The sequence below is a fragment of the Aristolochia californica genome, unplaced genomic scaffold (assembly GCF_029961685.1).
Source record: "Aristolochia californica isolate CCGP_79_NKW_82.1479 unplaced genomic scaffold, dmAriCali1.0.hap1 SCAF_13, whole genome shotgun sequence".
Classification (NCBI taxonomy): domain Eukaryota; kingdom Viridiplantae; phylum Streptophyta; class Magnoliopsida; order Piperales; family Aristolochiaceae; genus Aristolochia; species Aristolochia californica.
The window spans coordinates 6,430,476-6,502,334 of record NW_027181804.1 but is presented as its reverse complement, the minus strand read 5'-3'; the positions used below and the strand labels follow the sequence as shown (position 1 = coordinate 6,502,334).

General features: G+C 37.2%; 5 protein-coding genes across 5 annotated transcripts; 3 read left to right on the top strand and 2 right to left on the bottom strand.

Annotated features, from left to right (window-relative positions):
- The first annotated feature begins 3,681 nt into the window (after window positions 1–3,681).
- LOC137948634 (MYB-like transcription factor 4) lies at window positions 3,682–5,354 on the top strand. The gene is made up of 3 exons (XM_068794746.1): window positions 3,682–3,935; window positions 4,083–4,212; window positions 4,416–5,354. The coding sequence occupies exons 1-3, from the start codon at window positions 3,803–3,805 to the stop codon at window positions 5,095–5,097; spliced, it is 945 nt and encodes a 314-aa protein (XP_068650847.1). The 5' UTR covers window positions 3,682–3,802; the 3' UTR covers window positions 5,098–5,354.
- Window positions 5,355–13,909: 8,555 nt separating this feature from the next.
- Window positions 13,910–15,321, top strand: LOC137949062 (protein ROH1A-like). The gene has a single exon (XM_068795326.1). It carries the CDS (start codon window positions 13,941–13,943, stop codon window positions 15,120–15,122), a length of 1,182 nt encoding a protein of 393 aa, XP_068651427.1. The 5' UTR covers window positions 13,910–13,940; the 3' UTR covers window positions 15,123–15,321.
- A 10,370-nt stretch (window positions 15,322–25,691) lies between these two features.
- LOC137948081 (CAAX prenyl protease 1 homolog) lies at window positions 25,692–50,373 on the bottom strand. Its single transcript, XM_068794019.1, has 14 exons — window positions 50,116–50,373; window positions 48,942–49,089; window positions 48,754–48,838; window positions 48,317–48,412; window positions 47,433–47,498; window positions 47,133–47,231; window positions 46,916–47,029; window positions 46,693–46,803; window positions 46,398–46,460; window positions 41,968–42,060; window positions 40,867–40,980; window positions 37,772–37,843; window positions 37,587–37,652; window positions 25,692–26,089 (listed from the first exon to the last, which is right to left on the bottom strand). Exons 1-14 carry the CDS (start codon window positions 50,147–50,149, stop codon window positions 25,973–25,975), a joined length of 1,278 nt encoding a protein of 425 aa, XP_068650120.1. The 5' UTR covers window positions 50,150–50,373; the 3' UTR covers window positions 25,692–25,972.
- Window positions 50,374–59,860: 9,487 nt separating this feature from the next.
- Window positions 59,861–65,585, top strand: LOC137948731 (DET1- and DDB1-associated protein 1-like). Its single transcript, XM_068794886.1, has 4 exons — window positions 59,861–60,110; window positions 64,440–64,500; window positions 65,103–65,164; window positions 65,303–65,585. The coding sequence occupies exons 1-4, from the start codon at window positions 60,027–60,029 to the stop codon at window positions 65,390–65,392; spliced, it is 297 nt and encodes a 98-aa protein (XP_068650987.1). The 5' UTR covers window positions 59,861–60,026; the 3' UTR covers window positions 65,393–65,585.
- A 759-nt stretch (window positions 65,586–66,344) lies between these two features.
- On the bottom strand, window positions 66,345–68,506 carry LOC137948049 (small ribosomal subunit protein eS10z-like). The gene is made up of 5 exons (XM_068793971.1): window positions 68,448–68,506; window positions 68,307–68,355; window positions 67,937–68,216; window positions 67,692–67,833; window positions 66,345–66,613 (listed from the first exon to the last, which is right to left on the bottom strand). The coding sequence occupies exons 1-5, from the start codon at window positions 68,448–68,450 to the stop codon at window positions 66,536–66,538; spliced, it is 552 nt and encodes a 183-aa protein (XP_068650072.1). The 5' UTR covers window positions 68,451–68,506; the 3' UTR covers window positions 66,345–66,535.
- Between the last annotated feature and the right edge of the window lie 3,353 nt (window positions 68,507–71,859).

The following is a 71,859-nucleotide window of genomic DNA, read 5'->3' as shown; positions in this document are numbered from 1 at the left end:
AGACGCTTCTTATGGTATGAGATGGACTGATGGTCGTCGTTGGCAACGGAGCTCTGATCAGATGAATCCCATGCACAGTATTGCTGTATAATTTGGGTCTCCTCCCAAGCACCACAGAGAAAAGAATAACTTGTAAGTAAGAAACGGCCAAGGTTTCACAACTATCCATCTTATGTTCAACTTCTGTATAAGGAAAAGGTCTACACCTGTGACATATACAGACATGAAGTAGTCAGTCATCAACCTTTATCTGCTGAGCTCAGATACTGAATAAGGTCTGTCCATCTCTCGCTAGTCACAGGCTTGCCAGTGCTTGAAGATGCATGAGGTAGGAAGACAGATCCCTTTCATCCTCCCCATGAATTAGATTGCACTGGCCTCGAGCAGCTCTATAGGATTAGCAAATCCCCGGCTAGCAAAATCAACATTATATTCTCAAGATCTGATGGCTGGTCCATTGCTGTCTCTTAAGTGATGGAATGTACAGGAGTGTACTCATTTAATGTATTTCACCTAGATCCTTGAGTTCTTTTCTTCGAAGAGATGATAACTGATAACTCTTTCATTCTATTTCCGTAGAGTATCTTAACATAGTCAAAGGAGAGTAGCTCAGATATTCACCCATTGATTGCCATATCCTGGCTGTGATAACAAGTGACCTCCTTGGGCAATCTTTTCTGCAATTTTGGTGTGGGTTCGTATTCATAGTTGCACATCCATAATTTAGCCAAGGCATTTGGCTTTACCTGTAATATTCCGAGAGATAAGATCCTAACCATCAGTATCAAACAGCTTAAGAGGTCAGATATCAGAGAGATACATCACTGGATTGGGGTTATAAACTCATAAACCTTAATATCTTTACAGGTGTACAAATGAGTTAAATGAAGGCTTACAAAGTTTGCTTTGGACTAAAGCTAGATTGTCGAAATCAAAATCAAAATCAGGAGGCGGTCTAGCCTGTTTTCTGCTTAGCTGGATTATGATTCTGATTAACATCAATTCTCTTATCTTATGTGAATCGTTTGCGCACAATTTAAGCTAAGCACTGGCACAAGTGATCAGGGGCAGGGGTTCGTTTTCCTCAAGTTTGAGAGCTTGTGTAATTTGTCAACGAATCAACATCATTGTTCTTTTTTCAATTGATACAACATGGTTGAAAGCCATTTAATTAGGTATTAACAATCGCTTGTTGTTTCCTTCCGTTATTTTATTTTGTTTTCTGCAACTCTTCATTGAGAATAATCAAATATGACTGCAAGAGCCAAGGAGTCCCCCAAGTGGGAAGAATATCAACTAGACAAGACAGTCGTCTCCATATGTATATTAGCTCAAGTTTATCTTATTTTGTCGTATTATGGCTAGAAACTGTGTTTAATTAAAGAAAAAAATCCTCCATCTGCAGGTGGTCTGGTTTTCCCTCAAATCTGATTTACCCAATCAAGAAGGCATCTTTTAACTATGTAGGTTCAATTAATTGTGATACACTAAATCGATCGCCTTTTCATTGAAACAGTACTTGATCCAGTTTAGACCTGAAAGCTGGACAAGGAGGGAGGCAGTAATTCCTTAAATCAATAAATAGACCTCAATTATTTTATCCCAAAACATGCTCAACCGGACTATGTTAAGATTCTACTATTTCAAGATCGAATAGTTCTAAAACAATTGTAGTTTCTTCTAACGTAAATGAACCGGTGGTTGAAGTGATTTGACTGTACCCAGCACTTTTTTCTAGTTTTGATAATTGGTTGAGTTTTGAAAAACACTGTCTGCAACTGGATTCCATGGGCAATTCATGGCAAAGCAACGCAAAGACACCCAAAAACACTGTTCAGACTGTACTGTCTATACTGTCCTCATGTAGAGAGGGGAGAGAGAGAGAGAGATACGAGCATCTCATTATAAGGAATGATTCCTCGTGTCATGTGAGGCTGGAGGATTAGATAATCGTAGGGGAGAGAGAGGAGAAAAAAGAAAAAAGTGTTTTTGATTATGGATGACTTCAAAAGAGGAAGGGGAAGGCGGGTATAGGGTGGAGACATTCCATCAATGACTATAAAACTCAACCAACTACACTTAACAAGGAAACCTTTCAATATCTCGATATAATTAACCTTTGGTAGGCCATGGATTCTCAATTGCTCCTCCCTAAAGCTAAGCATAATCATTCCCTCTTCTGTATGAACTCTTTTTGTTTTCTCTTTTCTTCATCTGCTTTGCGATCCATCCAAGCAAAACTCTCCTCCTCTCCCTCTCACATCAATGCGGTGTCTCATTTCCATCAATCAACTGACATCCCTTCCCTTCTCATTCTCAGCTTGTACGTATTCAAGCAATCTCATATATGGCGGACAGTTAAGAAACTATCCACCCTAAGCAATACCCGTCTCTTCGTTTTCTTGTATGCAAACTTCCTTCATATTTCACTCAACATTGGAACGAGCTTTTCAATTAGTCGCCTTCTCTTATGACTTGATTAATTAACAGATTAAGAAAAACAACCTTAACTGGCACTACCAGTTTTCACTCTGATAGATGGATTGATTTGTCGTCATCAGGCACGAAAAAACCCTGCAAATTCGACGAAGCATTTGGCGCCTCTTCGAAGGTTTGATGGGGCCATGGAAGTGACGTTGGAAATCATGGCAGGGTGTGGAATCAAAAGCTCTGCAAGTCTCACAGCTAATCTGTTACCCAGAATCGTCTAGATGTTCAACGCCATGGGATAAATGGCTACCCAAGAAGGTGCAGGCAGATACCGCCAGTGCCGGCCGGAAACTTACTCGGAAAGACAGCTGAGAAAAACTCGAAGAGCCTGGGGAATGGATTGAACGGCTCATTTTGGTGAAAATACTCACATCATATTATTATTCCCTAATGATGACTTGTGTAGCTTAGAAACAAAAGGTGATGTCACGTATCCAGAGTCGTTCAGAGAGGGAGGATCCACCTACAGCACGTTGCGGGAAACAATTCCTGCTGCGGACATGGATACCCCTTTCACAGCCAACTATGTTCAGAAGCCTTATGAAGGAAGATGTCGACAACTTTGGTCCCCAGTATTTACATTAATTAAGCTTTCCATGGTCGACAAAACGATCAGTTACAGTAAAAAAAGGTTGTAGCTGATCTGGAACAGCTTGGGGGTTGCCTTCGTGATCTAATGGCTTGGATAAACATGCCAAAAACAAGGGGACATTGGCTGAAAATTTTCTTTAGAACATCTAAACGCGGTAAATGGTAGTTTACTCTTTTATTTCATTTGATGGTCGTGAGGAAGAAGACTGCTGGTATCCGGGTATCAGACACATGAAAATCATCATTTTTTCGTTTTAATTTATTCTATACTGTTTACTTTCACATCGGAAGCGCACGCTGGACTTCCACTTCAACTTCCGTCGGACGTAGAGCGAAGAGAGTGGAGAGATTTACGGTGACGTTGTCATGGGCGCGGAGTACGTGATTCTTCTGGTCGTGTTATCTCAGCAGTAGAGTACGTAACGTAGAGAGAGAGAGAGACAGAGAGAGAAGCTGAATCTGAGGTTGATGCTGTGTCGTTTTAGGGTTAGATAGAAAGTAGAAGGGGTCGGGGGGGGCCCATCCGGTGCTATTGTCTGGGGTGGTGCAGGGTTTAAAGAGCGAAAGACACGCTTGGCTTTTTGCTCCCTTATTCAACACTTTGGTCCTCCCAACTGAATCAAGCAAGGAAGATGAAGCATCAGCAGCAGCAACAAAAGTAGATGAAGAAAAACAACAAACAAACCACCCTACAAGAAACAACACATAGAAGAAGAGACGGATGGGGCACCATTCCTGCTGCAACCAACAAAAGGTCAGGAGGGGTCTCTGGTCGCCGGAGGAAGACGAGAAGCTCGTCCGCTACATAACCACCCATGGCTATGGTTGCTGGAGCGAGGTTCCGGAAAAAGCAGGTAAGCACTCTTCTTCGATACGGAAGACTACTACTGCTACTGGAAATAAATGCTCGTTGTCCGTTCGTCTTCTTCGATATATTTATCAGTTTCTCTTTCTTTGTTTGATTTTATTTCTGTCCGAGGCTTGTTGTTTTTTTTATAAAGGGCTGCAAAGGTGTGGGAAAAGCTGTCGTTTGAGGTGGATCAATTACTTGAGGCCAGATATTCGCAGAGGAAGGTTTACTCAAGAAGAAGAGAAAATGATAATTAGCCTTCATAGCATTGTCGGAAACAGGTCCGATGAATCTTTCTGTGTTTCCTGTTTCTTCTTTTCTTTCTTTTGCATTTTCTAGATTTAGTGCATTGACATGAGAGTGGGCATCTGCGTGCAATTTATAAGCAGAGTTGTAAGTCCAGGGCTAGAGTTCAATGCAGGTTGACTAAGAAATAAAAAACCAGTTCTGATTTTTATTTCTACTTTCATCTGTGATCCTGTAGATGGGCTCATATTGCAAGCCACTTGCCTGGAAGGACTGATAATGAGATAAAGAATTACTGGAATTCATGGATCAAGAAGAAGATACGAAAGCCTCCACCTCCAGCTCCAACCAGCTTACCAGTTTCACCCTCCATCGATCAGATCAATTCTTATGGTCCCAATCAACTTGACACACTGCACCACGAGTTAGCAACAAAGCCACTGCAGGAAACCCTCTTCTCGTCTCCATGCCCTCTCTTCATGATTGAGAATAATGACTTAGTCGATTGTTCGAATACCTCCTGTACACGAAGTGACTACGTAATTCATGAAGCAGGTGGCCTAAACACAGAAGCATGGCAAATGAATCACCATCATGAGCAAGCCTCAGCTCCAGCCGTCGCCTCGTCCTTTGGTTATTCAGGAACCATGGATTCGGACTACTTGCCGCCATTATTGGACAACTTGGAGAACATGGTGCCCATTCAGGTACAATCATGTAGCATAGAGGAGGAGGGAGAGGTGGCAGTGGCAGGCCAAAGCTTAGAAAGGAATGAGTTAAGCGAGTGGGTGGATTCACAGCGCTGCCCTAGTTTTCTACTCTGGGAACAAGTTGATCGCCAGTTGAATGGTCACGAAGGACTTCCACCAGTTTCTTCCACCATGGAAGCCATGCTTGCCTCTTATCCTTCATCACTATGAGACGTCAATGGTCTCACCGTAAATCTAACATTTCGAAATAAGGGTTTTCAACGGCGTGGAGATCTTTCAGAAATAATTGGGTTTTGATTTCCTTTTTTTTTTGTTTTGTTTTTCCTTTTTTTTTCCTGAGAGATGTGAATTTGGGCACACAAGGTCTGTTCAAATCGAAGCAGTTTTTCATGAACATGATCAGTTCTTGGGTCCCTCATCGTATTGTCCTTTAACGGATTTGTAGTAAAGATACGTACTCTGTTTTATACATTCGAACGCCAAGGATCTAACACTCCCAGAAGCATCTTGCTTCTTTTTTACTTCTACATGTGACTGAAATTGAAAAAGCAAGAGCTCTAATACCTAACTGATTGGGGAAGGTAGCTTCCATGTTAGGTTCCTTGTCTCAAGCCTTATCGTAAAATGAAGCATGCAATGCACATGGCTGTTGCAGAGTTTAAATTTTCATGGAAAGGAACGAGATGACAGGGGGATTTGGATTATATCATCCTGTCCCACATTTGAAAGATCAGAAACGAATCTAGTTCTATTGGCTTTCTGTTTAACAAATCACTGTTAGCATTTCTTTGTTTACAGAAACCAAGTTAAAACAGTTCTCTATGGCAAAATTACAATTTCAACACTCATACTATCAAAGATGATTAAAGTTAAACACTAAAAACTTATTAAAATGTTCCTGTTTTGATCCAATAACATAATATCAAGGAATCAGTCACTTGAGCATCCTAAAACAATTCTGAGCAAGGTCTAAATTGCTCTTAAAATAAAAAAACAACCTCCAATCATTTAAGGTATTGGAAAAAAAACCTGATGTAATTTACACAACTGACATAGTAGTGGGGCACTTCATTAAGTGAACAAAGTAGAATGGTTGATATCTAACACTAGAGTTTCAATGTGACAAGATGAAATCAAAAGACAATACCAAGAAGAAATTGCACAAATGCGATATAAAAAGAAGTGACAGGTTAGTTTCTTGGTTGGAAAGCAAAGAAACAACAAACTAGACCTGTTTCTATCAAATGTAAGCCTTCCATCTACATCTAGGAAAATCGCGTAAATTAAGCAACTCTGATCTCAAAGTTAGAACAAACTTAAAATGATCTCAAAGTTACAATAATCCCATTCAACATGTTCCTAATTATTCACCATCTTCCCTCGTATGTCAAAACATACTGAGTACCCAACCTGAAAATTGCATGATCTAAGTACAATTGATGGTTCTTTTGGTGTTTTTTAGAACAATTTTGTCTTGTGAGAGTCATTTTTTATTTAATGATTCCTGAAAGTATTTAACAGGTTTAAACTCATTAAAAAAATCATTATTTGTCTTTTCAAAGAAGATTACGAAGGAGACATGAGGAAGAGGTTGTGAAGAGAAAATGTTTCCAATTTATTGAAGCTTAATAGGTTGAATTGACATGTGACTGATTAATACACAACAATTTACTATAAAATTAAGAATCTTTATACAAGTGATTTGTGTTGACAATGTGTGATTAACACAAGATTTTAGTTGCCTATTTTGTATGGATTATGTAGGATTTGATTGACTTGAAATTAATTTCATAACATCTCTTTTCAAACCCCTGATTTGATATGGGTGTATACTTATGCACCTTGTGAGAGTTAATTGTATGATTTAGTAATATCCTCCCTCAAGGTGACTAGAGAGACTTCATATGCTTAGAATAGATCATGACATTTGACAATGTCCTTTGGAAAAGGACTTGGTGAGAATATTAAAAAAATTCAATTCAAGGGGAAAAATGGTCAAACAAAAGTGACTATTCTAACATTGTAGATCAAGATTTTGAGCATCATTTCAGCAACTTTAGGTCTTCAAAACTTGTAATTGACCAACCATTGAAGTTAGCAACTCAAAAACCAAAATATATATATATATATATTCTTAATTTTTAAGCTCTAATTTGCTTATTTTCAACAAAAGAACAAAGGGTCATTTTCAAGGTTCAATGACTATTTTTTAGCCTTAGAGCTTTGTATATTTAAGTGATTTGTATCCTAAATTTTTTTACCAAGGATTGCTACAGTTATTTTGATTCTCTCAAGCTCTCATACTGACTTTGAAGAAATTTGTACCCCTAGATTTTTTTTTTTAAAAAAAGAGAGAGAAAAACCCTAGGTTTTTTAAGGAAGCTAAGTACAATCATTCTCCTTGTTTGAAATCTATTGGTTTTAATTAGATCTACTCGTGTTGAACATAAGATCTTAAAGTTGAAATTAATCATACTCATTCAAATTGATCTAAGTATTGAGGAAAAAATTTGGGTATTTACTTTACAACCTTCTAAAACACTTTTAATTAAGTTAAATCTCTTGAGCCTTGATTATAAAATAATCAATTTAGGTTAAATATGAGTTTCTATCTCATTGTTAGGATCACCTAGGTTGGTATATTCCTTTCTCTCCCTTTCTTCCTATCCTTTGCCTTTGAAAATTCTTCTTCCAAGTTCCCCACTTGGCCCCTCTTGTCCCCAAGAAGCCCTTGTAGAGGAACAATGGAGAAGATAATATTTACGGTGGTTTGTCTATGCCTATGTCCACCGGAGCGATGGGGTTTAATTTTCACTAATTATCATCAGGGTTACATAATCCATATTTATATTAAACCCTAGAGGTATTTGTGTAGGAAAGACACAAATACATCTGTACAATAATAACCCCCCCCCCCCCCCCCCCCCCCCCCCCCCCCTCAGCTTTATGTATGAGCTAAATGCTCAACACACCTCCAAATTCCAGCCTAATCTAAAGTCATTCAACCCTAGTTTCCTTCTTGTAAGTTGAAAAGATAGGACCTTGAAGAGGTTTCTATCACATGCCTTGTAGAACAAATTGACCTTACATTGTAAGCGAATTTAATTTACTTTTGGGAGTTGAATTGTACTGCAAATCCCTTTGGCCTAGTTGTTGTTGTGAGATCCAAGTGTAGACAATTACTATAATTTTGATTGTTGAGATCATTTGATTATGGATGTGATTGGTTGATTTGTAGTGCATTGAACTCCAGTATTCATTCACCTTAGTTGTGGACGTAATTGTAAAATTTAGGGCCTTAATTTCATATTATTTAGTGTTTAGTTGAAAAAAATGAGAGAGAAGAAGGTAGAAGAAGAAGATGAAGAAGGTTGAGGAGTGTGTAGAAGTTAGGGAAGAAGAAGGAAGAGACTAACCAAGGGGAGAAAAACAAGAAGGAATAACTTGAAAATGTGCGTGCCCTAATCCTTCTCATATTAATAACTTAGAGAAAATATAACAATAGTCCATAATGCCCTTAAGAATAAAAGGGGCCTACATCAATGTGGAGAGAAGAAAGTAAAGGAATAACATGTATACATCTTATCATTTCAATACACCCCATCAAACTGGTGCAAAAACATAAAAAAAGACCTAGCTGTGAACAAGAATTTAAAGTGAACATGTTGCTACAACCTTGGTAAATATATCACCCAACTAATTCTTGGAAGGAGTGTAATGCATGCAGATAGTTTTGACATGAAACTTCTCAAGAACAAAGCAACAATCAATTTCAAGATGTTTAGTGCGCTCATGACAAATATAATTGGTTGCAATGTGTATAACATTTTGGTTATCACAATGAAGTTGCATAGGAGTTGTTGTTGAGAACTTGAGCCCAGTCAAGACAAAATTTAACTCTAATGTTTCACTTAGAAGATGAACTATTGTATGGTATTAAACTTCAGCATTTGACTTTAAATACCCAAATTAACCCCCAAAGAACCAAGAGAAGTAGAAAAAAATAGAAAGAATGGTAGGCAGCACCAAAAAATAGAAAGTGAAGGTGGTGCCATTCCCCATGAACAAGGGGCGCGGGGCATGAGGGAAAAAGAGTAAATGTGCTCGTCAAGAGGCTGGTCAAAGACAAGTCGTACTTACTTCCTCTTGAAAAATAGGATTTTATTAAATTAGAAATAATTATGGATATGTAATCTTTCAATTTCCTAGAACTCCTTTACTTATGTAATCCTTCAATTTCTTATAATTTTACCTTGAATTAAATAATTAAGGAATCCTAACTGATTGAGGAGTTCTCCAAATAATGCAATAAAAAAAAGTATAATAGGGGTGTTGGCCGAAGGAACAAATTAGTCAAGCCTTCTTCCAGTTTTCTTGCCTTGCCTTCCCTCTCCTCCTCTTCAAATTTGTCCCCCTTTCATCTCTCTCCCTCTTTATCTCTCTCACCCTTCCTCCTCTTGCCCCTTGAAGATCTCTTGCTTCCTTCCTTCAATTTTTTCCTGTCGTTGCCTTCTCTTTCCCCTATTATCCTTTCATACTTCCTCAATCCTTCCATTATTCCATCAAGCATCTTCCACCACAAACATCCTTCAACATATTTTAACTTTTACACCTCCAAATTCTTGCCCACTTGAAAACCATCAGGCCCTAATTTTTCTACTTGTTAGTTGAAAAAGATAGGACCTTGAAGAGGTTTCTATCAATTGGTATTAAAACAAGTCTTCTTTTCTGAAACCTCTTCCTCCATTATGGTCAGTACAAGAAGCATGGACAAACAATTGCAACAAGAGGTGGTGGCTGCCTAAGAATCCAGCCAAGGGAGTTTGGTGGAAAAAATTTCTAGCCTAGAAGAACATATGCAACAATGTACAAGTATGCTTCAGCCCTTTATGGAAGAAATGGTTGCAAGAACCCCTTTCCCTCCTCACCAAGCAAAGGATTGTGAGGATTCTAGAAAATCTATTTTTGGTATGTTATCATCTCCACCACCACCAATCCTACCCATGCTGCCTCTTCCAAACAATCCCCCAACACAACACTTTTTCTTCCATCCTTCATTCTCCCTATTACATGACCACTCTACCTGCAACTTTACCTTACTACCCTCAACCCTCACCTCCAAGATTATCTTAACTTCACAATCCACCTTATTTGTCTTCTCATTCCCCCATCCGTGTACCCATGGATACATGAGGAGTAACTGTTTAGATGGGCCAGGTAGATTTCCATAAATATAAGTTGAAAGATGACCCGACAAAATGGGCCTATATGGTGGAACAAATTCTCACTTTCCACCAAACTGATGAAAGTCAACGAGCGATTTTGGCCTCTATTCATCTAGAAGGTGATGCAAGACAATGGTTCCAATGGCACAACAAAAGCAGCTCTCTCCTCACTTGGAAAAAAAATGTCCAAGCTCTTTGCATTGTTAGTTCAGTCAACTGCCATGTCTAATTAGATATCAATGAGTCCATCTCATCCCACATGGAAGCTCCCACTTGATTGATTCATCAACTTGAACGGCTTCTTCATAACTCTCTGGTTCACCTTTATTAGTCAACAAAATATAATTAAGTGCAGGGGAGTACCTCTGTGGTGGTCTGTTAGTTCAGGCAGATCTCCTGAGTTCAATCACATAAATGTTTTGATTTACTTATGGGGGTATGTTCTCTTGGTCTTTCTATATCAATAGTTGGAAGATATCTCAACTGAATCACTTCAGACTTCTTGGCTTTATCACTTGTGCTCTTAGACTCTGTTCTCAACTTGTCTTTATACAAGGCACCTTCATTGAAGATCATGTCCTTGCTCCTGATAACCTTGCGACTTTGGTCATCCCAGAAGTGATAACCAAACTCAGTACCACCATAGCCAATAAAGAAACATAATTTAGATTTGGCATCAAGTTTACTTCTAGCAGTAAAATCAATATGAATATAAGAAACACAACCAAACACTTTCAAGAAAGAAAGGTTTACTTCTTTACCGCTCCAAACCTCTTCTGGTATTTTGCAATCCAATGGTGTTGAGGGACCTTTGTTGATCAAATAGGCAGTAGTGCTAATAACCTCAGACCAAAATTGAATGAGGCTCCAAGTTCATTATTTTATAAGAATTGAATGTTCAAAAGCTGCTAGCACATACCAGAAAGAATGGGGCTCCAGGAAATGACTTGAGACATCTAAAACGCCAGTTCCCAACTCCCTCATCTTGTATCACAGATATTACCTTAATACATATTAAGCAACTAATTTGGAAAAAAGGTGTTACAAAGGCAGATAAAAACACACAAGTATCAATACATATTAAGCAACCATTTAGGGTCAAGTTTCCTGGGAAGGAAGTCAATCAAATTTCTCTTTTGCTTATCTTCTATTATTTTAAATGTGTAAAACTTAAAATTTCAAAGTGGGTCTCATAATATAGGAATCACTATGTACATCAAGGGATAAAACCTCAAGGCTCCCACCCCCTTCCCTTGCCTGCACATTGTGGGCAAAATAGTGAACCCTAGATTTTGAAATCCACCTAACTTTTAATATTTATTAAATTTATTAAAATTAACTATTATAAATTTATAAATTTATCAAAATAGTGAGTCCCAACTTTTGAAATCCACCTAACCTTTTTGTATTAATAAAATTTATTAATTCTCTCTTATTTTTGTTTATTATTCGCTATTACTTGGGTGAAGAGTATACTTATAATATTGATACTTTTGGCATGATAATTTCTTTTTTTCCTCTCTTTCTCTGATTATCTCTTCTTTCTTCTTCTTTCTCTCCGTGTCTCGATCGTAACATACGAAATCTTGAAAGCCAACAGTCATTGAAGATGATTAAGATATTGGCCACTAGGACACGACAAACTAATTTTTTTAATAATTAGAATATTTTTAACTCGGAGACAACCCATTGGACTTCGATTGTAGCTAAGAGTGCCCCAGCATCTTATAAGCTTACCAGAAATAAGCCGCACCTTTCTTTCTTCCTTCCACTCACTCGTTTCCGCCATTCCCGTTGACTTCAAGAAAACCAAAGAGCATCATCACCTTCAACAAAAAAAACCAGTCACGGGCTCGGCAGGGCAGTCAGGCCTGGGTTTGACCTCCTCCCATCTTCGTTTTTGGGGTAGATGGGAAATAAAAAACCAGTCACGGGCTTCGCAAAAACACAACTATTACTGCACTGAGCTCTTTATTTTAGTTGAGAATTGAGTCTTTGGGGTCAATATTTGATCCCACTTCCCCTAGTCAAGGTCACCTCTCTTGAGCTTTATTCCATTTAGAAAAAAACAAAAAGTCTCCACATGAAGACATTGACATTTGACAAATTTTCTCTCCGAAGTTCTTCCTCCAAATTTTTTTCTCATTTTACCTAAATTGCTTTGATTTATAGAATAGTTTATCCACCCCACCTCTTTCTCACTCTTGACTAAGTACATATGCACAAGGAGAGAGACATAAGACAGATTTATTATTCTTTCTATGGGAGTATGATATGTATCACCTCCCTTGTTTAGGTGGAATTTTCCTACAGCACAATGTGTCATCCATGTGTAAAATATTTCACACTTATGTGACAATTAGGTAGTGTTAAAGTGGCCTTCTCCTTTGATTTGATATTAACCGTGACCCATGCAGTTGGCTTTATTCTAATAGTCGATTGGGTTCTGATATGAGTAATCGATCTCGATTGTTAATAACTTTGACTTTGACCATTGATCGTTGAATTCTAACAATCTTGAGTGTTGGTTAATGTTAAAAATTTGGGCCGTGGATATTCGGGTTCAAATTTTAATGATTAAATTATCGTACCTACAACCATGTAGTAATATATAAAGAATTAGAAATTATGAAATTAACCCAAATTAGCTAGGTTGAGATTTATTTCTGATTCGCCACCGGGCTTTCTACAAAAGCCACGCACAAAGCCAAAGACGGCGTCTCTTTTGACTCTTCAACGCCCAACGTGGGGGCGTGACGGCATTACTCATCAGTGTAGGTGGGTCCCACTTGCCAGCGATGTACCGAAGCCCACTTTAAACGGCGGGATGACCGGGGCTCGAGGCGGCAACTGCCCGCCGTTAAAGCGACCCGGTGATGTCACGTGACTTTAACCCTGGGCTCCACATCCTTCAACGTGTTGATTTGGATTTTCTTGGCCAGTAAGCAAAGGTTTCAACGGAACTGACTGGAATCACTTGAACGGATTCTCCTTGGATACTGCCATGACTCGGGTTGATCCGACGTGGCGTGTTCATGCTGTTTCGGCCCTTCACTTTCCAGATTATTACGGATAATGACATTAGGACTCACCATCTGTCGTATTCATGTTTAAGTTAATTGCTGACATTGTAAGCTGGTCATTCGATTAAATTAGAATCTTCGAATTAAAATATGATTAACTTAATAAAGTTAAGTTTTAATGTGTTCCAATTTAACAAGCAAAATGAGATAAAAAAAACTATATTGACTACCATTAAGAGCCAGTAATTCAAATGTCGTGTGTGGAATGTGACCGCAGAGACATTATAAAGGGGTTGATTGAGTCAATTAATCGATCAACAAACAAGGTGGGCCTGCGGCAAAATTATTCCATGTAGAAATCAGAAGTCAGAATTCCATGGGTGTCATGTAACGGGGTCCATCTTGAAGTGGTCCACGGTCCATCTTAATAACACATTTGCAGGTGAATCTGATGCCCTGAGGACGATTTGAACTTTTGACTAGACACATACTCACACCACATTCTTCGTGATTGACCACTTCTAAAATGTAACTAAAACAGTGATAACCTTAGTAGAAGAATCGATTAACCAGATAATAAATAACCAAATTTTTAATTTTGCCATTTGGACCAAAGGATGGGCAGTTTGGTAACAAGCAAAATCTTTCTGAATCTTCTCCGCTGAATAAGCGTCCGTGAGAAGAAACGGTTTCGTTCCCCGTAAGCCAACTTCCAGATTTATATAAATGGCCTCACCGTTTCCCTCATTTGAGTGTCAAACACCGTCTCTCTTTCTCTGGGCCGTCTTTCTTTCCCTCCCTAAAAATGCCGGCGACGGAGTACCCGTCGTCGTCTCATGTGCCTTTGGCTTTTTTCGGTTCCATTCTCAGCATCCGCCGGAACCACGTTGTCATCGCCGTCGATTCCACCCAGGAACAGGAGCTCCACGACCTCGGCAATTTTCAACGGAATGTCGCCGACATGTTTCTCCGCCTCTCTCTCGACGAAAAGAGCCAAGTTCTCTCTCTTCCGTGGCTGCACTCGCTTCTTAATGAGTTTCTCTTGTGTCTCGACGAGTTCAAGACATTGCTTATCCCGGGTAAGTTGAATTCTGCGGCCCCCGCCGGCGGACGGGGTTCCCTCCATGATCGCCTTGTCGGCGAGCTCCTCGAACGCGCCGTGAAGGCCCTCGATGTCTGCAACGCTGTATCTAATGGTGTCGATTCGATTGTCAATTGTCAGAGGCGGGCCCAAATAGCGGTTAATGCGTTGGAGCAGAAGCCACTGTGCGAAGCCCACCTCCGTCGAGCCAAAAGGGCTTTGGCTTCTCTTGTCGCGTCGTTGGGTGAGAAGGAGGGTGGCCAGACCACCGATCGGAATTGGTCTTTTGGCCGGAAACAGACTGTCGCGGTGTCGCCGGCGGCGTCGAAGGAGCGCCATTTCCGGTCTCTCTCGCGGAGCGTGTCGAGGACGTGGTCTGCCGCAAAGCAGCTGCAGGCAATGGCGACCAATCTCTACTCGCCACGAGCCGCCGAGGCGGGCACTTTGGCGTCGCCCATTTACACGATGAGCACCGTCCTTGTCTTCGTCATGTGGGCACTCGTTGCGGCCATCCCCTGCCAGGACCGCGGCACCATGGCCGTCAATTTCCCCGTCCCACCTCGACAGCTGCCGTGGGCCTGTCCTATGATGGCCTTACATGAGAAGATCGCCGAAGAGTGGAGAAAGAAAGAGAAGAGTAGCCGTGGCGGGATCGGACTACTGCGGGAATTGCAGAGATTAGAGAAATGCAGTCATAGCCTACTGGATTTGGCTCTGAATAGCTCCGAGGAGGAAATTAAAAGCCAAGCGCATGAACTTGCAGATACTTGTTCGAAACTGGAAGAGGAATTAATCCCGTTCCAACGGCGAATCCGAGAAGTTTTCCAGAGAATCATCCGGAACCGCACGGAGGTTCTCGACCGCTTAGGGGAAGCTGTCCGATCTTCTTCCATGTCAGGTGTGTAGGCGAAGTCGACACAGGTCTTTTCTTTTTGAGTACTGGCGGAATCATTTGAGCAGCGCAACCGCCCTTTTTAGCTGTAATGGGTCGTTTCTTGTCAGAAACGGGAAAAAATCCTCTCCAGGCATGGCAATGGATAGGCCAAAACAGTTTTTAATTGTAGACGACCATTGTTTAATATATGTAGATAAAAAAGAAGATCCGTTTTTCTTCAACGCAAGATTTTGTTTAATTGGTGTTTGGTTTTGATTGCTTGTAAAATCCCCATTCGCAAAGATACGATTGTTTGATCAATTCATTCTCTGTTACGTTTTTCCACTCAGTTTCCGGCAGTGGATCATTTTTTCACCGGTGACCAAGCCAAACGGAAAAAAATAACTTCAGACAAGCAAAGAGCATCTGCATATGCTCCATCAAGAATGAATCACTCGGACCATTAAAATAACTACTCATTTTCTTCAACACTAAAATAAATTAACGGCAGCAGAAGAGATGTCGGTTTGGTATGCCTAAACGAGTTCATGGGGAGAATGATCACTCGCAGATCATTTATGAGTAGGACGCGGAGCAGCTTACACTTGTCCCTTCATCTGTTCTCTTCAACAATTACGGAGCAAAACAGTTTCGGAAGGATCAGTGGCAGCAAAGAGGACCCACGAAAAAGGGCGAGAGCTGGATAACTCTTCCCCAGGTGGCCTTCTCATTTTGGTGTGACGGTCGCTGGATTCTGCTCTGCTCGAGTGTGATCATGAAGGTTGAGACTAAGAACATCCAGAGAAGGGCGAGAATCGCCATCATCCCTTGCTCCACAGCAGTTCTGATACGGATTCTTGGCATCACTGGCGGCAGTCGCTTTTCCGGGCAAGGGACAAGCACAATTGTGAATTGGACAGTTGAGAATTATGCGAGGGTCAGGGCCACTTTAGACAGAGACACCATTGACTCCAGGACTCCATGACCATTTCTTTTACAATCCCACCGCATAGCGGCTGTCAATGATGATTGAGATTTGAGACCACCCATCTGTTGTTTTTCCTTTTTCTCTTACTACAACGATTCCTCGTGTCTCTGAAGCAGGCACAGATGGCAGACCTTTTAAACATGAAATCTGGAGCTGACGGCTTCGAATTGGGCGTCCTTTTTACACTTTTTATCTTCCATCAGATGTTAATCCTACGAACAGGATTGCGATGATATGTTGCCAGAAGTAGGAACAGGAGTGAGTGTTACGATAGATACGAAAGGTTTGAGCTTGGTTGGCATCGGGCTGGGGGATATAATTTTGGTTTTATAGACAATGTGAGGAAGAAGAAGGTTATGGACTTCTATAAATAAACAAATATAAATATTTGATGATTTTACTCTTAGGTGTGAACATGCTTGCTTTGAGTTAAAAATGTAATAAAAGGAGTTATCCACATGATAAAAGTCGAGTATATATACAAAAGGAAGCATACTGCATTCACAAATTCAATTTCATACACATCAAGAGATTGGAGTCGAGCACATGCCACTTTAGCTGAACATAAGAGAAAAAAGGCATGAAAATGAATTTGAAAAGTCGTTACAAGTAACGACAAGAAAAAGGTGGGGTCAAACACATACACATAAAGAGTCGAGGACAAACAATAAGTTGAGCTAAGAAAAACTAATTTGAAATCAAGCCTTTTTTGGATCACGAGTCAACCCCACAAGGAAGGAGTCGACCCCAACAATCAGCTACAAGGAACAAGGAATCAAATTGAGTTACAGGAAGTTTTGAATTAATTAGGGAGTTGACCCCTATAGGAAAAAAATTAGAGTATAAGACTCGACTATGATATGGATTCGCTCCAGACTAAAGCCATTGAACAAGAATAACTTGACCCTTGCAAAAAGGAATCAACCCTTGTAGAAAACAAAAAGATATGCGATTTGAGATAGACAGATGATTCGAGTTAGACAAAGTATTCAACCCTCAAAAGAGTCATTGGAACACAGGATTTTACTCCAAAGTAAATGATTCAACCCCCAAGTTACAAAAATGGAAATTCAAGATAGTCTTGAGGCCATAACTTTGGTTATAGGTCTTCAATTTATGTGAGTGATCTATCAAAATGATAAGTAGCACTATTAGATTTTATTAAGCTTCTTCATTGGTTTTGGGTTATTTTTAATTATTTTTTTACGAGAGCTAGGAACAAGCCTATTTTTTATAGCTGCTAATTTTTTTAACTTGGATTAAGTCATTTCTAACATTTACATCAAATTCACCCACAAAATTTCTAAAGCCTCTCTGTCATATTCAAGTGGCCTCAAAGGGTTTGAGTTTGAAATATTTGATCAACATAAATTGATTTTGTTTCTTTATCCACTATAGTGTTGCTAATTAAATTGTTAGTTTCACCTAAAATTTCTAATGTAACTTTATTATTACTTAAAATTGTATATTTGATGAGCACACTGTAAAGCAAAAAATCTTTGCTTTTAAGTCAATCAAAGTAGATTGAATTGTTGTAACCCTTTTGGGTCTAGTTACCTATATCGAGAGTTGTTGTTGTAACCCTTTTGGGTCTAGTTACCTATATCGAGAGTTGTTGACCATATGTCCTAAAGTGCTTAGGTAGGTATTTTAAATGAATCTAAGAGGCTTAAAATTGTAAATGTTCTTTGGCTTTTCATAGTGAATATTTTAATTCATGGGAAAGAGTTTCCTACGAGTGGAGTAGCAGTTTGAAATAGTGATTGTGAACTTTTATAAAATTTTGGTGTTGTAGATGTGTTTGCATAAGGTGTGTTGAATTGTAAAATTCCTAGTAAACCTAATCACCCCCTCCCCCACCTCTAGGTTTAATTGCCACAGCAGACTCATAATAAAAAAGTCTATATCCCAAATTTATTGAGCATATGAAATTGTCCACTTGTTGAATTGATTTGCATTAACATGGCATTTAACTAATTCAATTTTTTAATAATATTATATTTTATATTTTGCTTAAAATTGTAGATGTTCTTTGGCTTTTCATAGTGAATATTTTAATTCATGGGAAAGAGTTCCCTACAAGTGGAGTAGCAATTTGAAATAGTGATTGTGAACTTTTATAAAATTTTGGTGTAGTAGATCTGTTTGCATAAGGTGTGTTGAATTGTAAAAATCCTAGTCAACCTAAACACCCCCTCCCACCTCTAGGTTTAATTGCCATAGCAGACTCATAATAAAAAAGTCTATACCCCAAATTTATTGAGCATATGAAATTGTCCACTTGTTGAATTGATTTGCATTAATGATAGATGCCAGATTCTAATATGAGAACTACGTTAATTATAATTGAATAACCCTTATAATTGTGTTATAGGTGATTATTTATCGGTTTTCACATGAAATGTGCATTTATTGAATTTGGCATTAATCACTACTTATATTGTATTTTTTTCTCTCCTGAATTATATTTCATTGCTTTTAGGGTTTATTTCTTCCTGAAATAATTTTTATGGATTTAATTATGGAATTTCAGAAGAATTTTGAGTGGAGAAGAAGATATTTACAGAAATGCCATTAGTGGTGGATGTGATTTTTAGGGCAAAATCGTATTGAAAAGGGAGGAAGACAGCTCAAGAGAGGGGGAGGAGCCACCGACCGAAAGGAGAGGAGAGCTCGAGAGAGTCTCCCTCCAGCCGTCGATCGTTTGGAGGGAAGACCCGAGAGGGCTCCCTCCGAACGTCGTTCGTCACCGTCGTCCACCACCATCCAGCAACCGAGAATAGACCGAGGAGAGCTCGAGAGAGTCTCCGTCGTGGCAAGTTTGACGATGCCATTTTCTGCTCGCCAGGCCGAGAGGTGACCCGAGAGGGCTCCTCTGGTGCCGATTCCGCATTTTCGACCATTTCCGGAGCTATTCCGACTCTGACCGAGACTCGAGAGAGCCGGTCAGAGGACTTCAGCTCCATTCCGTCGTCCGCCGCACCACCTCCATCCGTGGGTTTCTATCCTTCTTCACCGGCGTTGTCTCTACCTCCGGCTACTCGCACTTGCAACCCGAAGCCATCAATTTCTGGAAATTGCAGCACCCGTGAGAACGAGCCTTTGCTGCCTAAGCGAGAGGAAGGAGAAGGGGACTAATCCGTCATTTTTTAATTTAATTTTCCTATAGTTTGAACTTAGGTTTTGAATGTTTATTAAATTTGATTTGAGAATTAATATTTATAGAAAAAAAGCCAATTTTTTAATAATATTATATTTTATATTTTGCTACTATGGTGGGGTCTATGCCCAACATGTCTTCTAGCTTAATATTGAGTAGGATAAATTGCTTAAAGCTACCTCGCGGGTTTCGGAGGTCCTCAAACCATACATGTTAACCGATGTGGTTCCTTAACTGCTTTAGTAAGGTAGAGCATAACGCCGTTTCATTTTCTACCTCGAAGCGTAACTAAGTATTTTAAGGTACAACAAACGCATATATTATAGATATGACAACACCTATAGTAAATAAAACTTTTATACGCAAACATACAAAATATCCTAAATGCATACAGTCATATTGTACATAAAAAAAAATACAAAAAATATATATTGAAATACAACATTGAAAATACTAAAATACAACATGGAAAATACAAGAAATACATATACATTCTACCATACAAGACATACATATACATTCTACCATTTATCCATTAAGGCCTAGGCGAAACATACTGTGTTTCTCGTTGAAAATCGCTTCATCGGAAATCGCCTTTGACTTTTCTTCGTTCTTTCTTCTGACCGATAACCCTCAAGGAAGACATGGGTCGAATTTATAGAATTTCATAATCTATATTTTTTCCATTTTTATCCCTTAAAGGAACGGTTCAGAGAAAAAGACGAGGAGTATTTTTTTACTTTTTCTTTATATTCTAAAGTTACCCTTGCATTATTGCGAGGTGGTGTCAAAAGTAAGGGTTATTTGGTAGTTTCATGCTTTGAATTCATCTTCGTTGACGTAGTGGTATCTTTTCTACATACATCATGCTAACGCGTCCTTCATACTAGGAAACGTTTTTTTGCGGCCTTCGTACTAGGAAACTTTCTTTTGCGGCCTTCGTAATAGGAAACTTTCCGGCGGCGTTCGTACTTGGAAATTTTCTTTTGCAGCCTTCGTACTAGGAAACTTTCCAAGACGCATCTACTCTTCTTTTGGAGTCGTTGCATTTCACATAGATGTGCAAGCTTGTCTTGCATGAATCTGTCTTCTTCCTAGAGTGTCAGTTTGTAGGAAGATTTCTATAGAATTTTCTGGAAATTCTGGATTATTTTGTGAATACTTTGCTACATATTCTTTCTCACAATGTGTAGCAAATGGTTCTGGTAATTTGGATTAGAAGATAGAAAGATAAAGTCTCTGATCTTCTGGTTTGAGTTTGTAGAAATAACTAACAAATTTGCAGTAATATTTTTCATGAAAAACAAATATTGCATATTTGTAGTTTGTTTAGTTTTTGTATTATCTCTAATCTTATTCTAGATTTGAGACTTTCATTCATTGCTTTGAGGGAATGATGAATGACTAAGAATTCTTTTGAGATTGTACCCACAATGTTTTTTAATATTGCAATAATAGAAGTGTTTCCATTTGGCTTTGCTTTTTGGTCTTCGAAACGATTATCCCACCAATTAGCATCATTGCCCTTTAAGATATGGGGAAAAAATTATATGTTGAATCGTTATCCCAAGATTCTTGCATATTAGTAACATTGCTCATGCTTATTTCCCATTCATTAAGAATTTTTTCTCTATCTTTTGGACAATCCAAATTTTGGTAAAATCCAAAAAGGTTGATGCTATCTGACGGATGATATCATTTGTTAGCATAGTTAGGATCAACAAAAGAGTATTTTGTTCAGCATCTTGGTTCTGCTAAGGGGACTTTATTATGAGAATATCTGTTGTGAATAATAAAAAAAATTATATGCTACATCTTTATCCCAAGATTCATGTATATTAGCAACATTGCTCATAATTCTTTCCCATTCTTTAAGAATTTTTTCTCCATCTTTTGGATAATCCATATTTTGATAAAATCCAAAAGGGTTAATGCTATATGACGTATGATATCCTTTGTTAGCATAGTTAGGATCAACAAAAGAGTATTTTGTTCAGTAGATTGATTCTCCTAAGGGGACTTAATTATGATAATATCTGTTGTGAATAATAAAAAAACTATATGCTACATCTTTATCCCAAGATTCATGCATATTAGCTACATTGCTCATGATTCTTTCCCTTTCTTCAAGAATTTTTCTCCATCTTTTGGACAATCCATATTTAGATAAAATCCAAAAGGGTTAATGCTATATGACGGATGATATTCTTTGTTAGCATAGTTAAGATCAACAAAAGAGTATTTTGTTGAGTATTTTGGTTCTCCTAAGGGGACTTTATTATGAGAATATCTATTGTGATTAATATCCTCGTATATAGAGCATCTTTCTTGAAGTTCGTTGTTCAGAGTTAGCCTGGAGCATTTTAAATTTTTTGCCAAAATTCTAAAAGTGACTTTTGCATAATAGTGTTCTTTTTTGGCTAGTTCATTTACAACATTGTCTTCAACGTCCCATGGCTCTGGATCGTTTTCTTGTTGCTTAGCTTTTCCTTTGTAGGAAGATGGTTTTTCTTTTTGAACATAATAAATTGGCTTTTTACCAAAGGTATTGTATTCAAAATAATCAACATCTTCTTCTGAAGAAGAGGTTATACTTAAGGCCATTTTGTAATAAGAAATTGCTCTTTGTGGAGTTAGACACACTAATTTTTTAAGCCATCATGTTATGTCAAGAAAACCTAACGGTAATGGAGTTTCTAACTCAAGCAAGTAGAAAAATTCATTCATGTTTCTAAAAACCAAGAGGTAAAAGGATTTTTATACCTAGAGGTTCTTGTTTTGGAAACTAAATGTTTTTTAATATCAAGGATTTCATCTAAGATATTTTTCATTTTATCTTTGTTTAGATATTCTAAACTTTTATTGAGTTCTGTTAGTTCTCTGAAGAAAACAGGATTGTTTCCTTTGTCTAATTTTTTTTCTAAAATTGTTTCTAGATCTTTTAGACATTTTAATACTTCTTCATGTCTAATGGAATCATATAAGAAGTTTATTTTTGTCTGCATATTTTGCAATGCAACTTCCATCTTTGGTAAAACCTTAGTACATGATTCTAGCATTTGTTGGGAATAGGTGACAACTTTTTGTAATTCACTATTTTGGGCAGAAGCCAACGCCCTTGAAAAATGACTTCCATTAGGTTCCATCATCTTTACATAAAGGAACATAGGCATTTAGTCGAGGGTTTACAATTCTTTTGAAGCTAAAACTAGTAAAGGTACTACTATAGAGGGTCTAGCATATTCGAGGGAAAAGTTGTTTTGGTGTTGGTGATAACCAGTTTTCCTTCTCTCTTTTATTGTTTTTCGAGATAGAGGTAAGTGTCTTGGAGCCACGGATTAAACTTTCTATTTTGTAGGCCAAGTTAATTCTATTGGCTCGAGTTCTTCAACCGTGATATTTTTTGAATATCCAATATTTTTAGATAATTTTGTTTTTTTAGGATTTTTTATAGGGACTTTTCTTGTGTTGATTCCTCTTGCTATGATGCATACAAGTATGCACATAACTCTTATTCCTGGTTGAATTTCATTTTTTGACCAATTGTTGTATAGATTTTTAATGACAAAGTATCTTGGATATACTTGTCTTCAAGATCTATTTGGAGATTTGGCCAGGTTGTGAAAGATGTTGGGTTTAATCCTATGTTTGCTCTTACTCCCCCGAGAAGAGACTTTTCAAAATTATTTTTTACCAAATTATCAACTATAGTTGCGAGAAAGGGTAAATTTTGATGAATTCATATCAAAGGGTCTTAGCCCTATTCTTACTAATCCATAATGAACATATTTGAATCTTCTTAGTTTTGCTAAGTCTGCTTCTAATATTAGTTGGTAGCAAAAAGTACATGAATCAATATCTTGGTGTTGAATTTATGGAAAAGATAAATACTTCATTGACTTGTTGTAATCACTGTACATGAAACTCTATTTATAATATAGGAAGGTAGTAGAGTCCAATTACAATAAAACTACATTTGTCCCAATTACACCCAAACTCTAACACTTAAAGATAAGTCCTAGCATAATTAAACGACTCAATATAGATAAAAGACAAACATAAATCAAACTAGAACTCTTCTAGGACTTGACCATAAGATAAAGATGCTTTTGTGAGTCTTTGATCTTCCAACTGAACTGATGTGATAAGGATGCCAACTCATGGTAATCATTGTGGGTCCTACTTCTTATGTGCTTGGGCCCATCTTGTGGGCCTTCCTTGGTTGTGTGGCCCATCTTATAATACTCTTATATATGTGGGTCTTCCTTGGTTGTGTGGCCCATCTTATAATACTCTTATATATATGGGTCTTCCTTGGTTGTGTGGCCCATCTTATAATACTCTTATATATGTGGGCTTTCCTTGGTCATGTGGGCTTGGGCATGTCTTCCAACACTTGGACTTCTACTTATAAGTTTTTTTGAAAGACAAAATATTTCTTTTGGAACTTAATCCAATCTTTGTTATATAGACTTTCGTAATTTGAGGAATACTAATTGTCCATTTTTTTCCATCATACATTAAATTAGAATGTTCTTCATATTCTCTGTTAGTTTCATGATAGACATGAACGCTATTTTGTAAAGAGTTACATTCAATTCCTTTTGGCTTAGTCATTGGTGTCTAAGGAATTGTATAGAATGAGACGTTTCTTCTAATTTTTGGAAAAAGACATTTAATAGTCTTTCCTACTAGTGAGTAGTGATCATATGGGTTATGTAATGTGCTACAAGATTACTTGGTTCAACTTTATCAATTATATTTTCAAAAACACTCATTAATTGAGACCTATTGAGATTTTGAAGTATTTTAGTTTCAACTATTTTTATTATAACAACCTGAACTTCTTCTTTAGTTGGTTTTTTCTTTAAAACCTTATCTTTTAATTCCTTAATTGGTTCTATGATCTGGGAATTGTTTATTTTTTATTCTACATAAACTAGTAGATCATTTAAGACATATACCATTGGTTTGATAAAGTTTTCTTTTAATTCTTCTAGATGGATTATGAATTCCTCTCGGAGAATTTCTAATATTGTTTTTATTTCTATTCTAGACCTTAGCATAAGAAATAGACATATTTGGGAAAATATTGTTCATCATAACTTTTATGATAAAAATTTTGATGTAAATCTCCGACTAAATCTATAACATTAATTAGTACAGTCACTATGTCATTCATGTGGATAGCCAAGAATATGACATATTTGAGTTTGTCCTGGTTTGAGTATAGTGCTACTCGAAAGACTATTAAGTCCCTTTTGACTTACGAATTATTATTTTTATACATTCTTGTTTGAAATGTATGGGAATTGACCTAGTAATAAGTCATAACCTTGGGCCTATACTTATACTTACTTAATAGGCTCTTATACCAATTTTGAGTCTTAACCTATTTCTATGGTGTGGTCTATGTCCAGCATGTCCTCTACTACTCAACATTATTCAAACATTGATCCTAGTCTTACCTGCTTAACACAAAGTACGATAAATTACCTAAAGCAACCTCGCAGATTTCATAAGTCCTCAAACCATATATTAACCGATGTGGTTCCTTAGAAGCTTCAGTAATCATTTTCTACCTCGAAGCATAACTGACTATTTTTAAGGTACAACAAACACATATTTTACATATATGACAACACCTATAATAAATAAAACTTTTATACCAATACAAAATATCCTAAAATACGTGTAGTCATATTGTACATAAATGAAAATATGATCAATATATATTAAAATACAACATTGAAAATACTGAAATACAACATGATAAATACAAGACAAATACATATACATTCTACAATACACACCTGGTTACCGACCAGTATGCATTAGTGATCTAAAAGTCATATTGTTATAATGCTTGAAAAATAACATAAGCACGAAATTAGCAATGAACAGTAAAAGGGCTATTACTCCTACTTGGTTGTCAACGAACTATGAATACGCCCTAAAATCTCTAATAGACTCTCATCTGAATGGATACAAGGCTGCCAAAAGATTTAACATAACTTGAATGTCAATCTATAGGCATACTAGCCAACGCTTTAACACAACTTAGAATGTCAATCTATAGGCATACTAACTGAACTCTCTCTGTAACTCCTTAAATTCACTTACGTTGTAATTTGTGAAACGGGCTAAAGTAATTTGAACGATTTGATCCCCTAAAATCAAATGATATTTTAATTTAGCTCAACACATCAATCTCATCATGATGCACCTGATACAGATAACAAGAAACCATATTATATGCGTCTAATTTCACCACTTTCTGGCCGAGTACAGTTGTGGGTAAGATGCCGAGCCCTTTCCAGTACTCCGTGACAAAATCTAATACCAAGCAAAGGCAAAGGTATTTAGCACTTCGAAGCAAAGATAAAAAATTTAGGAATACAACTGAGAAGTGCTCAGTAATTTAGTGAGATCGTCTAAACATAAAATCGAGGCTAAAATTTTCAACCTTGCTCTTCCCATCACATCTAAACACAAAACCAGGGCTAAAATTTCAGGATTGTATCCCTTGGACAAGTGAAAACGAGGTAACAGGCCCCAACTACATAGTTTTCCTCAATTTAGTGGCAGCTTTGCTAGTTACTAATGACACAAACAAGTCAAGATTGCATCAACATAGGATGCATGGGTATACCATTCCAGGATTACGCTGGTGCTGTTCCAGTAAGCAGGCAAGATATCAAGCTCTAACACTTAGAGCTGCAAGTCTAATCCTTCTAATCCTTCTTCTTCTCGGGTGCATCCAGAGCTGCAAGTCTCTCAACCAGTGGGGGATGAGAATAATGGTAAGCTGAATACCACTGATCCGTGTTCATTGATGATAAATTTTCCTCCTGTAAGACAAACAAACACTTGGTCAGGCAAACACACATAAGATCATAACATACCCACTAGTCCTATGGACATGGACTGCTCAGAGTAAACCTAAGACTCAAACTGAATGATTGATAAAGGTGTTTGGAAGAAGCCAGAGCCCATCTGGCAGAAACCTTCGCTCAAATGTTTCTTTTTGGTGTTTTTCATATTTTTCTAATGGTGTAAAGTGGATTGAGTGGGAGGATAACCTCTTGAACAGAAGCAGTTTGACGTGTGAGTATAAATGTCTCCTAGTTCCATCTGTACTAAAAATAATTCAGACAGGGGTCCACTACTGCCCTTCCATTGAGCACCTTTCAGGAAGTAAATATTTTTTAATAATAATTCAGACAGGGGTCCACCACTGCCCTTCCATTGAGCACCTTTCCAGGTTTTTGGTTACTGGTTTGTAAAAATCCATTTTTTCTCTGCCATAACGCTAGGGTTACTGGTCCTACTGTTCTAAGAACATATTCTGATGTTCTAAACTGACAAAAAAGGCTCTTTTATGCTGATCTGGAGGTGTGCCAAAATTCTAGAACTTTATCTACTGACAACATCTGCACATTTGCTGACGTCAACCCTGGTGCAGGTTCCAGTGCATTTTTTCTTCTGAATTTGATTCCCTTGTTAGATTTTTTGAACTGTTTGATCTGCGCACATCTTATAACTGCCCTAATTGTGGTTTTTTCTATGTGGTGGGACCCACTTGAATTGGATGATATGGAATTTTTGAAGGGTTTATTTGATCTTCTATATCTGATATGGCTAACTCTGGTGAGGTTTAGACTCCAACAAAGGGTCATATAATCCTGATGATAAAGATATTATCACTATCACCTCTGATAGGTTGAATGGTGATAACTACCTTACTTGGTCCAGATCTATTAGAATGTACTTAAAGGGCAGGAAAAAATTGAAATTTATTAGAGATGACCCTCCTATTCCTCAGAATGATGATTGGAGGCTGAAGACAATCAAGTGATGACTTGGCTTGTCAACAGCATGGAATCTAATATCAGGAGCCTAGTTATGAATTTTGAAACTGCTCAGGCTATGTGTCTGTCCTTGGAAGCTCTTTATAGACAAGAGAGCAATCTTTCCAGGGTTTATAAATTATATAGAGATTTTTTTGGCTTGAAAAGGGGTAACGGAACTGTGACAAACTACTATAGTTCTTTTTTGAGTATCTAGCAGGAGATTAATGTCTTCCATCCTTTTTACTATGGATGAAAGGGAACTTCGAAAACAACAGAGTCAACTCTTTGTGGCGAAATTTCTAGATGGATTGGGTGCTAAATTTGACAGCATAAAGGAACAAATTTTGGCCTCAAATGAAATACCTAACCTCTCTACTACCTTTAATAGGGTATAGAGAGTTGAAAAGATTGTTGTGCCCAGAGCTGGAAAAGATACTAAAGCTGGTGAAGCTACTGCCCTTAATACATCGGCTGCAACATCTAATTCTATTGACAAGTCCAAGAAACGTACAAGGGTAGGTAGAGGCAGAGGACGAGGCCGAGGAGACAGTAAATCTGAGCGCAAGTGTGTTCACTGTGGACGCACCAATCATTACTCAAATAGATGTTAGAAAAAAATTGGAAAGCTTGCGTGGAAAAATGCTAGTACACATGAAGGTACAACACCAGGGTCTGAAACTACAATCCCACCTGATGCTTCAGATGAATTATAGAAATTGATCCAACAACAACAACAGATCTTACATCAGTAGCAACAGATTTCCCAGTGTATGGCACAACTATCTATTTTATATGCGTCCTTGGCACATACGACTCTTACTGCAGGTATGTCTACACTCTCAATGTCTTAATTCTCTGACTCCGGTACTACAAAACACATGTCAGGTATGTCCTCACTATTTTCTAATTTAAAAGAGTTTGTTCATGTTAAGCATGCTAATCTTGTTGATGGGTCAGTTTCACCAGTATATGCAATGGGAAATGTTACCCCTGCACCTTTTCTTTCACTTCCATCTGCACTGTTAGTTCCAAAATTTCCTTTAAATTTGTTGTCTGTCAGTCAGGTGACTAGTATATGAATTATCCTCTCGCGTTTTACCCTACTCATTGTATGTTTCAGGATCTCGTGACGAAGAAGATGATTGGTTCTACACATGAGAGAAGGGAACTATACTATCTGGACAGCCACAATCCATGCCCTACACATCTGATTCACTTCTTCAGTGGCATCTCAGACTCAGTCATCTATCTCCAACAAAACTGATTCAAGTAGTTCCAAATCTTCCTTCTAGTATTACTTTCCAATGTGAGTCGAGTCAACTGGGCAAGCATCACCGGAGCTCCTTTCCTGTTTCATCTCATAAAACTAGCAAACCTTTTGAGCTTGCTCACTCAGATGTCTAGGGTCCTTATCCTATGACTAGTCAGTTTGGTCATAGGTATTTTATTTCTTTTATTGATGATTTCAATAGATGTACTTGGATTTTTCTCATGAAAGAAAAATCTGAAGCTTTTGATGTCTTTCAACTATTTTTTAATGAAATAAAGAATCAATTTGCAACTTCTATCCATATATTCCGTACAAACAATGGTCTTGATTTTATGAATCATAAATTTGGCTCTTTCTGTCAGTCACAGGGAATTATTCATCAGGCTTCTTGTGTGTTTACTCCACAACAAAATGGAATTGCCTAAAGCAAGAATCGTCATTTACTTGAGGTAACTCGTACTAAGTACTATGCTGATTCACATGAATGTACCTAAGACTTATTGGGGTGATGCTGTTCTTACTGCATGTTTTCTGATAAATAGAATGTTGTCTTCTATTCTTGATGGCAAAATCCTTATTCAAATTGTTTTACCTATTGCACCTTTGTTTCTAGTGACACCTCTGGTCTTTGGGTGTGTATGTTTAGCACAAGTTTTTTATCAATCATTTTTTTTAAAGGATAATTTGTCTCCACGGTCCGTCAAGTGTGTTTTTCTAGGATATTCTCGAACACAGAAAGGCTACAAATGCTATTGTCCATCTATAAAAAAAACATTTGTTTTTGCTGATATTACCTTTTTTTAGGATGTTTCTTTCTTTGAATCTTCTACATATGAATCGGTTCCACTTGAACCCTCTATACCTACTTTGGTTATTCCTCTTCTAGTTGATGAATGTGCTCCAGCTTCACGAGATGCTCCTACTGAAAAACCACTGCAGGTATACAAGCGTCGATAGTAACCTTCTCATTTTGAACCAGACACCCTCCTCATATCCGACCATGACTCTTCATCGTCTCCTTATCCTGAGGTAAGTGATTTGCACCTTCCTATTGCCCTTCAGAAAGGTGTTCGTAAAAGTACTTGTTATCCTTTATCTCATTTTGTCTCCTTCAATTCCTTGTCTGATAACTATAGTAAGTTTGTTTTGTCCATCTCCACTTGCATCATTCCTTCTTCAGTGCAGGAGGCCTTGTTGCAACCTCATTGGAAGAATGTCATGGATGTTGAGATGGAAACATTAACAGATAGAAGGGCAGGAGTTATGTGACTTACCTCCAGGTGTTGTTGTAGTTGGATGTCGATGGGTCTATGTTATTAAGTATAACTCAATGGATCAGTTGAATAGTATAAGGCTCGTCTTGTTGCAAAAGGGTATATACAAACATTTGGGGTGGATGTTTTTGAGACTTTTTCTCCAGTTGCTCGCATGTCCTCTATTTGTATACTTATTTCTATTGTAGTCCATCATAGCTGGTCTCTATTCCAGCTTAAAAATGCCTTCTTATATGGTGACCTTGAGGAAGAAGTCTATATGGAGCAACCTCCATGGCATGTTGCTTAGGGGGAGACACATAAGGTATGTTGACTATAGGAACTTTGAGAGAAATTAACTGTTGCCTTCTCTTTGGTGTCTTTCATCCAAAATTGTGGGCCCCACCTATATGGCATCCAAAAATGCTATCCACACCAGTCTTTTTCCTCCTCCACACATGAGTAATCAAACAAAAAATATTCTAACACTCATCCTACCTTGTCATGCTACAGATTGGATTCACAACATTACAGAGTATAGACTCAACAATAGACTCATCTTACCTCATATAATAAATTATAATAAATCAACTATGATAATAGCATGAAATCAATGTAACTATGACTCACCAAGTGAATCTTCTACTTCACGGTGGCACCTAAGACACCCAGTCCAATTAAGTCTTTTTTTTTTTTTTTTGAATGAAGTGATAATTTATTAAAGAGAAGATCAAAACAAAACAGAATTTAGAAAAGCCCCTACAACAAGGGATTGGAGGGAGGCTCCATTTTTAGCAAGAGAATCAGCAATCGAATTCGCTGATCTCAGGATATGAGTCCAATAACATTGAAAGGGGGAAATAATGTCAAATATTTTATGAAGTATATTCCAGTGCCGCCAAGGGGGGTTGGAGGAGGTTGAACGTCATCTGATGACGACTTGCAAGTCACCTTCGATGATAAGGGAGCCACTAAGATAATCTCTGAAGAGAAGGAGGCCTTGACGGAGGGGAAAGAGTTCAGCTTCAGTGGAGTCAACAATTCCCATTGGCCCCAAGAAAGTGATGAGCGATTGGCCATCAGTGTTCCATATGACACCGCCGAATCCAGCAGTGCCAGGGTTACCTCAGGTGCTGCTATCAAAATTCAATTTGAGAGTCCCAATAGGAGGAGGGGACCAGGCTTGGTTGGTGGCCAAGTGGCAATGGTGGGACATACAGGAAATAATTGCCCAATTGAGGCACAAGGAAGAGCCGATAGTGCTGAATTCGCTTCTGGTGTGCAGCCAGGCCGAAACCTGTGCAACAATATTGCTGGCAAAAACCTTGGGACAGTAAGCTTTGATATTGAAACACATGTTGTTCCATTCTTTCCAGATGCCCAGGGAATGTGGCCAGCAGCAGAGGAGAGAAGGAATTTACCCAAGGTGGGAAGTGAGGAGCCGGTCGCGATCTTGCAAGCACTGAGAAGGTCATTGGGCAGACAAGTGGTGTTCAATACGATTGAAGATGCTGGCCCAAACTGACCAGGCAAAGTGACAGTGAAGGAGGAGGTGATTGGTAGTTTCTTCAGCCGTGTTGCTAAAGAGACAAAGGATGGAGGGGGAGGTATTACCCTGCTTGTGAAGATTGACAACAGTGAGAATTTTGTCTTTGATGGCGCACCAGAGGAAAAACTTCAGTTTGAGCGGGGCCGCCAATCTCCAGATGAAGTTAATTTCATGAGGATCTGCAGAAAAGGACCAGATGTTGATGAGGTAGTAAGCTGATGACAAAGAGAAGATACCATTGCTCTCATGGCGCCATAGGATTTTATCTTTAGCATTCGGCCAGACAGGACTGTTTTGCAGCGACTTGAGTAAAGAGGCAAGCGTGGCTTTGGAGTCATTTAGGCCATGACGAAGATAAAGATTCCAATCTGCCAGAGGGGACCAAAAGGAAGCAACCGTTGCCTTAGGCCAAGAGCTGACTGGGAGGAAAGGGGCAAAGAATGTGAAAAGAGGCCCCGGTTCACCCCACCAATTAGTCCAGAATTTAAGACTTTTACCATTTCTGACGAAGAAGCAAATTCCCTTCTCAAAGAGGCTGAGGAGAGGGATGAAAGTGTTCCAGAGAGGGGAGAGGTTTAGGCCTCTACCCCCAGTAATCCACAAGGTAGAATTCCATTTAAGGTTGATATCAATCATCGGCCTCCAAATAGCAGTAGGTGAAGCGTTGAATTTCCAAAACCATTTCATAATGAAAACTTTGTTCACACAGTGAGTGAGCCGAATGCCAAGACCCCCCTCTATCCTTGGTTTGCAAATATCGCTCCACTTGACTAAATGATATTTAAAGCCACCATCAAAACCCTCCATAGGAATCTTCACTTAACGCCGTCAATTTTCAGGCTGATTGCCATCGGACAGTGAAGGAAGGACAAGTAATAATTAGGAATTCCAACGAGGCAAGAGTTGATGAGAATTAGCCTTCCAGCTTCGAACAACAATCTACCTCTCCAAGAAGTGAGCCACCGGTCAAGTCTTTCCAAGACAGGGTCCCAAAGATGACCACAGGGTCTAACCTCAAAGAGGGGGAGACCCAGATAAGAGGAGGGCAAAGAGCTGATCCCGCAATTCAGGAATGTAGCCAAGTCATGGAGCAGCATGGAGTTGATGTGGTATCTAATGAGAGAGCTCTTCCTCCAATTGATTTTCTGTCCACAGGTAATCTCGAAAAGATTGAGCAACGCCTTGAGGTATTTGATTTGATCCATTGTATAAACTCCAAAAATCATTGTGACATTAGCAAATTGGAGTAAAGGGATGTTGAAGGCAGGCTGGGAGGCGATGGGCGCAAGCCAATGGAGCTGGCGAGCTGTGTAGATTAATGTTGAGAAATATTCAGCCACAATATTGAATAAGAGGGGAGATAAAGGATCCCCTTGACGCAGCCCCCTAGAGCTCTTGAAGTAACCACATGCAGTACCATTGAGCAGGAGAGAGAAGGACGGGGAGGAGATGCAACTCCTAATCCAGAAACGCTGTTTATCCCCAAAGCCCATCGATTTGAAAAGATCATCCAGTAGATTCCAATTTACCTGGTCATAGGCTTTCTTCAAGTCAATTTTGAGGACAATCCTGGGTTCGCCAGCAATCTTGAAATAGTTGATTATTTCATAGGAGGCCATGGTAGTATCAAGGATAGACCTTTGATACAGGCGCATTGGCCAGGGTGAATAATCAAAGGAAGAGCAGCTTTGAGGCAGTGAGAAAGAATGCAGGCAATGATTTTATAGCTGCTAGAGATGAGACTGATGGGTCAAAAATCAGCGGGATGCTCCGCATAGTCTATCTTAGGGATCAAGGCAATGAAGGTGGCACCCAGATTTTTGAAAGAGAGTCCTTGATGGTAGAAGGAATTGACCGTGGCAAAAATTCATCATTGATGATCAGCCAGCAATGACGAAAGAAATCTCCATTATGTATGTTAAGGAATAGTCCTACATGGATTAGTGAGTACAAAGATATTGAGTTTATTAGTTGGGAAAGAAGCTTTCTAAGTAGGCTAGTCATTATGGGATGGGCATTGGATCTAACTTTACACGGTATCAGAGTAGGTACTCATATGTGGGCCTCCACCCAAATTATCCACATATAGAGTCACAAAAGAAGGCCTACATGTGAGGGAGAGTGTTAAGGAATAGTCCCACATGTATTAATAAATACAAAGATCTTGAGTTTATTAGTTGGAAAAGAGGCTTCCTAAGTTGGCTAGTTATTTTGGGATGGGCCTTGGACCCAACTTCACAATATCCATCCGGCCCGACACACAATCCAAGGGTATGCCCAAAGTGGCACGTTCAATCTCCAAGGCAGAAAAAAGGAGCTCCAAGAGATTAGCGATAGTGCTAGAGAGAGAGGGATATCGGAGATGATGGATTTTAGGGTGACAAGGTCTATCAACCTTGTATAAATCTGCAATGAAATCAAGACAGGTGTTAGTAATAACAGTTTGATCAGAGGTGACCACCTCATTGAGGCAGAGGGAAGTGATGTGATTCATTCTCCGCCTAGAGGAAGCCATGGCGTGAAAAAACTTGGTGTTGCCATCTCCTTCCGAGTGCCATCTGAAACAAGCTCTCTGCTTCCAATGAATTTGGTCAATGTGGTTGAGGAAAGAACATGAGATTGGACAGCGAGACAATTAGAGAATTCCAAAGTGGAGAGAGGTTTGCATCCTCTTCAATCTGTCTAATTCAGCAATTTTAGCAATCGCATCAACCATTGAAGCAGCAGAGGCAGCACAACGGGATGTAGCCTAGCTCCTCAAATGCCCTTTCATAGCCTCGAGTTTCAGAGGTAAACGCCATTCATGACCAAAGGTGTTCGAGAGAAGACTATCTAGAATTCTTCATCAACTAGCCAGGAATTTTCAAAAAAGAAAAGTTTGGGGCCCCATTGCCCCATCTTGGTATCAAGTAAGATTGACCAGTGTTCGAAACAAATCCAATAGAGGACTTTCCCCATACCATGTTGATATTGGCTGAGCCATTCACCATTGGCAAGAAACCAGACGAGTTTAGAGAGAATGGGACAAGATTGCTGACAGTTGGACCAAGTCATTTTTTTCCCAAGGGATTTCATCAAGTTCACAGCCATCAATAAAATCAGTAAAATTTCGCATTGAAGAGTAGATTTTGGGACAAGATGGAGATCTATCACTAAAAAACAAACAATGTTGAAACCGCCCGTGTAGCGCCAGGCAGTTGGCCAAATATGGGAAAGGGCGAAGAGTTCCTCCCAAAAAACTGTGTTCTCGGTAACAATTAGGGCCAGAGATGACAGCTATACTCCACACATAGTTAGAAACTTTTACATCAATTGAGTAAGTCCCAATGTTGTCCTCCAGGTTGTCTTGATCAGTGTTCTAGAGGACAAGGATCCCTCCTGAATGACCAATGGCATTGAGAGAAGTCCAGGCAAGGGAAGGACAATTCTAGAGTTCATGAGGGAGTCGATCATCAACACTTTGGAGCTAGGACTCTTGAAGGAAAACGATGGAAGGCTTAGAGGAGAGACCTCTGATGGCAGCTTGCTTCCGGGAATTCCCAATTCCACGTATATTCTAGGAAATGATAATCATTTATCCTTGGATTTGTTGACTCCTGAGTTGGAAGATGGATCAGTGGGAGAGTTACGAGAAATGGCACCCATGATTTTTGCCAATCGCATCATCCAGTTCCATGATTCTTCATCATATTTATATTGTTCAGATTGGAGATCAGCAACCAGCTTCCTGGAATTCTCATCCAAAGGGAAGATAATTCAGCCAGAAGATGGGTCAGTGGGGTATTGGGTTGGATTGTTGGACTCTCCACGCAATGTTCTTCGGACAAGGGCACGATCTTTTCTTTGGTAAGTGGCAAGGAGGGGTGGGAGTTGAATTGTTGTAGGAGTTTGGTGGGTTGTAGGGAGGCTCTTCCTTGCACACAGGCAGAAGAAGAGGATTCAGAATCAAATGGAGGGTCAGTTGGGCAGTCCGGTGAAGGAGGAGGTGAAGGATAGGAAGTCATTCCAAACACGGGGGTGACAGGCAGGCTGAAAGGGGCTATCAGGAGGGTCGGTGAGTGTTGGGGTAAGCTTAAATTAGAAAACGCATGGGTAGGAGTAGGTGGCGTATTCAACCAGGTGGGAGGAGAATTATCTAAGGGAATATGGAGGTGTGGCATTATTTGGCTTAGAGGGCGACAGCTCAAGAGGAGCATTGGGGTGTGGGAAGGTTAGTGTGAATCCGAACGCTGACTGTCGCCAGTGAACAATGCGACAAGCAGAAAGTTGGGTTGACTAGGCAAGTTTTTGGGATTAGGTACGTGGTTAGTGGGAGACTGGAAAAAGGAGGGGGAGTTGGGGGTCACGGGGGCCAAAGTTGTCAGGATGGGGTCAAAATTGTCAGTGGCAAATGTGATCGGATTCGTGGGTGCTGGTGGGGGTGTTGGGTGTTTGAAATTTGAATTTTCAAAGGCAGGGTTCGGGTGGCTGGTTCTAGGTTGCTGGTTCCATGAGCTGGGTGACTCGGCAATGAGTTGGAGCCTGTCAACAGGGCTAACCGTCTCCGAGTCGACTCGGTGGAAGAGGTCCGATGGTGGAGCAACAGTGGTGGCATGGTGTAAAGAGGGTGAGATCCTCAAAGGTAATCTGAAGCCAGAAGATGGTGTCACCAACAAAGAGCTTGAGAAGCCTGGAACCAAAATAAGGACTGTTGGGGATGATCAATAATCTTTGCCATATCGAGTCTCGATTTCAAGGAGGTGGAAGCATCAAGTGACGATATGTACCAAAGGTTTTGGCTATCAGGGTGAAGGTGTGGTTATGCCATAATTCAGCCGGTAGCCCCCAAACACAAATCCATTGGCCAAAGATATTGTTGGGTCGAGAGGTAGTCCAATCGGTGAGGCTAGTGATTTCAATATTTAGAAGAAGAAGTTGAAGAGCTTTCAATTTGTCTTCAATGGTGAAAATAGAGAAGCCAATCATTGTTCACAAAAAGGAGAACATTGGGGTGTAGTTGAGTTTCAAACAGGAGGAAAACCATTGGGCAAGGAAGGGGATGGTGGTACAACTTTTGGTGGTGGTGGCAACAATAGATAGAGAGAAGAGTCTTTCACCTTCATCCCAAAGGTCAGTGGGTATTGGAATAGTAAGGGTATCAAGGGAAGTGTGTGACGCCAAGTTGGAGTTGGGGATGAGGATGGTGGTGGTGGGATTGTTGTCAGTTGGGACGACAACTGGTGTTGGAAGAGACGTCTTGGTGATGGTCGATGGTGGTGGGATTGTTGGATGTGGTGGTTTATTTGTAGGGGCGGGTAGTAGTGGTGGGAATGGGGAGGATGGAGAAGGGTGGTGGTGTTGCATTTGGGGAAGAATAGGGGTTGAAAGCTTGATAATTTCATCTTTGAAGGATGCCCATCCAAATCCTGAATTAGTTTTTTTCTAGGATGTAAAGCCTTGCCATGATCATCCTGTCACAGCATTGTATAATCTTGCATTCAGTATCTCCTTGGTATTGGAAGACCGAAATGTAAAAGGTGATGTTATCGGTCCAGAGCTCCTGGATTTTCCTGCCAGACTTCCATTCCATGGTGACAGCATCAAACACCTGGATGAAGCTGGCTGCTGCAATTGTTGGAATGGTGATGAAGGATTTCTTGATCCCAGTCTTACATGTTATCCTTATGCCATAGCCGGTTCTGCTGAAGGTGAAGGAAGTGCTCCCGGAACGGTGTGTAATTTGTTGCTGTTGGCCAGGGGAGGAGAGGCGCCGCCGATGTCTTCTTGAGTGAACGATCTCCCAGTCGTGCTCTGGAGGTGGTGATGATGGTGTTTGGCCACAGTTTTGGCTGTCCGAGCATCCGACATGAACCAGAGGGTCCGTTGGTCCCTCAATCTGAACCTCCTTACCTTTTCGCTGCTCGACGATAGCATGGCACTCCTTGGGGTGATCTACCCGATGGCTATGCGGTTGGATGGTAATGGCTTAGTCACTCCTCCAATCTGGTCATTTGCTCTTTCGCCTTTCTCTGTCTTCCACACACTCATTCCCTCACTCACTCACTCTCTCACACCATCGCTGTTTTTGTTCCTGTCCAATTTAAGTTTTTTTTTTTTTAAATGATGCTGATTTTATTATGAGAGCTCAAACGAGCAAATTACAAGAAGGAAAAATGACCTGAGCCAATTTTCTTTTTCTTTTTTTTATTTTTTTGGGCGATGGTACCAGAACCTAATCTTCCAACCAGGTAACTAACATTATGTTGCAGTCCTGACTAACTAGTGGAACAGGGTTGCAATTCCACCTTCATGTAAGAGTTGCTCAAGTGTGCGTTTAAATACCTCCAGGTAAACAGACCAAAAATATCAGGAATCAACCAGAGAATATACTAAATCCATGTAGCTTTGACATGAATGTATATAGGATGAGACATGATCAATCACCTGAAGCTTCACGAGACCTGCTCGAAGTTCTTTGCTATAACCAAGCTTTCTTGCAAATGCATCAGCCTAAACAAATTAATAAAAATAATTAGAAAAACCAATGAAAGCTAAGAGATAAAGGACAATATGGCATCCCAAACAACAAATCTCATGGATTAGAAGAATTTAGTAACATCTTTAAATACCTGAAATTCAAAAGCCCTGCTAACAAGATTAAGGCCAAAGCTAATAAGATGCTGGAGTGGTATTACTGTATGCTGAAAAAAACCAAAATATATATTATGAATGTAAAAGTACTGTACAAGCTGAACTACTAATTCTGGAATGTGAAAACTGTTTCAAAAGAAAAAGCTGAAATGGTAACAATCTCAAGGCAAATACATTATTAGATGTCAATAAATATCAAGAAATCAAGAGAAATAACATAATGTCCTCAAAAAAAAGACAAGGAATAACATATCTGCTTCACAACTTATGAAGTTAAAGCCACAAGAAATTTAAAAAAAAAAAAAAAAAAAGTTATACAACAATCACATACGTCTACCAGGAACAGTTCTTAGAAGTTTAAGACTAGATCCAAAAACTTCATTGATTTTTATCCTCCAATAGGTCATTAGTAATGCTCTACAACTATTTAGACCAATCAGGAGCATTACACAAGCCTAGACAGATAAAAATAGTAGTCAGATGAACATATACCTCAAAATTCGTACTCACCCACAGGTAACATGTCATTAAGCCTGATTACAGAAAAACAAATTAAAAACACAAGAACGCTTTCTCCACAAAAAAAGTATCCAAGTTTGCTGTTTCAGAAAAGGAAGGACATAAGACTGCCGTAGTCCCAAAATGGCCTAGGTCCCACGGTTTTGCCTCCCTAGGTTAACTTAGCAGGGTGCATGAGTTGGTAAACCACAAAGATGAAATATCCGTAAGTTTATTGCACATAGAAAACCACAATGATGACATATCCCTAAGTTTATCACACAGAAAATTTCTTCAGAATGTACCATCAGTTTCTCTCTTTTATAATTCCCATTCACCAGGTTTTGCCACTGTTAGTGGGAATCAGCCCACAGGTTAACATCTGAAAATCCCTATGGCTTTTAAGTTGAGAAAAGGCCACCTAACTTCGGGTAGTCAGTTTTGGATATACCTAGAACCAACTTTAACATAGTTGGGAGTAGAGCATAGGTTTTGTTAAGCCTAGTTCATACCCCATATATTTGTTCCATGTCTTGGGCCCATGATCCCTTTATTTAGGCCAAAACATGAGTGCTAGTAGGTATACCATAAACATGAAGGTCAGGAAAAATCTAATGGTTATTAGTTTGGCAAAGACATCCTAACTTCAGCTAGTCTTTTGAAATGGCCCTGGACCTAACTTCAAACTACCACCAAAACACAAGGTGTGGACTCTCATTCTTAGTAAGTTTGGGCTTCAATTCTGCATGATGGCTGATCCGCCCTCGTTTAGTAAGTCGTTCATTAGTAACCTTCTACCTGGTCTTGGTAAAATGATGTTCTTTGTTTGTGTTAGTTTCATTCCGTGGGGACTTTGGAATGAGCGCAATAGAAGACTTTTTGATGCAAAATGTGAATCTGCAGATCGGGTAGTGGATCGAGTGGTGGAGCATATATCTACTTGGCTTCTGACTAAGAAAGTTTTCTCTTCCTTTTTGGGAACCCCTATTCGTGAAAACTGGAGAAATATGGCTATGATGCATTCTAGGACAAGGATCCCGGTTTTGCAAGAATGGATTCGTCCTGCTCCTGGTCACCTTAAGTTAAATTTTGACGGTTCATCTCTTAATAATCCAAGGATTTCGGGTTTCGAAGGAGTCATTTCAGACCATTCCGGCAATCAGCTTTTCTCTTATGCCGGCCCCTTGGGCATATCTGACTCCACGTCTGTTGAGTAACATGGCCTCCTCTCCGGTCTCCGCGTCTTCAAGGACAATTGCAGCGGGCCTCTTCATATCGAAGGTGACTCAAAAGTGGTTATCGGTTGGTGTGAGAATGCTTCTCCTCCCCCATGGCAGCATTGGGATACCTTTCGGGAAATTTTAGAGATTACCTCAATTGTTTCTTGTATTTGGACTCACATTCTGAGATCCGCTAATTCGGTAACAGATGTGTTTGCTAGGCAGGGAGCTAACCTACAATCGCTGGTTGTAAGGGATATGCTCCCCCAAATGTTGTAAAATTTTGTTCTCTTTCGTTTTATTAATACATCTTTATAAAAAAAACTACCACCAAAACCAAGATCTCTCATCATCTACTACTGTGGCCCTCTCAATTCATGAAGTGATGTTCTTACGGCATTTTGTTAAAGCGATGATACACCCATTTTTGTAAAAGATAAAAGGACCCTTTGATGGAATGATGATTTGTGATTTTATCCTTATTGTCTCCAACTCCATTAGGGTTTTGTGAGGGAAAATCCTAGCGGTTATTGGAAATCAGAAAACTCAGCCATATTTTGATATTACCATAAGCTTAGATGTTTTTTTTTTTTTTTTTGAAATGATGCTAAATTTTATTATGAGAGCTCAAACGAGCAGATTACACGAGGGGAAGCCTTCCCAAACAATGAGAGATTGCTAGGAGGTTCTGGTTTTTGCCAATTTATCAGCCAAAGAATTGGTTGATCTAGAAATGAGGTTCCAATTACAATGAATGGATGACACAATGTCAGCAATACAATCAGTGACGCCTTTTTGGATAATTACCCATACAAATGTGTTTCAAATAACATCAGTAACAAGGCATGTGCAGTTTCTGAAATGAAAGCAATGTGTGTGGTCTTCCCTGCATTTATGATTACAAAAGATAGAAAGAAACCAACACACTCCCTTCCAAAAGATAAACCCAGGAAACTGAAAAGCTTTTTGGACCGCCATAAGAAAGAGATTTCATTAAGGAGAAAAGTGCAGAAGCCCTAAGAAGAGCCGATAGAAGCAACAAGAGAACAGCTAAGGAGACAATACGTGAGGCAGAAAAACCAAAAAACAGCTAAGCAGTCCATCCTATAAGCGCATCCCAAAACAAGTTTTTTTATGGGAAAACCGCTTCTAGCAAGCACATGGAATATCACACACACAGGAGAGCTGAATTTTACAAAATCAAGGAGTTGAACTTTCCAATGTGTACATGAAGTAATTGTCAACAAAGAAATACATAATGACTTCTATATTTGAAAAATACACTAAAAGAAAGCCTGCACAATTAGGATATAAAAAGACCCCATTTTCTCAGTAAGAACGGAAAGAAAATTTACCTGAAAAATTATGAGCCCAATGAGGATGGGTTGTGTATCAAATCCAAAACTTAGAAACAAATCCTTGGAGCTCCTCACAAGTGTATATCCTCCAAATTGCAAAAAGGTAAGAATCTGCAATCAAAATACAAAAGTGACCTAACTGCCAAATTAACTGAATTGTACACCACAGCTTCAACAAAATCCTAAAACCATGAACGATAAATAACACTTCTAGAATTCTTAGACTAAGAACATTAAAATGGAAGGTAGTATCAAAAGCCTCAGTGCCTACATGGGGACATGAGAGGTTGGGTATGGTGTACCAGTATGATCAATATTCAGTAAAAAAAATTTTGAAAGAGATGAACAATGTGAGGATCCAAGTGGGTAGTGTGTGTGTGTAATCAATATTGAGTAAACTTTTTTTCCCAAAAGAGATGACCTGTGTTAGGAGCCAAGTGAGTATTGACCAGGAGTGACCAGGTCCAGATGAAACCAGATATCCTATTTTTTTTTTCAATAATTATGCCAAATCAGCTGAACTGGGTTGAGCCACTGAGTCATTCAATTTTGAACAACGTAAAAAATAAAAAATAAAATGTTAACCTTGCACACAGGCCAACTGCACCCAGAGTTTCCAGGTTCCAGATTAACCAGACCAATCAAATTCCAAGGCCAGGTTCAACCTGGTTCTGCTGACCAGGTGGTTATGGTTTACAACACCTAATTTGATAATTAATTTCGGCTTCTTTATATTTTCAAACAACACTAGCTCAAGCTTAACAGAAGTACAGTAACAGTAACTGCAATTGCTAAAAACACAAAATTCCAAATATTTATTCAAAAAAGGTAAGAAGATACAACAACATATAGGAGTTGTTTTCTTAAGTCAATTGTCAGTGACAACTTCTCCATTTAAAAATTGAATATTTATTTTTCTGAAAAAAGTAATCACAAATTATTTCTGTCTTGTAGTTGGCAATAAGAAATACGATTGCGTCACGTCTAATCAAACGGTTGTATGTTCATTTAGCAATGTCCAATCAATTACAGTTTCTCATCTTAACAAAGCATTTTATTGCATAGGATAGATAATCAAATAATGAAAAGAGACGATACCTGCACTGCAATAAAAGAATACATGGTGTGATTAAGTTTCCAATGCCCCAGTTCATGTGCAATAACAGCAACTACTTCATCTTCATTTTTGCACTGCAAAAATTATTCTTTAGCCATACTACTTCACTTTACAATATGATGTGACAGAAATTGAAACACCACAACCAAGAGAAACATAATTAAAAATAAAATATCCCATATTATGCAGCTTAAGAAAGGACAATGACTGAAAAACAGCTTGAAAAAAAATGAACAGGTTAAGAGAGCTAAACTAAATATATAAGAATGCAGCAAATGTTAAGTTTTTCAGTCAAACTCCTGTAGTAGTCAGGATAAACATAACCATTTGATACAATAAACCATGCAACCATGGTCTTGTGACTTGGTAAATTGATGGGATGATTTGGAACTCAGGAGGAGGGGAGGGGGAGGTTGAAGAGACTAGACTGAAGTACCCAAACTGTCATGGAATGTGAAACTCGGGTGACCTGGATATAGAATCAGGGCAGTTCGCAATTCCCCGACCTGAGTCGCCAATCTGGATAGTCGTCTCCCTCATAGAGCAATCTTTTTTTTCTTTTTTGAAACTGTCCTTGTTGAAGAGAAGATATGGAAGGCTCTTACATGACTCTCACAGTAAGAAGTCTCACACAAGTAGAATTAATATGGTGGAGTCTTACAGAAGTCTCACAGAAGGAAGTCTCACAAAAGAGTCTCAGTTTAAAGGTGTTTTAGTTATGTTAGTCTTCTATTTATGTTCAATTATTTAATTATGCTAGGGCTTATCTTTAAGTGTCAAACTTTGGGTGTAATTGGGACAATGGTAGTTTAATTGTAATTGGATTGTACTATTTTCCACTATTATAAATAGGGGCTCATGTAATCAAATTACATCAAGTCAATGAAGTTTTCCTCTTTTCAAGAAATTCAATATGGTATCAGAGTAGGTTTTGTGAGTTGACTCGGTCAACCCCCATAGATAATAAGATCATTTTCTGATCTATCATCTCTAGTAATTTAGGTTCGTATTCTATCTTTTATTTCTCTTTTCAGTCCCTATACCCATTGTTTTCTTGGTGTTTATACCTCCATACTGAGATTTTCGTGTTGCTAATTATACATTGACGAAAAGATATTCGAGTCTACTTTTCAACGCAAAATGAATATTGGCAATCCGAGTTTACAGCAAAGGTCAGACCACAAGAGAGGTTCGAGCAGCAACAAAAAGATTCAACTTCCAAGTCGTCTTATGCCATCAAGAATGAGACTTTAAAGAAAGAATTATATAATCCAAAGAAAGATCTGTAAGTCTATTTTCTTACCTATTCAACCAATTCTCAATCTGAGTTTTCTATAGGGAGATATCGATCTTGGAAGAGTTAATGGTCACGCTGGTCTAAGAAGAAAGAGTACTCAGTTCGACCAAATTATAGATTCCGAAATCTATCAGATTCTTTATCTCAAAAGAAGTATATTATATGAAGAGGAGTTATACTTGGATGAAAGGTATTGAAGTCTACTTTCAGAAGGAGAAAATTTCATATAATCTGATCTATATTTAATGAGTCAAGATAAAGAATGAAGAGAATCAAGAAGTCATAAAAGATTCAAGAATGAATATTTTTAAGTCAAATTAGATATCAAATTAAATATATTTGAGTCTAGTTTCTTGATCAACAAACCGTTTGTGATTCTGAGCTAGAATTTTGGAGATATTGATATCAGAAGTATCAAAGGTCGATTCCGTCGAAATTCTCTCATTTTTCCCTATTCTCTCTCCTATTATCTCTCTAGGCATTAACGTGATTTGAGTTTCCCTTTCTCCTAAAATCCGAGTTTTTAGCCAAATTTGTCTTCTAATCAAATATTTTTGGTCCAACTTAATCACTCCATGATGTGCTCATTCAAGATATGCAATATCTTGCATCAATGTTGTTTTCAATTTGTGTTTTTGTTACTTGGTTGAATATCTTCTGCATAGTTAACTCCGAAAGTTGTGATCACCCTAAAAAAAAAGTTATACTTGGTCAAGTTTATTAAGTTCTACCGTTATAGTTTGCCCTAGTTTTCCAAAAAAAAAAATGTCACTTTGGAAGTATGAGTTTTGCCTAGTCGCCTCCTTCCAGTTAAAGTTATTTTCCTCAAGTACTTCTTCAGTTTATCATCTTGTGTTTTTATCACTTCAGAGAAATGTCTAAACCCACTACCTAAAAAGTATAAGAGTGTGTCCAACATCCAACTTGAGTCAAGTCTTAATTTTCACCCAATAGGTGATTTGTGTTGAGCTACCCTTAAAAAGTAAGTAGTCTCTTTTTTAAGCCCTAAAGTTGAACTAGTTTTCCGCCTTTAAAATTGAGCAAAGTGTATTTCAGACTATGACCATTTTGACTGGTGTATGGAGCTTTATCATACAGCTAGGAGTGATTTTCTTCTCCAATATTGTGTTTTTTTCCAAGTTGGGTCTCTATGTCCTTTTTATTCCCAACTTGAGGGGGAGAAGTAGAAGAAGTATAAGAAAGAGGTATTTTGTTCCACAAGTTGTGGTAATTTTTATGTGACCAAAATATTCAAGAAAAGGGGAGCACAAAAGATGAAATTTTTGCATCCATAAAGAATTTTTTGCGACAAAGAAAATTGAAGACCAATAATCCTTTTCATTGCAGGCTGAAGTTATAAACTCCAGCTGAGAGGGAGTGTTGAAGAGAAGATATGGAAGGCTCTTATATGATTCTCACAGTAAGAAGTCTCACACAGCTAGAATTAATATGGTGGAGTCTTACAGGAGTCTCACAAAAGGTCTCACAGAAGAGTCTCAGTTTAAAGGTGTTTTAATTATTTTAGTCTTCTATTTATGTTCAGTTATTTAATTATGCTAGGACTTATCTTTAAGTGTTAAACTTTGAATATAATTGGGACAATAGTAGTTTAATTGTAATTGAACTCTACTACTTTCCTCTATTATAAATAGGGGCTTATGTACTCAGATTACATCAAGTCGGTGAAGTTTTTCTCATTTTCCAGAAATTCAACAATCCTCATAGAGGGATGTAGAAAAGGAAACCCTAAAATCACCACTGCAAGTGAAATCCACCCTACAATATTGTAGTAGTGATATGAAGCAATAATGATATCCATAGTATTTTTTTTTTTTTACATTTTTAGTTAGGGTAGTCATCTTTGATTTGTATGTAATAAATTAATTTATATAAATGATGTGGCATGGTTAAATGGTACTCAGTGTTACCTACTTCCCAAGGTTAGAACCTTTTTTCTCTCTTAACAAACAGCTCTTTGGGTCTCCAAAACCACCATTAAGACACTTCACAATTTTTCATCATATTAAAGATAAATAAAATATAACATATTACATATCAAATTGTAGGATTTTTAATAAGCTACTTCTAATTATTTTTTCATATTTCTAAGTCTTTTTTAGGGCCGAGTCAGCCCATTGAAGCCCAAAGCAGATAGGCTATCTGGTCGAGCTTCTCAACTCAGGCAAGTCAACCTAACCGCCATCTTGGACTTTCTGGGACCAATGTCATGTCCCGGGTCTGTGTTGTAACACCTTGCTATATACCACCAAGCATGTTGGACCAGTAAATCCTGCAACCTCATCAAGCTCCACAAAATTTCACTATATAATGCATCTCCATAAGATGCTGTAATCACAATATATCACTTTTATTCGTCTTTGTTTTTTGTTCTATTTAATGCTTGTTGGGATGCCTTTTTTGTTCTTTCTTTTAGAAGTTGTACAAAATCACAACAGTATTTTGAGCTTAAAATATCAACCTTCAGGAATAAAGGCAATTCTTTACTGCTGGGTCCCATAGTTCTTCCATGCTGTAAGAGCTTGGTGGCTTGTTTTTTCTTTTTGCATGAAACTATAATAAAAACTTCAAAAAAAAAAAATACAATTAAAACCTCAAAGTCACTTCAACTAATCAAAATTTTAATAAAATGCTGTACTCTCCTTTCAGTTTTGCTTGTAATATATTTTCCACTGCTGGAATTTTTTTATTAATCAATTAAGATATATATAAAGAAAGCAAAAGGGTAGAAGGAAGCCCTCAGTCCCCAAGGGGCAACAATACCCTTCAATAATATATAGTATAAAGCACAGATATTAACAATATCATCATGGAAATGTCGAAGCCGCCACAGGGGATCATGCTTTCTTGATAACCAGTTCATGACAATTGATAGCTCCCCCATCAACAATCAACAGACTGCTGGAATTATTGATAGATGCATAAATGTCTATGACTGAACAACAAGACCAAAAGAACTGAAACATGGCATGTATTAAATGCTAAGTAAATGTACAAATATTATTAAAAGTTACCAATAGAACATCAGCAGATGTTGATATTACTAAAAGGGAAAGCAGAAGATACTTTTAGCTCAACTTCAAAAAGCCTTCATACCTGTTGGATCAATGTATCATAAAGAACAATCCTCTTATTCTTGAAAAAACCATACATGTATGCCTGGTAAGCAATAGTATCTATTAGATCACAAGAAAGTATAATAGACAATAATTCAATTTGAGTGATCGTTTGATAAAATAATGTGATAAATTTGAGTGCATCAGATAAACAGCTCTCAAACCAATGTTATCCCCATGCTAGGTAGAAAGGGGCAACTTGATCTATCGTGAAGTTGACCTCTCACTTGAGGTAAAAAAACATGGAAGAAGAGAAACTATCAAAAAGCACTTACATTACTGTGGCTTGATCTTGTAGATCCATCAACAACAAAGAGCTTCTTTAAAGGAAACTTGAGAGAGGAAGCTAGCTTCTCAATTTTTTCTCTAAGTCCACCATCAGGAAGCTATACAGCAATCGGAATTCAATAAGCAAAGGAGAAAATCAACCAGTTTAGTAACCTAATATAAAAGATAGAAATCTACAAATTTACTTCCATTAACTGATATGATACTCACAGGCGTGAACTTGTTGAATAAAGGAGCTATGAGAATAGGGTAGACAGTCATCATTACAATGGACAGTACAAACATAAAACCCCATAGATAAATTGCCAAATAAGGACCTCCTTTCTGCATCAATGTTGAATATTAAAAATTACAGTCAGGGTTCCATAAAGAAGAGGGAAGGCAGAGAATGAGAGTCTCTGGCAACTGATGTAAGGAATCGAAGTACCTGTACTATAACAATAATGGCAGCCACAATTGGAGGTCCAAGAACAACTGAAATAGCCATGCCTTTAAGCATGTCCCTAACGAACAGCCAAATAGTTTGCTGCCAAAAAGAAAGAAATAACAATAACAACCATAATAAGAAGAATACAGCAACACTAGGACAAAATAGCAAGAAAAAGAATAAAATAAGAGATTAAGAAAGAGATAAAATTCCAAGAGCCACTCTAGAGACATACACATAGTTTTTCATAAATAAAGAGCCTCAAATAGATTAATAATATATGAAGGCATGAGTACTAACTTTGTTGAAGCCATGGCGAGCTTCAATAACAAAAGTTGAATACAAGGAAAATGGCAAGTCAGTGATCTGCAGAAAAACAACAGGTAACATATCATGATTTAGTGATACAATACACTAGAGAGGAAAAGTACTTCATAACAGAACTTCCATAGAATAGAAAGTAAGTCATAACCAGTAATAGAGATTGACTTCAAAAGAACAAAAAATGGAAATTCACAGGAAGGTTTTCAATAGTTTATAGTTTTGTAAAAGGATGAGTCAAGAAAAGCACTTAAGACAAACAAATATGAAACCCAACAGTAACTAGAAAAGTCCACAGCAGTCTAACAAGCAATTATTAGTGCAAAAAGCTTTCTTACAGACAGAGAACTTAATACAGTGCTGTAAACATCTGAAGCTCATAACAACTATACAGACTCGTTTTTTAGACTTCTTTGCCCTTACAAGGCCAAAATTTCCCCATGAAACTGATTCAGTGCCTTGCACAATTTGAATTTTGAAAAGTGTGTTAAACCAAACTTTAAGTAATACACATTCCTATACATGATAGAACTTATTTTTTGAGGGGGCGCTACATGATAGAAGGTATACACAGAGAATTGTTCTTAAAGGCTTTTCCTGATTATTTTCCTTAAAACATGCTTTTTTTATATTTCAGGGGTGACCACATAATAGATACTGCACATTTTCCTAAGGGTATGAAACAACAAGCCAACATCCAGAACCCATATACATATATATAAAAATTATGAAACATGTTTTGATTGCTTCCGCAATATAATAGATTAGCAAAATAATGAGAAACCTTAGCTACCACAAATGATGGTTTTTAAGTCCAATGATCAACAATAACAGAGATAGTCAGACGTGAGATGTAGTTTCACCTGAGACCAAACCATAACACCAGCCAAGAATGAGAGAGTGTGAAGTATTTCGTTGTCAGCATTTAAGCCCATGTATATAAGAAACTCTCCAGAACTCTGCAGCCAAAAAATATATCTCACCAACTAAGCCATGCAAGCAAACCCAAAGAATATATATGCTTTCAAAGCGGAAAATGTAGGCAGCCACTGCCCACTAGGACACATGACTTGCAATCTTAATATAAAAAGCCCATATAAAATTGGAAGTTCAATTGTCAAAAAAAAAGAGTTGATATGCATGATAGTATAAATTAGAAAGAATAATTTAGTTGAATAATACCCCAGTATGGTAAATAGAAACCCCATACTCTCTAAGTTATGAACCCTTTGGACCAACATTACATTCCATGTACATGCATGAATTGGAGAAATAGTAGATGATAGTTCATAGCATTCACCTTCCAAAACCAAGGCAGTATACCAAAGTACAAGATTGCTGTGTCCATTAGAATCGTTACCGCACCATGGACAAAGTGGAAGTAGCTGAAAGACACAGAGAATGAAAGTGTCTTAATAGTTAAATTGGATCAAATACTTCCCCAGTAATATCAATAAAATTATAGAAATAGAAAGAATGACAATAAACCTTTTGTCAAGGCCGTATGCCCGAGATTTCTCGAATTTTTCTTGGCTCACCACTCCTATCAAAGGCGTTGGAAGACTTGGAAGCTTCAGGGCAGCATGTTGCCTCAAGTCCAGATATGTCTCAAAAATAAACATCAAGATCATGATGCCTGCAGAAAAAGACAGACATCATTACAAAAATCTTCTCAGAATTTCGCAACAACCATACGAACAAAATCCCATCTCATAATATCTTCTTGCCATGACAATACAACATTAACTAATTAAAAATAAAGAGATCTCATCTCATATTTTCTGAGAATAAAATGAGAAGTGTGATTCTTTAGCCCTTAGCCCCTGTCCTCTGGATCATAAATAGTGATTGTAAGCATTTCTTAACTACACCCACCATATTTCTTCCAATATATTAGAGACTGAAACTAACAATAAAATATACTGAGATATAATTTGCTGGAAATAAATACAAACATTTTGAAACATATCAAAAAACACATATTCTCAGTTATTCATTCCACAAGAACCACCATTACCACCATAGCTTTGCCCCAATCATTTTGGGCCCACCTACTTGCCCCATCTGCTAACTGCACCGTTAGGTCAGCCTTCTTCAACTTTTTTTTGAATCTTGAACTTGAAATTGAACCCCCTTGTTGCCATTGAGCCAAAGGCCCAATTCACCAAGCTATTTTAACTTTTTCGAACCATTTTTCAAAGTTCTAAATGAATGCACCACAGAGCACCATCATTCAGAAATTAAACCCAGAAATATTCTCTATCATCATATTCGTAATCAAACTCTGCTAGTCTTCGTTAAGATTCTAAAGAATCTTCCCTCGTACCCATGCCATGAGGGGATGATAACCCAGTATGTCTTACAGAGTATAAATACTGCCAGTGTTCTTTTTCTTCTAAACAACGACGACGAGAACGTCATGATAGAAGAAAAGCTCACTAAAGCATACAAAGAAGTACCAAAAGAGTCAACGAATAGCATCAAGATAACGTGACATTTCCTTGAATTAGAATACCCTGACGACAATTCAATCAAGACTAAACTTATGTCGACAGTCAATGCTAGTTGAAGCAGAAACTGTTATCGAACAAGAACCGAAAGAAAGAACAAAAAAAAAAAAATACTGCCAGCAAAGACGGCGCGAGGTAGAAAATGTAATTACCTAGGACCGACTCCAAGTAGGGGAAAGAATCCATGGTCAGCAGCGTACTCCCAGCTTTCTAATATACGGACACCGCAGATTATGTACTCAAGGCCGACGAATTTCTGATATAGCGTTCGAGCAATTAATCCTCCGGCGAGCACTAGCAAAAGTCCGTCGAGACGGACACAGAAAGGGGACCTTTTTCTTTCTCTTATTCAGCGCAATCGATTTGGTAATCTTGTTTCCTCTCACTCTTTAACCTGTTTCAGAAGCTAAACCATGCGTCCAGCAGGACCATCTTTTTGATGCTTGGCGTGGGCTCATATGAAAAGATCTAGAAATGCAGTTTCAAGGCTTTGGTCCAAGTCATAACTGGTCTGAATTTAGTTATTTTTTATTGTAAGGTACTAACTGGTAACTGGTCTCGAGGATAAAAACGAAAGCCATATATAAGTAAACTGTAGAGATGGATTAAGAAAAACTTTCTCAAGGGAAAAATAATTCTATTGGAAATTTCTCACTTGTTTAACTGGCATTTTAAGATTTAGAGGTATTAGTGCGTGTGGGTCAAGTGAAAGTTTAAGTGATTACATTGTCACTTAACCCGAACACGTTAGTATATGCAACAAGTTCAAGTAGAAAAATTTGTTCATTCACTTGAACATAACTAAAGTGGGTGAATCAGGATTCCCAATGACATCCTGGTTCATCCACTTTCCCTCGCATCGTTATTAATTTATAATACGTAAAAATCTATCTTACATTATTAAAAAAATAAATTATTTATTTATTTATTATATTAATTACTTTTATTATTACTTTAAATTAGTGATTTAAGAATGATAATTAAACTAATATTAAAGTAAGCATATGATAAAAATTAATTAATTATTTTATTTTATAATTGATAAATATAATATTTTTTATTTTTGGAAATATATTAGTAATTTATACTACATAAAAATCTATATTATGTTATTAATAAAATAATATATTTATTTATTTTTTATATTCATTATTTTTATTACTATATTAAATTAGTGATTTAAGAGTGGCAATTAAAATATTATTAAAGCAAGCATTTGATCAAGTTTTTTTGTTTAATTATTCTATTTTTTATAATTAATTAAACTAATGATTTTTTATTTTGTAGAAATATATTTTTAATTTATACTACGTAAAAATTTGTCTTATGTTATTAATAAAATACTATATTTATTTATTTGTTATATTAATTATTTTTATTACTTAGTGATTTAAGAGTGATAATTAAAATATTGTTAAAGTAAGTATTTTTGTTTAATTATTCTATTTTTTATAATTAATCAAACTAATGATTTTTTATTTTGTGGGAATAAATTATTAGTTTATACTACGTAAAAATCTATCTTATGTTATTAATAAAATAATTTATTTATTATATTAATTATATCTTTTACTACAATAAATTAGTGATTTAAGAGTGATAATTAAACTACTAATAAAGTAAGCATTTGATCAAGTATTTTTGTTTAATTTTTTATAATTAATTAAACTAATAAATTATAATTTTGTGGAAATATATTATTAATTTATATTACGTAAAATTTTATCTTATGTTATTAATAAGATATTATATTTATTATAATTATTTTTTTACTTTTTATTTATCTAAATTTTAATAATTAATTAGTGCACAAATTAATTTTCACATGTAATTATTGTATTTATTTAGACTAAACTGCAATCTATCTTAATTTATTAATAAAATATCTTATTTAAATAATTAATATATTAATATATTTTAATAATACATTAAATTATTTATTAGGATAGTAACCATGTTTGTTTAGGTTAATTATTTGTTTGGGTATATTATAAAAAGTAACTCATTATCTTGTTTACACTATATTTTTCATTTTAGACATTAACACAGGAAAGTACATCTACCGCACTAACACCAACAAGCGATTCACTTTCACTTATACTAGGTATGTGCACTATGAAGCAATTAATAGGACTATATTTGGGAGTTATCCTTAATACTTTGGATAGACCTTGTCTTTTTTATGGATTGTTTGACCTTATTGTCATTTTTCAATAGTGATTAAATCATTTTTAATTTTTAAATATTAAATTTTTAGATGTAATTTTTTCAACTTAATTGATAAAATATGCTAAAATTAATGGTAGAATAATTATTTTAAAATTTAATTAAATTAATTAAAATACTATTAATAGAAATAACTGCCAACTTGTTTCCTCTTTTTGTCTCTCTAAATATATGCTTAAAATATGTTAAAAATAGAAATCTTAGGCTTTGCTTTGCCCTCCATGAGGGGCTTTGTGAAGAAAACAAAAAGAGGGGGTGACCTCCCTTTTATTTTCTCAATAGCTATTTTTAAATTTTATTATTTAAATAAATATTAACTATTAGGATAATTCAGTTATTGCCTTCCATTAATGTGTATTAATGGTGATGTCATACCTGTCCATTAAATTTTAGTTATAGGTGGTACTAGACAAATGACATCATAGTAGTTACAATTCAGAGTGCAATATGATTAAGGGTTATAGGAAGTTAATCTCAAATATGTTCCATAGCCAATCCATTGATTCAACAACTTGCCAGGGCCACAAGCCTGCCACTTAACTTCCTATAAGAACTTGGTAAGTATGTGCCAGCATACTTTCCACAACAAAATTGATGAGAGATTTGACCACAGCATTGGCATTCAAACATCCTACTTCTTAAGAAAGATTTTCTCCCCTTTATGCAACCACTAGGGAGACCCACCACCATAGAAGCCAAACAAAAGAAATCTGAAACCTGAAACCTGGCTGCATCCTTCACTGCTTTCAAGTATCATGTCAAATTCTTATAGAGAAACTTAGATTCAAGGAATGTAGGTCATCCTCCTTCAACCCGTCATCTTAGTTAACTAGAAAATAGAGAACAAAAATCAAACCAACCCTCCAAACAAGAGGTTTAGTAGACTCTCAGGGATTAAAAGAAGGAACAACAACAAGCAAAAATAGAGAAATAGATAAACAAGAGGAGTCATTCATCTCCATGCTATCTCGCACTCAGGATGAGAATTAGGATTTGGTATCTTCCTCTTTTTTGTTTCCTATCTGTTAGCACGTTGAGTGAGCTCCTTGAAGTTTATGTATTTGGAGTGTGTAATTTTCTTGTTCATGTTAAAGATCTTCTTCGTAAGTTGTGGGACGTAAGGCCCTGTGTAGATTTCACCAACAATGTAGAACTCATGAGATTTGAATAGAGGGAATCTCTTTAACTAGCAAAAAAAAATCTTCAACTATCATAGGCAGTGAATTTACAAACAAGACATTGGAATGAAAATTTGTAGTTTAGAAGCTATGTACTCTTTTGGTACTTGCAAAATTGACAAAGAGCAACTATTCCAGGGGATGGTGAGCCTTCTCGACACCTCTAGTGGTTAGTCGATTTCCCTAGTTGCTTGAGTAGCTAACCGCTTCCTAGGAGCCTTTAAGGGTTGGCCTTTGCTAATATGGTGGAGTTAGAGGAGATTTTGTCGTGTGGTTGGGTGTTTGCATGGGGAGCTGTTATTGCTATTGAATAGGAAATCAAAGAGATGGCCACCGATTTCTACATAGTTGATAACAATTTATTCTAAAATTATGACACATCTTTGGAATTGAAGTTAGAAAAAAACTTGTGGTTTCTTCTTCGTTGAAGAACTATTAGGGTCATACTTGACACGTGAATCATCAACTCATGAAGCCATCTTTAGTGCTTGTATAAGGAATCCACAAAGAGCTAAGCTTGATGGCCACATGCATCAACACAACATAACGAGACTAACTAGGGTAGGTGTTGGGACAAAACATAAGGGAAATATAATGGAAACATAGAATAACTTAACATTTGTTGAAAAGCAAATATGGAAGAGTCTTACATGACTCTCATAATAAGAAGTCTTACAGAGCCAAAATTATTATGGAAAAAGGTCTCACAGAAGAGTTTCAATTTAAAGGTGTTTTAGTTATGTTAGTCTTCTATTTATGTTGAGTTATTTAATTATTCTAAAACTTATCTTTAAGTGTTGGAGTTTGGGTATAATTGAGATAAGGATAGTTTAATTATAATTAGACTCTACTACTTTCCTCTATTATAAATAGGGGTTCTGTTATGGTCCCAGGGTTAAGTACCTATGTCTTCCGCTCCTAACAGACCGGTCTTTTGGGTAGTATTGGCTAGGTACCTAACATTTGGTATCAGAGCAGGCGCTACGTCCCGTGTTCGAGTCCCCGCATGCGCAGGAGGACCGTACGCCCTTGGCGTTGGGCCGTAAGGGATTATGGGATCCTGACCCGACTCTCGTTGTTGTGTTATTGCAGCCGTGGTCGTCGACTCGGGCGGGCGGGGTGTATTGTTATGGTCCTGGGGTTAAGTACCTATGTTTTCCGCTTCTAACAGACCGATCTTTTGGGTAATATTGGCTAGTTACCTAATAAGTTCATGTACTCTGATTACATCAAGTCAATAAAAGTTTTTTCTCTTTTCTATAAATTCAACAACATTGTAAGAAAAAAAAAGGAAAATGAAAGACAAATATAGGACTAAAGAATAGAAGAAAACATTGTCTCTATGGGTTGACCAAGTCAACTCACAATACCTGCCTCTGATACCATGTTAAATTTCAAGAGAAGAAAAATAATCCACTTACTTGATTCTTAACTGAGTGCAATGAGTCTCTATTTATAATAAAGGAAATAAATAGAATCAAATTACAATTAAACTACCTTGTCCTAGTCACACCCAAGTCTAACTCCTAAAGATAAGTCCTTGAATAATTAACCAACTGAACATAAATAAAAAACTAAAATAACTAAAATTCATCTAAATTGAAACACTTTTGTGAGACTTCCTCCCATGAGACTTTTGTAACATAAGGTCAAGTTCAAATCACTCTATGTTTATTCTTAAGAGGAAATCGAGAATTGTAATCTTGATTGTATATGTCGATAGCATTTTGATATTAGGTAATAATAATCAAGGCATTTTAGTAGCAAAAGAATAATAAACAACAGTCTGAGATAAAGGACTTGGGGAGTTTGAGATAAAGGACTTGGGGAAATCCATTCTTGAAGAATTTGACTTGCTAATCAAAGACCTTGTGTCAATGACATATGACAATCAAACAACTGTTTACATTGCTAGATATCCAATCTTTCATGAGAGTACCAGACACATTGAAGTAGACTACCACATCATTAGAGATGTAGTTATGCATGAGCTGATATCTACACCTCATGTGAGAACAAACAACTAATTAGCTAGGGGAGATATTTCTTTAGTGTGAGAAAGTAAATAGTGCAGTACCTTTTCTTTAATTTAGTTTTATAATACATCATGTACTCATCCCTCAAAGGGTATTCTTGTCTTTCTACATGAGATGTAACTCAAGACCCTAATGAATAAAATGATGGGCGTGAGGGAGAAGAAGATACTCAATTTTTCTTCCCTTTTTCATTTCACAACCTCTTCTTCTTATTCTCTCTATTCCTTCAAACCCTAACTTCCAAATTATGTCTTTTTTCTTTTCTCCTTGTTCTCTTTCACAAATTAATAAATCTACCTCTCAATAAACAAATCTTGGAGTACAATTGTCAAATTAAATCAATAGTTTTAGTTGAAGCAACAAAACTAGAACTAGAGGCACCTATAGATGTAGAAGCTAGTGCATAAAAAATATTCACTTGTGCTCCTTTCTTTTGCCTCCATTTTTCTCTTTAGCAAATGATTATTTCAAATTTGGATATTTTACCCAAGAAAACTTCTCACCATGGTCTTTCTTCCCATAATGTGTACATGGCTTTAGATGTTCTCTTTTATCTTGCATAGAGACAAGAGCAAAATTCTCCGGAGTGAAATTAGTAGGCTCTAATTTTAATATCATTTTCTACCTAGCTTCCTCACTCTCTATCATTGAGTAAGAAAAAACATATATGGAAGGAGATCTTAACCAAGAATTCTACTCTTCATGGTTTCAAAATTTTAATTTAAACCAGCCAAAAATCGATAGACTTTTTGGTTCTTAAGCATCCCAAGATATAACTTCCTATCTTCTAAACACTTTTGCTCTACGAATGTATATTGGTATATTGGTCATATTCAATCCAAAAACCTTGAAGTTTAGAATAATAACCACAAATTATCTTCCTACCCATTCAAGGTTCTCAAGATCATTGTTAATTTTATAAGTCCTTGCATGATTCCTCCTCTTAGAATATGCAATGGCCAGAAATGTCGGCATCTCTTTGCTAGTATAACAAAAAAGTATAGTCTTTCTAATGCAAGCACTAACAAAGTTAAGTGTTCAAGCCATAAGTTGGCTATTTTCTTGATCTCACATATCAAACATTGAACTCAATGGTGCCAAATTTATTTCCTATACCAAAAATGTATTCTTCCTTGTCGCAAAAATAAAATTAGATAAAATTAGTTCATTCAAGGTATTTTGGGTAATCCGGTTTTATAGAAGTAATCCAACTAGTTAGATGATCTTGACCCTTATTCTTAAAAACTATTTGAAAAAGATAAGCTATTTTCTTGAGCCACCCCTCTAGTTTTAGTGTCTGAGGCCACAATTCACAAGAAATAACAACAAATTTTGCTCTAAAAAATCAAGTCTAATAACCAAGATTGAGTCAAGTAACTCAATCAACCAATTCACACACACGTTCAAAAATTTATCATAAGCTTTACTAGCTACTCTGCACATTAAAGTTGAATTAATAAGCTTCAATTTTGAACTTCTCAAACATGTAACAGAATAATAACGTCCAATAAACATTCAACACATGCTAAAAAATTGTAGTGAACATGATAATCTCGATAGAAGAAAAAGAAGAAGATTCAAATCTAAAGTTCTACCAAGCACCAAGAATTAAAGCTCTATAAAAGACAGATTGTTGTCTATACATCATAAGCTAGATAAACCTTAAAACCTATCCCTTAAATAACCTATCAAAGGAAGGATGAAAAAAAAAGAGTGAGAAGCTTTTTCTTTTTGTCTCCCTACTAGTAGTTTACATGAGCAAACTTTTTATCACCTGTGGTCTTCTTTGTATTCCAAATACCGAAAGATAAAAGAAGAGAAAATAAAACCTTCATTGATTCTCCTCTCTTACTCTACTTCTCTTATACCATGAACAAATATGAACTATAATTTAAGTAAAGAATACAATAAAAATGCAGAAGAAGGAACACAAGAACTAGGAGAAAGAAAAAACTCCTATTAAATTGATTGATTACAAGACTAGAAAAGCTCCTTATTTATGGATGAGAGACTAGAGAAATTTCTATAAAGAAAATTTCTATGTGGGACTAATACTAGACCTCCCCTATCTTACAAGAGAATTTAAACTTGTAAGAGAAGCTAAGTTTGAGTCCTCGTCCCTATAAAATAGGAAGGAGTACATCCCTTAAAAGATAGGAGTTGAGGCACCACCTCCTCCCCTATTTTCTAGGAGCAATTCCTTTTAATTACATCACTGGCAACTCTTCCTTTTTTTTTTTCATGAGAATGCCACTCAAATTACATGAGGAAGAAATAAAAATAATACATGTCTTCAATATGCCAAGTTCTAAAACTATTTGAGGTAGAACAACATTCTTCAATAGTGTTTTTGGCCCTATACTCTTGAACAATATGGAGAAGTAGAGCAAAAACAGTACGACATTATGGAGATTGGTCTAGCAACAATGTCTACCTTAATTTTTGTGGACTGAAGTTTATTATACGACCACCCATACCATAAAAAGATTGTCATCCACTTCATTGCAAAACCAGACCCTTAATGAGTTATAATATGGAGAACCACCTTTGTATGGTCATCAACAATTTTTTTGGGTAATCACATATTCTCCACACTCTTTCTAGGCATTGGGATAAAATTTTCCCTAGGACACTTCCATGCACTTTTGGTTGCTATTATGATGTTTTTAGGGAAATGTTATGAAAAGAGTCTTAGATGGATCCATATTTCCGGACCTATTTCATTTGGTGAAATTTCGATTATTACTAACAACTTGATTTGGATTAATAGCTTTCACAGTATACACATGCATCTATTTTGCTCTTGACAATGACTAATGTCCCAAAAAATAGTCATCTCACATGCTCTTTGAACAAAACTAGGATGTGATCTACTACTACTACTTTAGAGATAAAAAAATCAGTAGAACATCTATACCTTGACTCCAATGTTTGCTCCTAGCGGTCTTGGCTTTCTAATTTTGAGGTGTGCACCTATCGTTCCTCAAGTATCCAAAGCATCCAACAAGTATCCATCATCTCAGCATATCACCAATCTTACAGTTCCCATTTTTCTTGCAATTGTCATAAAAATCACTAAGTTAAATCACCTATGAAAAAATCATTAATAATGGCAAGTGGATGGAGGCAATGACTAATGAGATCTCAACTATGCATGTTAGTGACACATGGGAACTAGTAGTGTCCCATTGATACTAATGTGGTAGGCCACGAGTAGGTATACAAAGTCAAATATCGTTCCAATGAAAGTGTCGAGAGGTAGGAAGCACGAGTAGTTACTAGAGACTTTACACACTAGTACTGTATTTACAATGATAAAACTTTTAATGCTAAGATCAAAATTATTATATCAGGTATCATAGTGACCCTTGGAGTCATTTTTATTGGTCTTTGGAAATGTCAAGAATGTCGGTTGACATAGGGACTTGTTGGAGGCAATTTACATGGATCAACCTTTTGATCTTGAGCAAAAGGATAGAACACAATACGACTATTGTTTTAAAAAAGCCATTTATGGTCTTAAGCAAGCATCTCACTATTGGTGTTAGAAAGTTCATGATGTTCTACGTAGTTATACTTTTTGAACATTGAAGTTTTTCATGCTTTATTTGTTCACATGGGGTCTGTATTAACATTTGACACTCGCTTATATGGGCAACATGATTATTGTTAGATTCTGGGGTTTCGAGAAAGAAGAAGGATAGAAAAGAGTGTGTGAGAGAGCTAGAGTGAGAGAGAGGCACAAAGAGTAGCAAGAGTTGTCCAAACAAAGGGAACAAATAGAGTGGATCTTCTCTTTTCCTTTTATCATTATATTACAAGCCTTTTGTTACATATTATAGTATTGCCCTTGTACATCATAACTTAAAAGGAGAAAAGCCGACACATGAAATGGTTCATAAAAAAAAAATTGATCAACTAAAATAAAGTATTCAGAACTCTCCTTCAAGTTGGGATATAAATCAAAGACACTCAACTTGGAACAAACATAATAGAGGAGTCCTAATGCCACAACTTTAATGAAGATGTCCACAAGTTGATTTTTGGAGGAAACATATTCACTGACAATAATGTAGCCAACATTTTCTTCACAAAGTGACACATGACCTCTATGTTTTTTATTCACTCATGAAGTATTTGGTTAGTGGAAATGTGAATGACTATTTGATTGTCACAATTCTTTTCTTTTTTTTTTCTTTTCTTTAATAAAAAAGTTCCGCTTAAACAAAGAATCCATGAAAATTCTTCTTCAACAGAGACAATGAGAAACTTGAAAGACGGCCATCTGTCATGCATATCGGTGATTACATGACAACATACGACTCCCACGTGTCTATGAGGACTACCCTCTATCTGGAATTTCGGTCTGCAGATTCGTTTGGGTGAGATTATACATTTTTAGTCTGTAAACCTGATTATGTGTTATCTCGCTAGCGAGTGGCCGTCTCATCAAGTACTTTTCTATTTCTTTTCCGCATCCATTTTCTTTTGTCCCCGGGGAAGCCGGTCGGAAGATGGCGGAAGACGATATCCGCTTCTGCCAATAACACCGAGCATTCCCCTTCTGATTTTTCTCTTGACTTTTCCCTTCCGATAGTTCTTCTGCTGGGTCGTCTAGTTTTCATGGGTTCTCTGCTTGGGAACTGGCCTTCACACGATCCACACAATTTCAGCCAATTGCGGCCTTCTGATCCTGCTCATCCTTCCGTAAGCTGATGCTTGCATCCTTTCTGCGTGTTTCTCATTTTTTTTTATATGGATGTTTCCTTGTTTGTTTTTAATATCCATTTTGTTTGCTGAATTCAAATTTGTGTCTAGTCGCATTGAGGTTAATTTGTAAGTTTTTTGGGTTCTGTTTTATTGCTGGTTCCTGCTAATAGAAAAATACTACGCAGCGTGGTTCGTTATGTTCTCTCTTTCTACATGAGATGTATGAATGTGAAAGAACCGCATGCGCTTTTCTCTCTGTCTGGCGAATTCGTCAATGGTTTTTCCTTTTAAGTTTTCTTTTCCTCTGAAGACTTTTGATGTTTTTAGGGTACTTTTCACTTGACCCTGTTTATGCATCTACTTCTCTTATACCTTTGCCACGGGATGAGAATTAATTTTTTGTGCATTTTGTCGTGTAGATTTGAACAACTGTGCTTCATTGTTTGAAGTTTTACGTTGCTCGTCTCGTATTTTGTAGACTTATATATGTCATTTTGGATTTCCTGTGATAATATAGTGTTTGCTTTTAGATTTGAATTTTTTCATTACACTCTCTCCACTGGCACTTACAGATGAATTCTGTTATAGTTTTAATGGAAATCACTGGAAAAGGTGTTGTTGAATCTGAAGGAATATGCTCTGCTGAGCTTAGTTCCATTAGGACTAAAGATGAGTTTCAGTGATCATCTGCTTCACCAGCTACGCTGGATCATTCTGGCGGATGCTTTACTGCTTTGAAACTTAGGTTCCTATCATGACCTCTTGAACACGTTTTAAGGAATAAGTACTCTCATTTGGATTCTTTGGTAGTTTGTGGCCATCAAACAGTCTGCTGTTGTCTGTTCTTCTCCCTCTTTATTATGACACTTGGATTTAGCTACCTCTGTGTAAATCATACTCCTAATGATCCATCTATCTCTGGGTCCATCCAGTTAAAATTTTTATAGAAGCATCATACTCAAATCTCAGCTTTTCAATTGTGTGTGACTTCTATCTCAACATTGGTTTCTTATTAATGTAATACTTTAGTTCTTGAGACTTCAAGAAAGGGTAAGCATAGTGGCTTTGTGGAGTCACATAGGGCCAAAGCAGGGGGGTGCAAATGCTCCCTGTAAAATTTGAGAAATTAAAGCCTTTTTTTCCCTTTTCTTCATATTGCCTCCCCTTTCTTCATGGTTGCCTTACAATGTAGCGCCCCCCCCCCCCTTAACACACCCACAAAAAAAATTTACGGCTTTGCATAAGGTGTTATGTCTGATACATCTAAGAATTGGAGGGGAGTGTTACATTAGTATCTTCTGTGTAAGGGATCTGATGTTAAACGTAACATTTATTACACTTTGGATTTTGGGGCAGTTCTATATGGATACTTTGGCTTCATGATGGATGAAGCAAAGGTTGTATTCTCTTGAAAGGTCTAAGACTTTACATTTCTCACTGTGAAAAATGACCCACTAATTTTGTTTGGTTTGGTGAGAAAGAATTAGTACACAGTCTTCATTGTTATGAAATCACATATTTCTGTGGTTATCATTGTGGGAACTGATCACATGTTTGCCAGGCAGCCAGTTCTGATGCATAAAGAATGGCTGGTGAAGGCTTGAGGTATACCCCTTTCTGCGATTGTTCTTTGTCCTATCATTTAGTCATTTCTACAATTTTAATATCCATCTTCATGATGGTCTATTCTTCAACCTTAAAACTTTCAAATTGTTGTTAAACTTATAGCTCTGGTAGTTGGACTCACCTTTCTCATTCTTTACAAATTTAAAGTTATCATTCTGAAGAGGTTCTTGGGTCATGATCCCCCTAATGCTCATGGTATTTAAAGGTTTCTTCTCTGTATAGCCCTTCCCAGTCCTATCTATCAGGGTTGAGTATGACATGGACAAATATTTGAAACTCTGAGATGCATCAGTCCAGGGACTGGCTGAGCAGAGGGCTTGTTCTCGAGCCATCTTCCTCATCAATTCAGTTTTTGTCAACTGGCTTCACACAAGGGTCGTTTATGTAGTGTTAGCCCTCATGGTTTTCTGGTTATATAATCTTGTGTGCGTCCTCTATCAGATCTCCTTAAAACTTTCATCTACTCATGTTGATTGATGGTTTTGTACTTTGGGTTATCTGATAATTGGAGCTGCGTATGACTGTCTATGGTTGAGAGTACCTATTCAGTCAGAATGAGGTTTGTCTCCAAGGCCCCAGTTATGCAAGAATGGATCCCCCCAAAGCACAGTTTCCTAAAGTTGAATTTTGACGGTTCCTCGTTGGGCAATCCCGGGATTGCAGGTTTTGGGGAAGTTATCTCAGATCCCTTTGGCAACCAGCTTTTCTCATATGCTGGCCCGTTAGGCATTGTTGACTCCACGTCGGTTGAGCTTCAAGTGTCTTCTTAATGGGCTTCGCATTTTTCAGAGATAATTGTAGTGGCTCTTTGCATATTGAAGGAGACTCGAAGGTGGTAATTGGTTGGTGTGAGTTCGAGTATGTTTCCTCTCCCCCGTGACGCCATTGGGACTCTTTTAGGGAGATTCTCGAAATCGTTTCTCAATTTTCTTGTATTTGGTCTCACATTCCAAGATCTGCCAATTCGACAGCTGATGTGCATGCTAGGACTGGAGCAAACCTACAATCTCTTGTTGTTAGGAATTTGCTCCAATAACTTTTGTATTTTTCTTGTTTTTATATAAATATACATCTTTATCAAAAAAAAAAAGGAGTACCTATTCAGTCAAACTTTTTGGCATTTTTGATATATCTTGTGGCATATTACCAGGAAAATTTGATAATGTCAGAGTGCTGGCAGAACTCTAGCTCAGTTTCTTTCTTCCAACATTCCATCCGTTTCTGTCTACTAATTGAGCCCTGCTTAGATGCTCTGTGGAAAACTACTAAACAAACATGCTGGCAGTTTTAACTGTAGCTTTATTAGACATACCTGTGGATTTCTTAGTTTAAGCTTTTTCTTCAACATGTACCTTGGACTTTGTCTAAATTCCTCAAATGTTGCACTCAAAATTTTATTTTATCGTCCAATTATTTTTTGTTACCGGTCCAAAAGGTGAAATACAAACTACATAACCAGCTGGGGGTATACTTGCATTTTTCTAGTTTTTGCCCTTTGTGATTTCCTATCTGTGCTATTGGAAGTTGTGGAAGTTTCTGATCATTTAAACATGCATTGGAGCAAAATTGACAAGTGGTTCTCTTTATCTTGATGTTGGTTGGTAAGATGTTTATCATTGTACAGTTGTTACTCTACCTCCCAGGCAATTTTCTGAGAGTGAGGAAAGTTGTTGTGGGAGAATAATCCCACATTATTTTAATCTTGGAAAGAACCTTTCTTATTAGTTGGAAGAGGTCTTCTTACTTCAGTTAGTAATTGTGGGAGGAACCAACCCAACTTCCATATGGTATCAGAGTGAATCCAAGCTTGTCTGTTTCTGTTTGGTGGTCCATGTGCATGTTCTCTGTGGCCTTTGTGTATATTTTTTCCATATGTTAGTGCAAGTTGCTTGCTTAGATCTGGATATGAGGCAGAGTGTTGTTGTATATGGGAGGTTTCTGTTGCTATCTCAATCTTGATGGTACTCTTCCTTTTCCTTCTTTCACCAATCACAACTATACCAGGCAACTAAACAACTCATAAAGGATTTAGAAATTATTCCCAATTCACTAATTTCCAGAAATGCATATTCAATGCTTCTTCATGGGTCAGAGGCCTTGCTGCAAGCAAACCACTGACATGTACATAATTTGCTGGCAATATCATTGATGCCACCTCAGATGGTGTTCCAAGGCGGCTAGGTCTCCTTGGGGTTATTGGCAAGCTTTTGTATACCAAGGTCAGCCAATCAATTGGTTGATTTTCTTGCTAAGCAAGGGGTGTCCTTTTATCTTGTTTTAACAGGACCTGTTCGTAATTTAGTTCTCTTGCCTTTTGGGTTTGGAGTAAAATCAACATCTTAGTTGCTGCCCACCTCTAACGTGCTGTCATCACTTTGAGTGGGAGGCAGCATCTCCAGTTCTTGTATCCTTTGTAAGTTTTTGGAAAAAAGTTATGTTGATCCACCACTAAGCTAGCATTTATTTATCTGAGGTTATTGAGTATGCATGTGTAGGAATATTTTTTTTACTACTAACTAATATTTTATTTTAATTTTTTAATATGGTAAAGTAGGACAATTGAAGTTCATCTGCATGCATCTTTTGTAGTGTACCTTTCCCTTTCAAGTACTTAGACATTAAAAGTATCTACACATAAAAAAGTATCAAGAAACAGATTTCTTTGACTTTCTCATAGCTCAAGTTATGTTTGATTTGCAGAAACTAACTCCAACAACATATCATCCTACTCATAATCGGACTGTGCCACCACCGAATCAAGGTATTCATTGTGCTGCTTATATCGTGTATAATTTGAATGATCATGCAACTAGATTTTGCTTATCACGAAAATTATTTGGTGTAATGATCTGCTTCATTGAGATGTCTTTTATTTTCATACCGCCCTTCCACTCATGACACATTTGATACCGTTATCGTACTTTTTATGGGTTTAATTGTGGAAGTCCTAGAGTAGATAAACAATGTGATAAAGCAAGTTTTCCCATGTTAGAATTTTAAGTTTTGAGGCATAGTGCTAGAATTAGTTTCACCAATTTCTGTTCTGGTTTTGTTGTGGAAATAAGATCTGGTCGCAGTTAGCAGAGGATGACATCTATCTGTTTTCTTTGAGGCTTTCTAGGCAACATGTTGCCACTAATCAACTAATACTCTGCTCGCTAACCTATGGCCAATTACAAAGTGAACTTACTAATCGTGTAACAGCTGTGCTATGATCCAGCCTAATGTGGGACTGTTTGAAGGTCTAGCTGCCACATAGATATAACTTTGTTTTTAAAGCTAAAGTTAGATAAATATGGTTGCTGTCACTTTTTTCCTGTGTTGACAAAACCACTTTCTGATGATTCTTCTGGGATATTGCAGTAATTTCAACTGAAGCAACTAATATTCTCCTTAGACATATCTATCAGGGGACAGAAGGGAAGGTCAGTTTCTTTGAAACACATCAGACTTCTCAGTGTGTTCTCCTTTTTAAATTTTTTTTTAAAAAGAATAGTGTCTGTATTTTTTAGTTTTTTTTTGCTTCGGGTGCTCACTGGATTATCTTCTCGTTCTCTTGGCAGTTGAGACCAAAGAGAGCAGCCTCAGAGCATCTAACGCCAGAGCACGGATTTAAGCAGCCCCGGGGTTGTCCAGGTGATGATTCCAACTGAGGGATTCCATATTCCCATGCAAAATGACCAAATTCTCCTCAACCATGAAGCTGTTTTCATCTGTAAGTGCAGTGTGTATTTAAAAGTCTTGAGGTTTTTACCATGGTCCTGGTTAAGTTAGATGTTTAGTTCATATGTTAAAATACTTTTAAATACAATAAAATTAGGGGAGGAACATCCCCATTGCAGTCGAGTGATCGAGTGATTTTGTTTGCGTTGGCCCATGGTTGAATAATCTGGGATTCTGAGTTTGATCGCTTGAAACGCAGTGCTCTTGAGAAATCTGGGATTCACATCATACTCGTCATATTACCCGTTAATCAACTTAATTTCGCAGTGTGAAAAAAGGTAATATTACACTGGTTCAACTGCATAACGTCTCAGAGTGCACAAGCGCACACTCAGATGAATGAATGGATTTTCCTTAAAAAATAGATTAACTTGGTATGAAAGCCCTCTTTCTCTCAACAATTAGTCACTGACAAATCCTGTTATATATATGGCCAATCTCCATCCTTTTTGGCAGGACGGCATTTGTTGGTGAACGGTGGGCATTGTATCTAACATAGTTGTGAAGAGAAATGGAGCTAACCACCCCTATATAGAATCTAATATGGTATGTCGTTTGAGTTGTTGTTTCTCTGGAAAGGTTAACAGAGATATGCATCAACTTCAATTCTTTGGATCAAAGCTACATATTGTCTTGTTTATTCTGCAATGAATTCTCATCCATTTTTATGTTTTAAGTGAGAGCTTATTTCTATTGTTTAATGTGTTTCTCAAACACTCCTTTCAGAAAACTTGTAAGAAAATTTATACCTAATTTCCAAATACAAGTTAAAACTTGATGAAGACGTTATTGCAGTTGGGGTTTGGCCAATGGCCAGTCCAATTTAGAGCATTCCTTGAATAATGTTCAGAAAAAGTCCAGCAGGAAGACAAGAAAACGAGAGAAGGGAAAGAACAATAAACAACAGGTAATTCAAGAATGGAACTGATGTCTCTTAAAATTGTTGGCCAAGTACATTTCAACTAAAAAGGCTCATTATAAACCGAACTGAAAACGAGTCTTGGCTCACATGTCAAAACTTCTGAACTATGTAACCTAACAACAAAAAATAACAGGTTTAAACAAATATCAATTTAAGACGGACTGGAGCTCGCCGGACCTGCACCAAAACCGCCACCACCACGACCAAATCCAGGTCTTCCACCAGGACCCTACAATAAAGGACAAAATTGATACTCAGAGAGGAATTCAAACAGAACAAATGCTGGGTAAGTTCATAAAAATAAATCGGATGTCCACAAAACTAAAAAGTTCAGAATGCACCTTGCCGCATGGAACAATATGACATATAAAATATGTAACAAATCACTGGCTAATGGGCAGGAAAGAGTAGCATCAATCAACAGGCAAGTCTAGTTTACAACCACCACCAAGAGGAGGCTACTAGATACTAACATATCAGATATCCGACTTTTCTAGATATAAAAGATACGAAACAATATAACAGTGAGAGCAAAATTTAAAAAGCTGACGAATCCCAGAAAGCTTTTAACAGTGTTGGAGTTTAAAATATGGTGTGCTCTACTTGATAAACCCATGCACACACCAAAATTTAGAATGAATATCGACATTTTGCAACATATTAGCAGAAGCAAAAGCAGTAGCAGTAGCAGAATGATCACAACGCTGGAACTATATCAGCTGATAAAAATCATGAAGTAACTAGATTGCAAGGAAATAAACACCATCCCATCATACAAGCACAAGCTCTCAAACAGAAAGAATAGATCTGAACTTCAGATACTTATGTACCACCACTAATAGCAATTTATTTTTTCTTTTTCTACAATATTTACTAACAGCTTACCTGACGAGGGTACCCCATACAATGTATCAGCATGTGTCACAAGATAACATACATGTTTTTGAAACATTAGTTTCACAAACACACCCAGAGGATGACACATGCATAAAGGCAAATATGAGGATAGCAGTTCATAAAGGAAAACAAGTTCTCTACACCGCTTCAAAAACCCTTCTTGAACATCAATGCAGCCGTAACTGTGAATGTGCCCTCGGAATGATAGCAAGGTGACAGCCTCAATTAAATGAACGCATAATCAAGTTCAAGAAACACGTGGGCCTTTAAGTTTTATAACAAGAGCAAGACCATTACAAGGGAAAGACATGTACTATTGAAGGAAAATCTAGAAACGATAAATTAAGACAATCCTTCAGAACTATCTTCACTTCAATAATGTACAGAAAACCAGTAAGATTAAACTTTACCCTGAAAGAAGGTTGGTACTCAGGAGGAGCTCCGCCCTTTTCACCACCGAAATCGCCCAATGAACCACGAGGACCGCTACCACGGTACCCATCGCGGTCGCCTCCAAACCTTGGTCGATCTCCCTCGAAACGAGGTGGGCCTCTGATAAAAGTTAACCGATAACATCAGCACAAAAAAGAAAAATCAATGCTGTAGCAAACTGCATTTGTTTCAAATAAAGAAGCGACAAGACACAGAACTATACCGCGGGCGATCCCCAGGCGGCCCGCCAATAGACCGGCCCGGTGGCTTAACAGACTTCTTCAGTGTCGCAGGAACGATTTCAGAAGGAAGATTGAGATAGGTACGGAGGAACTCGATACCATCATTTGTGAGATACCAGTAATAATGCATCCAGGCGAATGTCTCACGCACGTACTCTTTCGATTTGAAGCTCTGCATTAACTTTATAACTTGAAGATTTGGGACATCGATATCCGGGTGCTTTGCAAGGTTGAAGTCCTTCTTCGCAAAGCAAACCCCCTCTAAAGTTCCCAGTGAAACGAAGAGTATTTGTTAAATGATCAAACCTGAAATAAGAAAGCAAAATATGCGTAAAGAACATCAGGACTGACCTTGAAAGAGGTATTTGGAAATCTCTTTGCGATTCTTCTCCGGGATGATCTGTTAACGTGGACGATTAAACACAAAGGTGTTAGAATGGAGAATCGAAAAATAATGAAGGCATTATAAGACGGAGAGGAAGAAAGACATACCATGGCTGTAACGAGAGGAGCAGAAGGCGACGGCCTGTTCCTTATCGCTCCTCTGTGGCGTCCTCGGGGAAGACCAAAAAACCCTAGTTAGAACGTATTTATATGGTTGATCAAGCATGTCGCGAGTCTCAGATCCTGGGTTTGACCCTGTAGGAACAAACTGGACCAAGAGCCGCAGCATCAGATTCGGGTATCCGAGAACAAGATCCGGATAAGGAAAAACCAGACCCGGAGGCAAAGGTCCGATACCAAACAACAAAAACAAAAAAAGTAGTTATTTTCAGTTAAACAAAAAAATCACCCGTAAATATATGTAATATTCTTAAATAAATTAATTTTGCCAATAATAATAGGATAATAAAAATTTCCCTTGGGTAATTATTAACTACATGAGAATTTTTCATAATTCTCAAGTTTATAATTAAGTTTTATATATAACTAAAATTTATTGAAATTAAATTAAAAAATAAAATATTAACATATTTACAGTAAATTATTTATTTTGAAATATTAAATTAATTCAATTATATTTATATAATAATAATTTTGATAAAAAAACTATTACTAATAGATTAACTAAAATGTAACAATGAGAAAAATTAATAATTAAGATACACATAATTTTTTTTAAATTAACCAAAACATTAGCAAAAATATATCATGGGTTAGTAGGTAGTTAATAAAAATAATAAAAAACAATAAGCTCTTGCATGAACGTAGTAGGATCTAGTCATAATTTAAGAGTCTCTAATGAGTTAACAAGGTCAAATGGTGGAGAATAAGTCAATCAAGGTGTAGACAAGAAGGGCAAACCATCAAATTGGTAACAAAAAAGTGGTGCCAACAATGGAGGGGTAAAAGAGTCAAAAATATTTTTAGAAGTTGGAAGATGGGCCCAAACCCACCTAAGGAGAGTCCACATATCCAAGTGTGTGGAAGGACTCAAGTCCACAAACCCACACAGTGATGGGATCATGGTAAATAAAGAGTTATCTCATAAAAATGACACTAATGTAATCAGTTTATGATTTATGTCTCTTATTCCCTCTTACTAAGGTGAAATGTAATCTTATAATATTAGTATTTTTAATATCTATAAATACAACTCAAAGGGGAGGGTTTGGACAAGTCCATTACCCTAAATTTCCTCCTATTTTCTCCAAATTTGCCTCTCTTTCTCTTTTCCTTCTAAAACTTTCTCTCTTCAATACTTATTCTCCTTAATATTTTTATACTGTGATCACACATCATAGAATCCTAAGTTTCAACATGGTATCAAAGCGAGCAATGATCTAAGATGTAAAAGGACAAGAAGATGGAGAAAAATATAGAGAAGAAAGGGAGGAAAAAGAAGAAGAAAAAGAAAAAGAAAAAAGTGGAGTTCCTCGTTTTTCCTCAAGTTTTTTTTCTCAAATTTCTATATTTCATTGGATGTTTCACTCTCTTGTTGTATTTTTCATATAGAAAATTATATACCATTGGAAATATATTCGAATCTAGTTTCCAACTCAAAAAGAATCGTTGAAATATTTTTCTAGAAAGAGAAACCTACATTTGAAGTACCAAAGGTAAAGTAGCAGAAAAGTTTCATGTAACAACAAAAAACTTCAACTTTTGAGTCATTTTATAACATCAAGAATAAGACTTTATATGGTGAATTATATATCAAAAGAAAATTTTGTAAGTTTATTTCCTTACCTATTCAACCTATTCTCATTCTGAGTTTTTTAGATGGAGATGTCAATCTCGGAAGAGTCAATGGTCACACTGGCCAAAGAAGAAAGAGTACTCAGTTCAGCCAAATTACAGAGTCCGAAATATATTAGTTTATTTACCTCAAAATAAATATATTTTATGAAGAAATACTTGGTTGAAGTTATACTTGGTTGAAATGTATTTAACTCTATTTTTTAGTAGGAGAAAATTTCATGTCAATCGGATATATATTTAAGGAGATATTCGTATAGGAAGAATCAAAGGTCATAATGGTATACTATTGCATGTGAAGATCCTCATTTAAGCCGAGTTTTTTACTTAAATTTTTGAGTTGTTGTTATTCATCAACAATATCAGAAAAGTATCTCATATCTACCCTTGAAAAGTTTGTGTTTGTTAATTAACAATATTTGGAAATAATCTTTAGAAGATCATCTTATTTTCATAAACTTTCCTTGATTTATTTGTCAAAGATTGCCTTGCCTAAAGATTTCAAGAAAAAAAAGGCAAGGAAAGGTGACTTCTTTGATTGCTAAGTTGGCACCAATTGAAGTAAGAAACTACCTTATTTAGAAGATTTTTCCAACCACAAATTTTGTGAGATTTTGTTGGTATTTTGAAAGATTACAAAGAATTTGATTTGCTATCCTTGCCTAAAAAAATAAGGCAAAAAAATATTAAAATATCTGGTTTGGCTTGAGTTACTTGGTTTACAATATTTGAGGTAGTAAAGTTGTTGATACTAACCTTCTTTTACTTGATCATACAAGAGATGTATTAGCACTTGAGCTTGCAAAATATTTGTTGACTTTAAGCTGGGATCATTGACATTATCTCCCAGCTTAAGGAGGAGAATAGAAAGAGAAGTATGAAGGATGAGCACATTGGAGATTTTTTGATTTATTGATTATCCAACAATACTTGGTTCAACTTATTCATGACATTCTATTATTCTGTTTGACTCACTCACTCACTGTCAAAGCTACTATATGTTATATGCTATCCACTACCATTTTGATTTCAGCTTGATTATTAAAATGGATTGTTACATTGGATTATCCCCAGCTTATTACTTGGTGTATAACTTCCTTATTCAAGGATGGACTTGTTGTAGATTATCTTATGTATCTTTATCGCTCTTAAGGACTTTTACTACCTCCTGGTTATCCGTTGCTATATAACTGCCAATTTGGTACATGTTATTTGGGCCTATGCCCATTTCAGTTCTTGCTGTTGTGTGTCTCTGATTGAGACAACATAATTGAAGGACTTCTCGGTTGCTGATTATTGTCAGCATTGGTTATTCTGAGGAAGAAGAAAGCACATGGTGGCTCTAGAATATTATCTTCTAATGAATACCCTTTAACCCCCTTATTTGGCATTTCACTCCTACCATTTGAGAGTCGTGGAGGGACATCGTGATGGTGGAGTTTATTAGTACACTTCTGAGCAATGCCTATAGACCCACTACTTATAGAGGATATGAGTGTGCCCAACATCTAACGTGAGTCAAGTCTATTATTCACCCAAGAAATATTTTTTTTAGTTACCCTGAGAAAGTGGTAGACTTTGTGGCCCACAGTAGGGCTACTTTTTTGCCTGTGAAATTGAGTAGAGAATTTTTTTTACTATGATTATTTGACTAGAGTATGGAGCGATGTCTTACGGTTAGAAGTGATTTTACTCTCTTTTATAT

Coding starts and splice junctions, on each gene's coding strand:
- LOC137948634 (XM_068794746.1), top strand. CDS start 3,803: ATGGGGCACCATTCCTGCTGCAACCAACAAAAGGTCAGGAGGGGTCTC. Junction 3,936..4,082: donor CGAGGTTCCGGAAAAAGCAG/GTAAGCACTCTT, acceptor TTTTTTATAAAG/GGCTGCAAAGGTGTGGGAAA. Junction 4,213..4,415: donor CATAGCATTGTCGGAAACAG/GTCCGATGAATC, acceptor GTGATCCTGTAG/ATGGGCTCATATTGCAAGCC.
- LOC137949062 (XM_068795326.1), top strand. CDS start 13,941: ATGCCGGCGACGGAGTACCCGTCGTCGTCTCATGTGCCTTTGGCTTTT.
- LOC137948081 (XM_068794019.1), bottom strand. CDS start 50,149: ATGGATTCTTTCCCCTACTTGGAGTCGGTCCTAG. Junction 49,090..50,115: donor CTACTTGGAGTCGGTCCTAG/GTAATTACATTT, acceptor CTTTTTCTGCAG/GCATCATGATCTTGATGTTT. Junction 26,090..37,586: donor CAGGTCTCGTGAAGCTTCAG/GTGATTGATCAT, acceptor TTTGTCTTACAG/GAGGAAAATTTATCATCAAT.
- LOC137948731 (XM_068794886.1), top strand. CDS start 60,027: ATGGGTTCTCTGCTTGGGAACTGGCCTTCACACGATCCACACAATTTC. Junction 60,111..64,439: donor CTGATCCTGCTCATCCTTCC/GTAAGCTGATGC, acceptor TTTGATTTGCAG/AAACTAACTCCAACAACATA. Junction 65,165..65,302: donor ATCAGGGGACAGAAGGGAAG/GTCAGTTTCTTT, acceptor TTCTCTTGGCAG/TTGAGACCAAAGAGAGCAGC.
- LOC137948049 (XM_068793971.1), bottom strand. Junction 67,834..67,936: donor CCGCCTGGGGATCGCCCGCG/GTATAGTTCTGT, acceptor AACTTTTATCAG/AGGCCCACCTCGTTTCGAGG. Junction 66,614..67,691: donor AGTACCAACCTTCTTTCAGG/GTAAAGTTTAAT, acceptor CCTTTATTGTAG/GGTCCTGGTGGAAGACCTGG.